At 40.3% G+C, this 72,089-nt stretch overlaps 2 protein-coding genes across 4 annotated transcripts in view; both read right to left on the reverse strand.

Annotated features, from left to right (window-relative positions):
- Positions 1 to 6,368, reverse strand: part of LOC109239326 (aspartic proteinase-like protein 2) — a 7,968-nt gene extending 1,600 nt beyond the window's left edge. Inside the window, exons 1-8 of one of the 2 annotated variants that reach the window (XM_019405873.1) lie at positions 5,832 to 6,366; positions 4,453 to 4,582; positions 4,124 to 4,371; positions 2,691 to 2,848; positions 2,400 to 2,466; positions 1,882 to 2,044; positions 1,681 to 1,754; positions 1,506 to 1,596 (exon numbers count right to left, since the gene is read on the reverse strand). In XM_019405873.1, the coding sequence (XP_019261418.1) occupies positions 1,506 to 1,596; positions 1,681 to 1,754; positions 1,882 to 2,044; positions 2,400 to 2,466; positions 2,691 to 2,848; positions 4,124 to 4,371; positions 4,453 to 4,582; positions 5,832 to 6,076 (1,176 nt within the window). In that variant the 5' untranslated portion in view covers positions 6,077 to 6,366. Of the gene's footprint in view, positions 1 to 1,505; positions 1,597 to 1,680; positions 1,755 to 1,881; positions 2,045 to 2,399; positions 2,467 to 2,623; positions 2,849 to 4,123; positions 4,372 to 4,452; positions 4,583 to 5,831 lie in introns of both variants that reach the window. The other variant, XM_019405874.1, reaches the window with a different exon arrangement.
- A 26,506-nt stretch (positions 6,369 to 32,874) lies between these two features.
- On the reverse strand, positions 32,875 to 59,923 carry LOC109239327 (uncharacterized protein At5g08430-like). Of its 2 annotated transcripts, none has more exons than XM_019405875.1 (12): positions 59,698 to 59,923; positions 59,354 to 59,419; positions 59,029 to 59,134; positions 51,925 to 52,004; positions 46,096 to 46,283; positions 44,078 to 44,948; positions 42,374 to 42,483; positions 41,227 to 41,286; positions 35,757 to 35,807; positions 34,872 to 34,942; positions 34,393 to 34,607; positions 32,875 to 33,840 (listed from the first exon to the last, which is right to left on the reverse strand). In XM_019405875.1, the coding sequence occupies exons 3-12, from the start codon at positions 59,130 to 59,132 to the stop codon at positions 33,344 to 33,346; spliced, it is 2,247 nt and encodes a 748-aa protein (XP_019261420.1). In that variant the 5' UTR covers positions 59,133 to 59,134; positions 59,354 to 59,419; positions 59,698 to 59,923; the 3' UTR covers positions 32,875 to 33,343. The 2 variants fall into 2 exon arrangements, with proteins under 2 accessions (XP_019261420.1, XP_019261421.1); XM_019405876.1 differs by having other exon boundaries at positions 59,354 to 59,431.
- Between the last annotated feature and the right edge of the window lie 12,166 nt (positions 59,924 to 72,089).

Below are 72,089 nucleotides of genomic sequence, written 5' to 3' on the forward strand. Positions count from 1 at the left end.
CCGATAGACCCTCCGCTCTCGACGATGGTAAAGGACAGTTAAGCTGTAACATCAAAGGAAGTCAAAAAGATAACACCAACAACGTGATAACCAGACAGCAGAAAGAAAAGCAGTAACAAAGGCATAACACTACAGACATAATGGAAGTAATAATGACACAACAAGAGCCACTAGCATCCTAAGACAACAATCAAACTAGCCTCCTACAACCTAACCTGCAACCCTAATGAAGTAATATGGACACACAGGAGCTACCACCAGCCTAAGACACAACACTATCAGACTAGCCTCCTACCTCCTAACCTACAACCTTAATGCTCGACCTCCACAGCTTCCTATCAAGGGCCATATCCTCGGAAATCTGAAGCCGCACCATGTCCTGCCTGATCACCTCTCCCCAATACTTCTTAGGCCGCCCTCTACCTCTACTCATACCCGTCAAGGCACGCCGTTCACACCTCCTTATCGGGGCATCCATGTTTCTCCTCCGCAAGTTCCCGAACCATCTAAGCCTAGCTTCCCGCATCTTGTCTTCCATTGAAGCCACGCCCACCTTCACTCGGATATCTTCATTCTTAATCCTATCTAGCCTAGTGTGCCAACACATCCATCTAAACATCCCCATTTCTGCAACTTTCATCTTCTGGATATGAGAATTCTTGAATGGCCAACACTCTGCACCATATAACATGGCCGGTCTAACCACCGCTCTGTAGAACTTACCTTCCTATCACACAAGACACCAGATGCTAGCCTTCATTTCATCCACCCCACCTCTATACGGTGCGTGACATCCTCATTAATCTCCCACCCCCTTGGATAACCGACCCCAGATACTTGAAGCTCCCTTTCTTGGGGATGACTTGAGAGGCAAGCCTCACGTCCATGTGTGTTTCTCCCTATACGTCACTGAACTTGTACTCCACGTATTCTGTGTTACTCCTGCTCAACTTAAAACCTTTAGACTCGAGGGTCTGCCTCCAAACCTCCAACCTCTCGTTAACACCGCCTCGCGTCTCATCAATCTGAACTATGTCATCAACGAATAACATACACCATAGTACCTCCCCTTGGATATAGTGTGTCAGTGCGTCCATCGTCAGAGCAAATAAGAACGGGCTGAGCGCGGATCCTTGGTGTAACCCCATAACAACCGAAAAAAGCTCTGAGTCGCCCCCCACAGTGCTAACACGGGTCTTAGCTCCATCATACATGTCCTTGATCATCCTAATATAAGCTACCAGAACAACTTTCACCTCCGGGCATCTCCACAGAACTTTCCTAAGGACATTGTCATATGCTTTTTCTAGGTCAATAAACACTATGTGCAAATACTTCTTCCTTGTCCCTGTACAGTTCAACCAACCTCCTATTAAGATGGATAGCTTCCGTAGTAGAATGACCAAGCTTGAACCCAAACTCAAACCGGTTACTGAATGGGTAAAACAACATGTAATCAAATTAAAGAGAGTGTTGAAGAAGTTGAGCATAGTTAGATTACTTACACGAACTTCAAAAAGATAATCATGGGGATAAGCTGTCAAAGAAAGATTTCCCACAAACTGAAATGTTACAGCTGGGAAACCATCGTCGACACTGCACCGAGAAAGGAAAACCAAAATCAGTTTGTAAACAATGATAATAAAATTTTGAAACTAACGTGAGAGGTAAGAGCCTTACTTTCCGCTGTAGATAAAGCAGTCAAAGTCCCCGTCAAGATGATGAGTCTTCAATTGTGGTTGCTTTGACATCAGCTATAGGAGCATACAGTGAAAAATCAAGCAGTAAGGGGAAATTAAAGGACCATGTAACCATGCATAGTTGCTATATACACCATCCAAGACATAACTGACTTAGCAGTTAATAGATTGCTGAAGTTACCTTGTTCATGAGAGCATTATAGGCCTTGCTCGGAAGATATACTAAAGTTGTTCCGCTGTCAATTATTGCTTTTTTACTGGATTTTGACTCAAAGAGGGAAGTCGGGATGTCTAGAACTTCTTTACCAACCTCAATATCCTTCAGAGAAAGAGTATAATGTGCCCTAAAGAGGAAGAGAAGCATTTCAGTTCAGTAAACGAAGGAAATCAGCATTTATCTTATGGTCTCCACTTAGTATGTTTTGGGTCAAAACCAGATGTGCTATTGCTTGTGTAACTAGCATACGAACAATTCTCCTTTTTGGTTTCAAATAAATATAAACGGAATTGAAGGGGAACCTTGGCACAACAACAAAAGTTGCCACCATGTGGCCAAGTGGTCACGGGTTCAAGCTACGGAGACCTCTCGCAGAAATTCAAGGTAATTCAATAGAATGGCAATTTTTCTGTCTGCATGTCTTATTTGTTCATTTTTTTCCCTTTATTTTTGAGGAGGGAGTGGCAACTAAAAGTACATACCTATTCGGGACTAATGGGGCTGAATTTACTTTTGGCTCAACTACTTGTCCAATAGCAAATATACCACCTCCATGTGGCCAACTGGTCACGGGTTCAAGCTACGGAGACCTCTCGCAGAAATTCAAGGTAATTCAGTAGAATGGCAATTTTTCTGTCTGCATGTCTTATTTGTTCATTTTTTTCCCTTTATTTTTGAGGAGGGAGTGGCAACTAAAAGTACATACCTATTCGGGACTAATGGGGCTGAATTTACTTTTGGCTCAACTACTTGTCCAATAGCAAATATACCACCTCCTTTAACTCCGTCCAGGCAATGTGCGAACATTTTTTTCACCGTTCCAGCTGCAGCTAACTGTGAGATGACGGATGAATTTGCTTCACCAAAACCAATTATCCCATCAACTGCATTAGTAGATGTACCTAGGTCTCCAGATTGTTGAGACGAGCACCTATCTTGGATCAAAAACAGGTAATACAAACACATCATCACACGATGAACTACTTGCCCAAGCAGACTATAATATCACAAAATAGAGTAGCATTATTTTACATCTAAATTTAAAAACCACAATACTGTGATTTGGAAACGCAACTTTATTATGCTTGATATAGGGAAATGAAGAAAGGCACTATAGATCTTCAATGTATTGAACTGTTAGCGATCTTGAACAAGTACGATAGACTTAGAGGCTGCGAACTCATTCATCGGTGCATTCACTGCATTACCAATATATACACTGAGAAGAGGAGAAGGATCATCATACATATGATACACAAATCACATTATCTTTCCAGTGACTATCCACGTTCTTGGTGGTGTCCCACATCACATCGGTGTGGTTTCCCTGTCTCCTTTTATGGTCTTGGGCAATTCTCAAATCATGTGCTAGCTTTTGGGTTGAGTTAGGCCCAATGCCCATTGTTTTATCATAGTATTAGAGCCAGACCCATCCCAATTCATTGTGTACCCGATGTTGGGCCCTATTTATATTATCCACGCTCTAGAAGTCCAATCCTAGCCGTGCGGGGGTTGTTAGTATCCCACATCAGCGGGGATATGGTTTTTGTGTCTCCTCATATGGTGTTCGCAATCCCCACCTCATGAGCTAACTTTTGGGGTTGAATTAGACCCAAGGTCCATTTCTTTTTTAGTTCTAAACAGCTTCATGATTTTTGCAAGCAATTGCACATGTAAATCCTGTTCACATATTTCCTTCTCCAATTCATACAGCTTCATTTAGGATAGTACAGCTTAGATGTAATATCTTTAACACCTATTAATATCTTTAACACCTACATTCCCAGTTCTCCGACTAAACAGAGGTTTGAAGCATAACAATCATAACTTATTTAACAATCAAACATCTACTTCAGTTGATTAGTCCACATGGCATAATATTACTTGAACTTGTACAGTATGCTACAATTACAATGTACCTGATTTACTACCACACAAAATACAACAGAATCTGTTTTTAGCACGACTGACTAAACCATCATGCTATGGACAAGTTGAAAGACATCAAGGAATGGAGTATACAACTTGTTTGAAGGATTGACTTGACAAGGCGAGTCGACACTTAGAAAAGCTTATAAACATCAAATTGGTGTACACAATAACAAATCAAAAGTTGAAACTAGATTAGTAAGTGAAGTCCATGCATCAGATTACTTGGCAAAAAATCAGCATAGATAGATTTTTAAGTTACAAGGATTAGACATACCCAAATGCGACGGTTCCCTGTAAGGAAGATGTTTTATAATCTCCAGACACTTGATCTAAATAAATGTTATCTTTTACGAAGTATCCTCCAGTTGAGCTGCCATCTCCATAAGTAACCAAATATTCACAGGGCTTTCCGACCTTGCATTCGGAGCTGGCTGCATTGAACATAGCACTGCAAACATCTTGCTCACAGGTAATAGATTTCCCAGTTGTTGAGGCTTGTAAGTCATATTGCACTAAATCTATCTGTTAGTGTGACAAATAACTGAATAATTATTTAATATACATCAAGAAATTTACGTTACTCGTTTTGTTCTAGGATCATACCCCGAGTTTGCTTTTTGTAGGACATCTGAGACAACGCGCACAGTTTACCCAAAAGAGGTCACTTCCAGTATCGACCTGGACATGATAGTCCTTTGAAGGTGTCCCAATTGAAAGCTTAGTGAAATATAGCCTGCATCCCTTATAGTATGAGGAAAATAAGTAACCACAATAATTCATATTCATAATACTACTCAAATTATCAACTTTATCTCAATCCAACTAACTTTTTAACAATTAGAACTTTAATATAATTTTGTTTGGGATCTTTACACAAATAGCCAGTTGGAGTCGTTGTTTACTTTATCTAGGCGGTATACATAGATTAGAAACAATTATATACATATTATACACGGATTATACATAGACTATATATATACCGGCTATTTTTAGTTTAAGTGGTTGGGTGAGAGGCTATTTAGGTTAATTCTTCATTTTGTTTACTCATGGAAATCTACTGGCCCGACTAATCTTGGTTCATGTTGTGTACGACTCACTAAAGGGGAAGTCTAGATCATTGATAATACTCCCCCTGTTTTCATTTACTCCCTCCGTTTAAATGGTAGTTTGACTCGACACGGAGTTTAAGAATAAAAAGAAGACTTTTGAACCTTGTGATCTTAAAAGCTTAAGGGGGAAAAGCTTTGTAGGGCCATGACATTTGTGTAGTTATAAAAACTTCTTATTAAGGGTAAAATGGGTAAAATGAAGAGTTTAAAGTTAAATTATTTCCAATTGCAGAAATGTGTCATTCTTTTTGGTACGGACTAGTAAAGAAAGTGTGTCATCTAACTTGAAAAGAGGGAGTAGTTGTTTTAAGATAAATTTTTTACACGCCCTTTAAGAAAATATTAATAAGAGTAATTTTACTAAGCTACCCATAATTCTTTAATCTTTGATTGCATTAATATATTTCCAATAAATAAGGGAACTTTGTTTGCGTGTCTTAATTCTAAGGGTAGGGGTAGAAAGAAAATTATTTATGCTTGATTTTCTAAAATGACAAATGATTGAAAAGAACTAATTCTCGTAACATGATACTCCCGACTCAATTTAGATGAAGTTTTTTCCTTATTAATCCATTTAAAAAAAGAATGACGCATTTCTATATTCGAAAATAATTTAACTTTAAATTTTTTTATTTTTATTCATTTTACCTTTACTGAGAAGGTTTTATAGCGACACAAATATCATTGGCCCCACAAAGCTTTTATCATTTATCTTTTTAGGACCATAACTTTTAAAAGTTTTCTCTTTCTTCCTTACACTATGTGTCAAGTCATACTATACTTAGAGGGAGTACCAAAATGAGAACGGAGAGAGTAAATTAACATATATTAAAATAAGGTTTGGAAAATATGTAGGAATGAGGAGGAACTCACGCTGCACCGGTGGGACTGCCGTTGCCACCCAATTGGAAGTCGGCGGCGGCGAGCATTCTGCCGTGACGACGGACATCGTGGTCTTTGAGGTCCTTCAAAACAGACCTTCCACGCCCACCAAATTTGTGCTCTACACTGAAAACCACATTATTCTCCCCCTTCACACCTACCTCATAATCACCACCCAACAAAACCAACAAAAGTATCAAATACCCATTTCTCCTCAGATCCATTATCTTCACCATTATTATAATATCTCTAACATACAAAACTGCGTGCGTATTCTGTTTTGTATATAACTTATATATTATGCAACAATGTCGTCGTCGTGTATATATATGTTTGTAATTTTTGTATGTATGTATGAATGAATCTTTAGAGCAAAGGGAAAGAATTATATTTTTTTTGGTTCTATTGGCGTGAGAAGAGGTGGGGGTGAATGAGGGGAAGGGTAAAGACCAAAGGAAAATGGAAGTTGGGGAGGGAAAAAACAACAAGAAACGAGAGATAGAGATAGGAATGAACAAAGGAATGACAAGTGGATTGTCCAAATTTTAGCTAAAAACGTAAGAATCGTAGCGTCACCTTGTGTTTCGGAATACTTGGAAATTTTCTGAATGGCTTTCTCTCTCTAAATGCGTATAAATACCATATTTCTCTCTCTCTCTCTGTCTACAAATATGTGTAGCTCGAGCTGCATGGGGAATAGCGTTTGTCCTGTTGTTGTTGTTGTGTGCTTTACATTCTCTCGTGCCTCGCCCGACTTTAGAAGAAATAAGTAAATTAATGGGATAATGTCTTCTCTAATCTATGATCATAATACTATCAATTACACACTTTTTTTTTCCAGATCCTATTATACTTCTGAACTTATTTTTTTCAGAATTTATTTAACGTTATATGCTCAATTAAACCCATACGTGACTACACTTCTTCCAAGTGCGTAATGACTAAATTTAAAAGGCTCGCCTGTTATATAATCGCCACGTGTTATGCCAAATAAGCCATAAGAAAGGGCCCCAAACGTTAAACTCAACTCTTTTATTTGAACCCATTCTTTTATCATTCCTCCTAAACTTAAACTATCTGCCATTGTTGAAGAACTTCTACTGGTGGTGGTGAAATTAAAGAGGCGAGTTTTAATCTATAGACTGCAAATTACTAATCTTTAGTCATTCTAGTTCATAACCTTTATTTTAGAGTTTGAATTGTTTCCCAATTTTTATATATTAGAAATTAGGGTTATGAATGGCATATACCAACTTGAATAGACTTTGCATGGATGATGAAGACCCAATGCTTAATGTTGAAGTGCGATGCAAATATGGAATTTTGTTGCAATGCAGACTTCTTAGTCGAAGCGTAATCCTGGCCGAAGATTTTGGTCTTGCCCCTTCCTATGGTATATGTGTTCATTTCTAGACCATCTATTGTGGTTGATTAACTTTGTGTTTGTCATTAAATTGATTCAATTTATGAAATTTTCAGGCCAAGAGTTGCAAATTTTTTCAATGGAGGGACAATGAAGTTGACGAAGATCAAAGTTTATTCTTCCAAGACTGTTCAACAAAATTAAAGAGATGTGTAACGATCCGACTGGTCGTTTTGAACATTTGCACTTCGCTCGGTTGTTTGAGGGTATGAGTAGCTCCGTTTGATGTATTATGACTTATGTGAATCGTCGATTTTGGTTTTTCAGGGTAGTCAGAATTTATTTAGAAGAATGATTCCCAACTAGAAGGTTTAAGTTGGAAAAGCTGACCGGATGTTGACTTATGTGTAAACGACCTTGGATTTGAATTTTTATGGTTCCACTAGCTCCGTTAGGTGATTTTGAACTTATGAGAGCGTCCGGAATGTGATTTGGAGGCTCGTGGTAGAATTAGGCGTGAATTGGCAAAAGTTAGAATATTGGCGATTTTGGTCGGCAGTGGAAATTTTGATATCGGGGTCGGAATGGAATTCCGAAAGTTGGAGTAGGTTGTTATTTTTGACTTGTGTGCAAAATTTGAGGTCATTCGGGTGTGATTTGATAGATTTCGGCATCGTTCGTGGAATTTGGAGGTTTAGAAGTTCTTAGGCTTGAATCCGAGTGTAATTTGTTGTTTTGATGTTGTTTTGAGTGTTTCGAAGGTTTGACTAAGTTCGTATGTTGATATATGACTTGTTGGTATGATTGGTTGAGGTCCCGAGGGCCTCAGGTGAGTTTCGGATGGTTAACGGATCAATTGTTGGTGTTGGGAGATAGCTGATTTGATGGTTTCTGAAGTTGCTGGTGTTTTCCGCACCTGCGAAAGGGGAGTGGCAGGTGCGAGGCCGCAGGCGCGCGTGGGGAGTTTGCAGGTGCGGACGGAGTTGAGATAGGTTGGGTCCGCAGGTGCGTAGGAGAGGTCGCACCTGCGAGTCCGCAGATGCGGATAGGTGCCCGCAGAAGCGGAAGAGAGGAGGTCAGGCAGTGGCCGCAGCTGCGAGGTCTTTTCCGCACCTACGTAGTCGCAGATGCGGATATGGAGCGCATGTGCGAAGTTGTGGCATTTAATGATTTTTCGCAGGTGCGGAGGTTCTTGTGCAGATGCGGCACCGCAGGTGCGCATATTTAGCCGCAGGTGCGAAAGGTCTGGGCAGAAAGTATAAATAGAACACTTCGCGAATTTTGGTTCATTTCCACCATTTTCAAGTCGGTTTTTGGAGCTTTTGGTGTAATTTTGAAGGGAGATTCAAGGGGTTTTCAGTGAGGTAAGTTGCTTGAGCTCTAATACTCTTATCTATGGTGTCTTCCCGTTGTTTAATCAATTAATTAGTGGAAGTTAGGGGTGAAAATGAGGGGTTAGGGATTAGGATTTTGGAGAGTTTGATTTGAGGATTTGAGGGACCAAATGGAGTCGGATTTTGATAAATTTCATATGTGTGGACTCGTAAGTGAATGGGCTTTCAAATTTTGTAATTTTTGTCAGATTTCGATACGTGGGCCCGGGGGTCGAGTTTGAGCCGATTTCGTGTTTGGGGTCTAATTTGATAGTTTTCTTGTGGAATTCTTTCCATTAGCGTATATTGATGGTATTGTACTGGTTGTGAATAGATTTGGACCATTTGGAGGCCGAGTCGAGGAGAAAGAGTATCGTGGAGTAGAGACTTGAGCGGTTTGAGGTAAAAACGATTGTAAATCTAGTCCTGGAGGGTATGAAACCCCGGATTTTGTGTCATGTGACTATTTTGAGATGGCTCACATGTTAGGTGACGGGCGTGTGGCGTGCACCATTGGGAATTGTGACTTGGCCCGTCCAGTATATACTGTAAAGTTGAATATTTTGTTGAAACTACATGCTTCTTACGTGTTTTAGAAAGATTTCTGTAAATCAGGCTGGATGCTATGTTTAGGCCTTATGCCAGTGTTGTTTGGACCCTTAGAGGTCTTTTATTTCTAGCCTTTCATTGTTTTCGATTGGAAATCTATATTCAGTCATGTTTATACTTATTTACTGCATAACTCAGTCTCTATTACTCCGTTTTAATGCATCATATAAATGTTGTTTGGGCTGAATACCTTGTTTTTCGAGAGCCCGAGAGGCTGGAGAGGTTATGACTGAGTGAGGCCGAGGGCCTGATTTGTGAGGATATTTATGGGATCGGGCTGCACGCCGCAACATGTTTTTCTGATTCGTGACTGAGTAAGGCCGAGGGCCTGATTGATTTATGCCATGATTGGCTTGTTATAGCGCTTGGGCAAAAGGAGCCCCTCCGGTGTCTCACCCCCAGTAAGCGCGGGTACCTACTGAGTGCGAGTGCCGAATGCCGAGTGCTGAGTGATGGTGAGGTTTTTCCCGAGGGACTGTATATGAGTAATGGTGAGGTTTGCCCGATGGGCTGTATATGAGTGATGGTGAGGTTTGCCCAAGGGGCTGTATACGAGTGATGTTTACCCGAGGGGCTGTTTATGATTTCATTATTTTGCTCTCTTTTGCATTGAACCTTTGTTCGAAAATTGTTGAAAAATATTTTCAAATGATTTTACTGAACTGGATTTAAACAAAGTGACTTGATTCAAACTATGATTTTAAAAGCGTGTCGTATTTTACTGAGTTTCAAGGATATGAACTTTACTTGCATTATTGTTCGTCACTACTTCTCAGTCTTTATTCACTGTTGTTACTTACTGAGTTGGCGTACTCATGTTACTCCCTGAACGTTGTGTGCAGATCCAGGCATTTCTGGACACGATAGTGGGTGTCAATTATTCAGTTGCAGATCCATAGGAGTTAGCAAGGTAGTTGCCCGGCGATCGCAGCCCTGCTTTCCTCCCCCTTTATCTTTCCTTAGTTGTATTCAATTATTTCCAGACTATGTTGGTCTTGATATTGTCAGATGGTTGTAGTGGATGCTCATGACTAGTGACATCCCGATGTCGGGCTTTCTTTTCTGCACTTTTATTTTGATTTGAACTCCTTTATGAAGGTTTTATATTAAATAGCTTTGGAATTATCTTTGAAATGAAAATATTAATTTGTTTTGGTAATGTGCCGGCTTGCCTAGTACCATGATAGGCACCATCACGACAGGGTTAGTTTTGGGCCGTGAAAAAATGGAAGAAGATTTGGTGCGTTATGACAACCTCAAGATGCAGTTGGTTGAGCTTGAAAGTCTGAAAAATGCCAACATTAATTTGGCTGTGATTGATGATGAAAAGAGAATGGGGCAAATGAAAAAAAGAAAAGGACATGGTACTGGATGAATAGGAAGTTCATTTTGTGTATTGTGATTTGTCTTTGATGTTATGTGTATCAACAGCCTAATCCAAGTTGGCAACTTGGAGAGTGATCAAATAAAGTAGTTGTCCTGCAATAGCAGTTGTTTTGTGTTATAGCAATTATTTAGAAGTATTCGGTTAAAGGCTGTAATAACTTTGTTTTGTTGTCATTGTGATAGGTAACTTCATTTTGGTATATGTTATGTGGAAGTTAATTATGATTGAATTGCTCACTTGGTATGATCGATTCCCAGATTCTTTCAACAACTATGTATAAGTTACATTGAGCTTTTATGCAAATGACAATGCAAGACATCACTGAATTTTTTAGAAATAAAGCTGCAACATTCCATAAATACCACCAAATTCAGTCAACAAAACATCAAATGTACTAAGGCAATATTTGAAAACTAATACATTATCATTCTAAAAGGATAAAAACTGCAGATTGCAGTCAACAAAAACAACCAAATCTTTAGCTTAGGATAAATAATGTTTGCTTGTAGTCAACCAAAAATATCAAAAAATTATTTGCTTGCAGATTGCAGTCAACAAAAACAACCAAATCTACTGGGGATGTGAAGAATTGATATTCTGGCTTAGGTGGTTTGAACCACCAGTCCTTGTTTGAATTCTATGTTGCCCTCTAATCTCTTGAAACCTTCTTGTTGTGATTGTTGGTTTCCCCTTCCATTTCAGCCCACTACTTGGTTTGAAACCAATGTCACCAATTACATCAGATGATCTTGTTATCATTATTGGACCAGTGGATACTATTCTAGTACTTGGCGTGGAAACTATTCTGCTACTTGGCATGCCAGGCTACAGAGAAAGAATAACTCAATAAGTTATCACAAATATACAAAACATATTGAATATCACAAAAATAATATCACTTACATTCAAATTTTTGAAGCCATTTTCAGCTTGATACACACCCATTCCCATCACTCTTGGCCTTTTAAATTGTTTTGTATTTTTCACACCCTTTCCCCTTCCTCTATTTAGTGTAGCAGTAGAGGCATTAGGTGTAGCAGATACATTAGGTGCTTCAGATGTACTAGATGTATAACATTCAAAGGCAAGTGAATGATGAGCAACAGATGTTGCATTAGGTGTTGATGGAGTTGCATTCCAAGACCCTCCTCTTCCCCTACCTCTACTAGCTGCAGTCATTGAATTCCTAGATCCTCCTCTTCCCCTACCTCTACTACCAGTAGATGTTGCATTAGGTACCGAGGGAGTTGTATTGTTTGATCTGCCTTTTCCCTTTCCTGTATTAGCTACTGCAATAGGTTCAATTAATAAAAATTCAGCAGCAGAAGTTACAGTACTTGAAAATTCAGCAACAGTAAAGGCATTAGGTGCAGTAGATGTTGATTTTCTAGGTTTTCCTCTCCCCTTTTTTTGTAGCAGGTTCAGCTTCTACATTTTGTTGGTTTCTAACAAACAGTTAGATATATTGTTTGAATTTCAAAGAAAGTGGATACCGTTAGATATATTATATTTACCTTTAGTCTGCCTCTATTTCTTCCTGAACTTGATGCTTCGGCAGCACTAGAAGTGATACTTGATGGTGCAGTAGCAGTTACTGAACCTGATGGATCTCTAGCACTCTCATGACACCCCTTCTTGTAGTGACCGCTACCCTTGTAGATGCTACACCTCATGACAAGTCCAAATTTAGACAACTTTCCAGATTTTTTTGTTTCAACTGCATCTTTTCTCCTAATCTTTTGAGCCTGCCAGACATACTTTTCACCACTGGTGGTGCAACAAGAGGGTTAGTAGATGTAGGCCACATTTCTGTACTATTGAGTGGTTGAAGGAAGTGATAATATGTCATCAAATATGTCTCCTTCATGTAGCAGTTATCAACATAGTCAGTTGGTTAATACCCTTTATAACACATTGCAGCTATGGCATGTGGACATAGTATCCCCTTCAACATCTAGGCCCTATAACTACAAGTACTATTTCTTAGGCAAACAGTGTGTTGGTTTATTCCCTCCCTAACCTAATATTATGTATCTCCATTAAAAAAAATTGTACACCTCATTCACTTTTCAATATTTTTCTCTAAGACCTTTAATGTCATATGAGAAATGTTGCAGGACCAAGTATTTGCAAATTTCCTTAACTTAGTTATTCTAGTCATCATCTTGACTCTTATTTCTTCAACCATGGTAATAATGGTCTTGTGCTTTGCAGCTAGGATCCAAGCATTAAAACTTTCAGCCATATTATTATCTATTACATCACACTTGACATCCATATTAAAATATACCTTACATCATGTCTCTTTGTTATAGTACAAAAGATCATCAACTATGTTCTTACCAAGCATACTGAGTATTTTCAGGTTTTTCTTGGATTCAATCTCATATGTACTTCTAGTACACTTTCATAACAACATCCTCCTCTGAATCCCTCTCCAATTCTTTGACCAATTTGCAAGGATGTGCCTGACACACATCCTATGCTCACAAGTTGGCATAATATCTTGAATTGTTGCTAGAAGTCCCTACAGAAAATGAAATTGGTTAATAATCATACATGAAAACAGAAAAAAGAATATCAAAAAAAGCTGGAATGATATACCTTTTGCATGTCTGTAATCAAAGTGAAACCCCTGCCATCTCCAATCCCAAATCATCCATAAGAAAAGAACAAACCATGTCCAGATATTTTTGTTCTCATATTCTACTACTGCCCAAGCAGGTGGAAGCATTTGGTTGTTGCCATCCTTAACCACAACAACTAATAACTCACCGCTATTAGTCAGGTATCTTTAAACTTTTTAGTCAGGTATTTAGAATTACACAAGTAATTTCTGGTGGCCCTATTACATTTGAACTGGATTATAAGTCCTAAGCACAAAATTATTACTTGAAGTGTTAAGGCTTGCATACAACAGCCATGAACAACTATCCTTGCACCTCACTCTGGCTCTTGTTGGCTCATTCACATACTTTTTCACCTGAACCCTCCGTTGAACTGAATACTTGGTTACTGCATACTTGGTTACTGCATCTCTAAATTCATCTATATCTGCAAAAATCATACCCAGCTGCCACACAACTTTCTTAGCTGTGGGATCATAAATCACCTTTTTTGTAGAAGAATATCTTCTTCTTGGTAGATTTATCCTAACTTCTTCTCCATCTTCATCTTCATATGTTTCAAAGTTACATGCATCAGAACTTAGGTAATATGGTTCATCCCTCCCTATCCTACCTTCTATATAATTTTTACCTGTTTTAATTTCATCAAACCCCAGATCTGGTCCAGCTACACCACATGAAACATTATCGGGGTCAACATGAGCTCTCTCCTTTCTTTTTCTTCTCTGGAAAGACTTTCTCTCAGCCCTAAACTCTATGAACTCTTCATGTCTATTACTGTCATAATCCTCTACACCAACTCCAAAAAAATCACTGTCTTCATAACTTGAACTATCTTCAGTTGAGTTATCAGATCCCTCCTCAGTTGAGGATAAATCTGGAACTGGATCTGGAGCTGTTGAATCAGTAGGTGTAGGTGAAGCTGCAGCTGCACCATTTAAAGTCTCCTCACCGACCCTAATATTTTGACTAGCACTTGCTTCAATGGCCTCATCCCCTTTATTAAAAGTTAAACTAGATTTCTCTCTACCCATGTACTGGACATATGCTTTCAAGATAGCTCCATTTTGCAAGAACTATGCAATTCTTGAAAGCTCCCTGTCATTGTTTATATTTTTTATAATGCCACTGTTAGGTGGCCTAACACTAAATGTGCAATTGGTGCTGTAACCTAATTCTTTAATATAGTCCAGCAGCTCAAAATAAGATATTGTATCCATATCAACATTCACATATGCAGTCATTACCCCACCCACATATCTTGGTTCCCTACTTTCAACCTCTAAGACCCCATCATGAAACAATCTCAAAGACACAAATATAAACACACTCATACCTGAGTGCAAATAAACAATTTCAATAAATTCACAGAAATCCCCACCAACAAAATTATTATGCCGAAAAATAGGACATCACTAGAAAACTATCTGATTACTTACAACCAAGAACACATCAGTGTAAATATGCAAAATCAAAAATTTAGTATTAAAATGGACATGAAAACCCCTCAGTTTCAAAATCAAAATCTCATAAGTTTGTACAGTGATAGATTTATTACAAAATCCTAAACTACAAAAAAATCAATTAAATACGGTAAAGAACTAACCTTTAGTCTTGGATTGTGACGAATAGATAGCTAATGATTCTGCGCTGACCTTGATTGTAACACTGCAGTATCAAATTAAACCCTAGATTGTAACATCGTACTGAATCGAGGACGATAAATCATAAAAACAGAGACTACATACTTCTTTGCATTATATTAGAGCCGATTTTGCAATAGAATAAAAAGAAAATTATGATTGGAGTGATTTTATGGAATGAATCGAAGAGGGGAGATTGAGAATTTGGTTTGGACCGTAGAAAAAATGAATGGGGTCAGGTTTAATTAATGAATGGATTTAATTTAGTTAAAAATAAAAGAGAACTGATAAAATAAAAGGGAATTGGGTGGGATCCATTAGCGCGTGTATACACCGATAGTATTTTAAATGGGGGTCGGTTTTAATTGAGCATATAATGTTAAATAAATTCGGAAAAAATAAGTTCAGGGGGTAATAGGACCCACAAAAAGAAAATGTGTGTAGTTGGTAATATGGTCATAGGTTGGAGAGGATTCCATGCATTTGCATAATCTGATCATTCATAAATTAGGTTTAGGTAATTTTTTATGATAAACAAAAAATAATATTTTGATAAAAATAATAATTAACTTAATATTACAGGTCAAATTACATTAATAGTTTAAAAATTATTAAATTGATAGCGTATATAACTTAAATTCGTTAGAATTTTATTTGGGTCTTTTTTTGTATTTTTAATTAAAAGCATACGACACTTGTTTATCTTAACAACAGAATAAAATAATGATCGTCCAAAGGCATCTTTTGTTTAAGTTGAGCAGTGTCGCGTAACACAATTTTATTGAAACTTTTACTAAATATAATAAAAGGTAAAAATACACGTTTGATCATTTTTAAGCTAGTATTTAAGAAAATGATACTACTTTCTGATTATTCCATTAATAGCATTTTTTGTTTATGCCCACAATTAATGATTTAACAGTATCACAACTCACGGCATAGATTTTTTTCTTCTTATTTATGTCTTCACACTCGCTATCCTAAATTTATATTCTAAATCTCCAAATTCAACCGGCTCTTTCGATGTTTCAAATATCTCAAACCGAACATGTCAGAAAATTGATTCTCTGTCTTCTATAATGAAATTCATGATTTTTCAGAGTGGCAGGTAAGAAATTTTTGAGAAAGAAGTGACTGAAAAGTGGGCTTGAGATGAATTGGATGCAAGAGAAATGGTGAAGTGGGGATTCAGTGGAGAAAGTGAATGTGGGACGGAAGACTGAAATTATTAATATATGAGATGTATATGATACGTATTACGTTTAATAGTATACATATATATACAGGTTATACCACATATATTTCCTATATATAAAATATACTATTTATATATATGATGTGTATATTTAATAATATATATGGTATTTGCATAGTTATATTTATGCAACTAAAGTACACCAAACTAGATTATAAAATTTCACACATTCCGAATATATGTCGTATATATTCCTCATGTATTCGGCGAATATATGGTTAAAGAACTACGTATTATGCATATCCAAATAATATAATACTATATACCAATAATATTTATTCATCGTATACTTCATTAGATAATTATATCATATGTATATATCATTTATATATGTTGTATAAATAGTATACAAGTAATATATTATACAAATAATTGATACAACTATAATATAAAAATATCAGTGTACCCTATTATACCAGTAAGATACTACCATGATTTTGGTGAGAGAAAAGGCTATTAGATTTTACCAGATGAGAAATAAAAATAATAAAATTTTAGTAAACATGGAAAAAAGAGTAAATACCTGTCACGACCCAAAAATCAACCCTATCGTGATGGCGCCTATCGTGGTACTAGATAAGTCGACACATTACCAAAACAAACAAGATTTTCATTTTCAAGATAATTTCCCAAGCTATTTAATATAGAACCTCATAAGGAGTGTAAATCAAAAACATAAGTGCGGAAAAAGAGAGCCCGGGGTGTCACCAGTCATGAGCATCTACTACAACCGTCTGACAATATCAAGACTAACATAGTCTGGGAAATAATGAATACAACTAAGGGAAGATAAAGATGGAGGAAAGCAGGGCTGCGACCGCCAGGCAGCTACCTTGCTAACTCTGATGGGTCTGCAACTGAATAATCAACACCCGCTACCGGGTCCAGAAATACCTGGATTTGCACAGAAGGTGCAGGGAGTAACGTGAGTACGCCAACTCAGTAAGTAACAAAAGTAAATAAAGGCTGAGCAGTAGTGACGAGCAATAAAGCATATAAAGTTCATATCATGAAATCTCAGTAAAATACAACATTGCTATCAAATCAGTATGTGAGTCAAATCATCTCGTTTAAAATCCAGTTTTCGGTAAAAAATCATTTGAAGATATTTGTTCAACAGTTTCAACAGAGGTTCAATGCAAAAGAGAGTAAAAGTGATGAAAATCATGAACAGCCCCTCGGGCAAACATCACCACATACAGCCCTTCGGGCAAATATAAATCATAAACAGCCCATCGGGCAAATATGAATCATAAACAGCCCCTCGGGGAAACCTCACCATCCCTCAGATACAGCCCCTCAGGCAAACCTCACAATTACTCGTAAACAACCCCTCGGGCATAACATCACTCAGAATCAGGGTACCCGTGCTCACTAGGGGTGTGCAGCCGAACGGGCTCCTACAGCCCAAGCGCTATAATCCGCACAGACAACTCACGTGCTGCACGGACAACTCACGCGCTATAACATCAATATTATAATTCGCACGGACAACTCACGTGCCATAGTCTTAATATCTCACAATCGGGCACTCGGCCCCACTCAGTCATGAATCAGTAACAATGTGCTGCAGCGTGCAGCCCGATCCCATAAATATCCTCACAAATCAGGCCCTCGGCCTCACACAGTCATAAACCTCTCAAGCCACTCGGGCTCTCAATAAAAAAAACTGGGTACTCAACCCAAAACAACATTTTATATGCATCAAAATAAAGACTGAGTTATTGAATCAATAAGTATAACATGACTGAGGATAGATTTTCAACAAAAAACAGTGAGAGGATAGTAAGAAAAGGCCCGCTAAGGGTCCCAAACAGCTCTGGCACAAGGCTCAATTATGGCATTCAGCCCAATTTACAGAAACTCTTTCTAAAACACATAATTAACATATAGTTTCAACCAAATACGCAACTTTATAGTTGCTACAGGATGGACCAATTCACAATCCCCAACGGTGCACGCTCACATGCCCGTCACCTAGCATGCGCGTCACTTCAAAATAGTAAAACGATACGAAATCCGGGGTTTCATACCCTCAGAACTAGATTTATAATTGTTACTTACCTCAAACCGGTCAAAACTCTACTCTGCGATGCCCTTGCCTCTCGAACCGTCCTCCAAATGCCTCGAATCTAGCCACAAACAATTCGATACAATCAACACGAGCTAAAAGAATCAATCCCATAAGAAAATGCTAAGCATTAGGTCAAATTCCATCCCAAATCACGAATCAAATGATGAATTCAATGATATATTCATGAATATTAGCCAAAACCGAGTTAGAATTACTTACCCAGATGATTTTCTTGAAAAATTCCCGAAAATTCGCCTCAAACTAAGCTCCCAAAGTCCAAGATGTAAAATAAAACCCTAAACCTCGCTTATATAGCGCTCTCTGAACCTCCTCACCGCAGTTCGCATAATTCTGTCGCGGCCACACACTCCTCACCGTGGTCCGCATAATTCTGCCGCGGATCTGCGGGCGCGGGCAGATGTACCTTGAAGTCTCCAACAAGAAGCAGCGACTACAACTAGTGATGAGGCTGGTAAAATGAACCTGGATCTGCACACAAAAAACATGTCCAGGAAAGGGCATGAGTACACCATAACGGTACCCAGTAAGTGCCAAGCCTAACCTCGGTCGAGTAGTGACGAGATCAGGTCAGGGCCCTACTGGTTTAAATATAATGAAATAAGGCAGAATGAGATATCACAGTTAAAATAAATACGGAAATCTAACAGGAATAGAATCATAGAAGGCAACAGCTCAGAACACAGAGATAACAACAGGGGATCTCCTAGGATACAATCCCTTAGTCCTAAATGAAAAGGTGTAGGGGGTCTCCCGTAATACCGTTCCGTAGTCCCAAAGTAAATATGCAGTGCTCGGGGATCTCCCGGAATATCGTTCCGTAGTCCCAAAGTAAATATGCAGTACAGGGGGATCTCCCGGAATACTGTTTCGTAGTCCCAAAGTAAATATGCAGCTCAAACAATAGAATTACAACTACAACACGGAATCCTACGATTTAGATTAAGTACAAGTCAACAAAGAAGCAGGAAATTCACTAAGCATGCTGCACAGAGTTCAGGTAAGCAATTAAGACATGTAGTCCTGCTGTTCTAAACTAAACATGATAATTACATATGCTAGTGTAGCTCAGTTAAAGGAAAACATATATTTTACTTAATGAAAATAGAGTTTTTCAACAAATAGCCCGTGTACGTACTCGTCGCCTCACGTACACGGTGCTCATATATCAATAAGTACCAAATCCTAAGGGGAGTTCCCCCACACAAGGTTAGGCAAGCCACTTACCTCGAACCAAGCTCAAATCAATCCGTCACAATGCTTTTCCCACGAATATCCGGCTCCGAGTGGCCCAAATCTAGCCAAATCAATTACATAACATAAATATAGCCACAAGAAACTAATCTAGCTAATGAAATCAAAGCTAAGGCAAGAATTTGGCAAAATCGCCCAAAAAGCCTCCCCGGGCCCACATCTCGGAATTGGGTAAAGTCCCAAATTATGAACACCCATTCACTCTTGAGTTCACTCGTACCAAAATTATCCAAATCCGATGTCTAAATCCCAATCAAAACTCAGAAATTCGGTTGGGAAACTTTTTCCAAATTTTCTCCAATTTTCCAACTCAAATCCCTAATTAAAGGTTAAATCAACAATGGATTAATGGAAAACAACCAAAAATGAGTTAGGAATCGTTACCCAATAACTTCCTCTGAAAATCCTTCAAAGAATCGCCAAAATCCGAGCTCTCAAGTCCAAAAATGAAGAATGAATTCAAACCCTCGATTTTCTCTCTTTTCTGCCCAGCTAAGTCGCTTCTGCGAGACTTCAACCGCACCTGCGGTACGGCACCTGCGGGTAAGACATCGCAGGTGAGGAACTCACTTATGAAGGTTGGGTCCGCATGCGGAAAATGGGGCCGCACTTGCATGCGCGCTCCTGCGGAATCTGTCCGCTTTTGCCGTCCTACGCTGCATCTGCGATTCTTTAGGCGCATTTGCGGGCATCGCAGATGCGGTACTACCCTCGCACCTGAGATCCCTGGCGAAGTCTCCAAACTTCGCATCTGCGCCCTCTGCTCCGCATGTGTGATCCCGCACCTACGGTCTCCCCACCGCATATGTGATCCCGCACCTGCGGTCTCCCCACCGCAGGTGCGAAAACACCAGAAGCCTGATCACTTTAGCAATAACACAACTTCAATCTTTGATTCGTCAAGCACCCGAAACTCACCCGAGGCTCTCGGGACCTCAACCAAACATACCAACCAATCCTAAACACCATACGAACTTAGTAGAGCCCTCAAATCATATCAAACAATGCTAAAATCACGAATCACCCTCAAATCCAAACTTAATGAACTTGAAACTTTAAATTTCCACAACCGATGCCGAAACCTATCAAACCACGTCCGAATGACCTCAAATTTTGCACACAAGTCATATTCAACACTACGGATCTACTCCAACTTCCGGAATCGAATTCCGACCCAATATCAAAAATTCCACTATCGGCCCAAAACTCCAAAAATTCGACTTTCGCCGTTTCAAGCCTAAATGATCTACGGACCTCCAAAACACAATCCGGACACGCCCCTAATCCCAAAATCACCCAACGGAGCTAACGAAATCAACGGAACTCCATTCTGGAGTTGTCTTCACTCACTTCCAACCACGGTCCGAATTCTAAGACTTAAGCCTCCGTTTAGGGACTAAGTGTCCCAAACACTTCCAAAAACCAAAATGAAACCTCCCGGCAAGTCACAATAGCAAAAAAAGATACGGGACAAGCAGTTGATAGGGGATCGGGGCTCTAACTCTCAAAATGACCGGCCGGCTCGTTACATTCTCCCCTTCTTAAGATAATCGTTCATCCTCGAACGAGCATAAAGACATACCTGAAGTGGTGAAAAGATGAGGATAACGGCTACGCATATCTTGCTCGATCTTCCAAGTCGCCTCCTCGACCGGATGACCCCGCCACTGAACCTGTACTGATGAAATGCTCTTTGACCTCAGCTTTCGAACATGCATGTCCAAAATAGCCACTTGCTCCTCAACATAGGATAGATCCTTGTCCAACTGGACTGAACTGAAATCCAACACATGAGATGGATCGCCGTGATACCTTCGGAGCATCGAAACATGATATACCGGATGAACTCCTGCTAGACTGGGAGGTAAGGAAAGCTCATAAGCAACCTCCCCAACTCGCCGCAACACCTCAAAGGGCCCAATAAACCTTGGGCTCAGCTTGCCCCCTTCATAGGCGAAACCCGGAGTAAGACCCGCTCTCCAACCATGAATGCAATATAGCGAACCTTCCGGTCCGCATAACTCTTCTATATGGACTGGGTTATGCGAAGTCTATCCTAAATCACCTTAACCTTCTGCAAGGCATCCTGAACCAAGTCCGTACCTAATAATTTGGCCTCGCCCGGCTCGAACCAACCCACTGGGGACCAACACCGCCTACCATACAGAGCCTCATACGGTGCCATCTGAATGCTGGACTGATAACTGTTGTTGTAGGAAAACTCTGCAAGTGGCTAGGACTGATCCCAAGAACCTCCAAACTCCATCACACACGCACGGAGCATATCCTCAAGAATCTGAATAGTACGCTCAGACTGCTCATCCATCTGAGGGTGAAATGCCGTGCTCAACTCCACACGAGTACCCAACTCATGTTGTACGCCTCTCCAGAACCGTGATGTAAACTGCGTGCCCCGGTCAGAGATGATACATACTAGCACGCCATGAAGTCTGACAATCTCGTGGATATAAACTCGACCCAGCTGCTCGGAAGAATAGGTAGTCATCACAGGAAGGAAGTGAGCTGACTTGGCAGCCTATCCACAATCACCCAAACTGCATCAAACTTCCGCTGAGTCCGTGGGAGTCCAACAACGAAATCCATAGTGATCTGCTCCCATTTCCACTCCAGAATCTCCAACTTTTGAAGCAATCCACCTGGTTGCTGATGCTCATACTTCACCTGCTGGAAATAATGCTGCCTCAAGTCTTGATACATCTTCGCGGCACCGGGATGAATGGAGTACCACGAGCTGTAAGCCTCCTGAAGAATCAACTCACACAAACCGTCCACATTAGGCACACATAGCATGCCCTGCATTCTCAATGTCCCATCATCTCCAATAGTGACCTCCTTAGCATCACCGTGCTGGACCGTGTCCTTAAGGACAAGCAGATGGGGGTCATCATACCGACGCTCCCTGATACGACCATAAAGAGAAGACCGAGAGACCACACAAATCAATACTCGACTCGTCTCAGTAATATCCAATGTCACAAACTAGCTGGCTAAGGCCTGAACATCCAATGCCATGGGCCTCTCTGCTACTGGTAGATAAGCTAAACTTCCCAAACTCCCAGCCCGCGGACTCAAAGCATCGGCCACCACATTGGCCTTCCCCGGGTGGTACAAAATGGTGATATCATAATCCTTAAGCAGCTCTAACCACCTCCTCGTATGCAAATTAAGATCCTTCTACTTGAACAGATGTTGGAAACTCCGATGTTCAGTGTAGATCTCACAAGGGACACCGTACAAATAGTGCCTCCAAATCTTCAAGGCATGAACAATAGTAGCTAACTCAAGGTCGTGGACAGGATAGTTCTTTTCATGTACCTTCAACTATCTGGATGCATAGGCAATCACCCTACGGTCCTGCATCAACACCGCGTCGAGGCCAACTCGTGACGCATCACAATAAACCGTGTAACACCCCGAACTTGAAGACAATACCAATACTAGGGTTATAGTTAAAGCTGTCTTAAGCTTTTGGAAGCTCTCCTCACACTCTTCCATCCACCTGAACGGAGCACCCTTCTGGGTCAGCCTGGTCATAGGTGCTGCAATAGATGAAAATCCCTCAACAAATCGACGGTAATAACCCGCCAAACCATGAAATCTCCGGATCTCTATAGTTGAGGACGGTCTGGGCCAACTCTGCACTACCTTTACCTTCTTCGGATCCACCTTGATCCCTTCACTCGATACTACGTGACCCAAAAATGCCACTGAATCCAACCAGAACTCACATTTTGAGAACTTTGCATATAATTTATTCTCTCTCAAGGTCTGAAGCACAGTCCTCAAGTGTTGTTAATGATCCTCCCGACTCCGGGAGTACACTAGAATGTCGTCAATAAAGATAATGACGAACGAGTCAAGATAAGGCCAAAATACACTGTGCATCAAATGCATTAATGCTGCTGGGGCGTTGGTCAGCCCAAATAACATGACAAGGAACTCGTAATGACCATACCGAGTCCTAAAAGCAGTCTTCGGGATATCTGGCTCCCGAATCTTCAACTGATAATAACCTGAACGCAAGTAATCTTGGAAAACACTCGGGCATCCTGTAATTGATCAAATAGGTCATCAATACGAGGCAAAGGATATTGGTTCTTCACTGTAACTTTGTTCAACTAGCGATAATCAATGCACATACGCATAGAACCATCCTTTTTCTTCACAAACAAGACAGGAGCACCCCAAGGTGACACACCGGGCTGAATGAATCCCTTATCAAGCAATTCCTACAACTGTTCCTTCAACTCCTTCAACTCAGGAGGGTCCATACGATAAGGAGGAATAGGGATGGGCTTAGTGCCCGGCAACAAATCAATGCCAAAATCAATATCTCTGTCGGGCGGCATGCCCGGAAGATCAGCTGGAAACACATCGGGGAAATCCCTCACTACTAGGACTGGCTCAGCAGTAGGGGTATCAATACTGACATCTCTCACATAGGCTAGATACGCGTCACACCCCTTCTCAACCATTCGTTGAGCTTTAAGAAATGAAATAACTCAGCTGGGAGTGTAATCTAAGGTACCCCTCCACTCTAATTGCGGTACACCTGGCATAGCCAGCATCACGGTTTTGGCGTGACAATCAAGAATAGCATAATATCTGGCCTTGCCTCCCCCTCTAGGGTGACCTCTACCTTCCCGACCCCCACCTAGAGCTGGCTGAGCAGGTGGGGTGGCAGTTGGTGCTGGAATCATGGCTTGAGAACCCTGTGAAGCATGCTGTGGCTAAGAAGTCTGTGGAGGTGCACCTCTCTTAAGTCTGGGGCAATCCCTCACCACATGGCGAGTGTCGCCACACTCAAAAAAGCTCTTGGAGGACGTGGCGGTTGTGACTAGCTCGGGCCTGGTCTGCTAGACTGACCTTTGAAAGCACCCCGTGCAGGAGGCACACTAGATACTAGAGGTGCATAATAAGGCTCCCGAGGTCTAGGAGGAGCTGGAATACCACTGGCGGCTGGAAGAGCTGAATGAACGGGGCGATTCACATAGCCCCTACCATGACGAACTGCAGCTGGGGCACGGGCACCAGAATAATGGCCCGACTCTCGAGACCTCTTGGCCTCTCTCTCCTCCCTATCCCAAGCAAGCATGTCCTCCACTCTCATAGCAATACTCACCACCTGCTGATGCGAGATATCCATCTCTAACTCCCGGGCCATGCTAGTCCTGATGTTGGGAATGAGTCCCTCAATAAACCATCGGACCCTCTCTCGAACTATAGAAACCAAGGCCGGTGCATGTCTAGCTAGGTAACTGAAACAGACTGCATATATTCTGAAATAGTCATAGCACCCTGGCACAACTACTCAAACTCCGTGCGCCATTCGTCCCTGAGGCTCTGAGGAACATACTCTCTCAAAAACATATCCGGGAACTGAGTCCATGTAAGGGAAGCTTCCTCAGCCGGACTGTCCAACTCATAAGTACGCCACCACTGATAGGTTGCTTCTCGAAGCTAAAAGGCAGTGAAAGAAACCCCACTCGACTCTACTAGGCCCATGGTACGGAGGATACGGTAGCACTCCTCTAGAAATCCCTGAGCATCCTCTGATGCTAGACCATTGAATGTAGGAGGGTCGTACTTTTTGTACCTCTCAAGCCTACGCTGCTCCTCCTCTAAAACTGCTGCCCTACCTCGGGGTGAGCTAGGGCTACAGGTGGTACCGGTATAACCTTTGGAATCTGATCAACCTGAACCTGCTGCTCTGGGGTGCGGGCGGCGGGAGTCTGTGCTCCTCCCCTGGCCTGTGATGTGGTTGCAGCAAGGGGAATCAACCCTGCCTGAGCTAGAGTGCTGTACATGCTCATGAACTATGCAAGGGTCTCCTGAAGAGCTGGTGTAGTAGTATTTGGTGTATCAGGTGCCTGTGCTCCGACTGGAGCTACTGGTGGCTCCTCTGTAGCAGCTCACTCGGGTGCTCTGGCTGCACCACGTGTGCGTCCTCGGCCTCTACCCCGTCCACAACCTCGGGCGTCTCTAGCAGGGGGCGCGAGTGCCTGGTCATCTCCGGCTGCACATGTCCTCACCATCTGTGAGAGAATAGAAGACAGAAGTTTAGAATTTTGAAGTCAATAATCTCGCACGACAAGGAATCAAATGAAGTGAAATTCTCCTAACAGTTCCATAGCCTCCCGAAGATAAGTACAGACGTCTCCGTACCGATCTGCGAGACTCTAATAAACCGGCTTGTCACTCACGACTCCTATGAACCTAGAGCTCTGATACCAAATTTTCACGACCCAAGTTCTCCCTCCGTGAATCATCGTGACGACACCTAGTCTCTACAACTAGGTAAACCTAACACTTTGCGGAAATGAAGTAAAAGCATGAACATTAACTACTAACAATAATAATTATCTAATAAGCAACCGAATGCCACTCGGCATATACAATTATCAACGTTGTTTTGCGTTAAAAAAAAAAGGTAAAGCATCACATTTATAGCCCATATTTCAATTTACAACCAACTAGCCCAAATATAATAGGCTAATACTCAACATTCAACTCCAATAGATTCTCGAAATTACTATTTAATTTTTAAAAAAGATTGCTCAAGCTTTTAAGTTAATTTTTGAATCAGTAATTGTGACTCAAATATTAGTTCAACAAACCAAATCCATTTGGGTGGTGAAAATTAGATTTTTAACAAGCTAAAATATGTGGGTTTAAATTTCGGATTTGATTTTGTGAGAAATTTAGAGTGGGTGTTAATTAGACTTGTTAGAAATAGTATAAGGAGGTTGTATATAAAAATTGAAGTCATTTAATGGAGATTTGGACTGGTTTTGGACAAGAACTGTAACTGAAAATCGTGGAAGAAGTTCGTCTACAGATACTTGTATAGAGGTGTATAAAAGTGTATAATAGTGTATAAGATGTGTTTATACACTATTATACAAGATTATACAAAATTATACAAAAAACTGACTTCGTCTTCTACCTTGCGTCTTTTCTGAAATTTAACTCAAATCTACTCCAAATCACTTCAAATTTGAATTTTGAACTCCTTTTGATATTTTCAATCAATTGGAACAACACCCAATCCAAACAACTAACAAACTCAAAAAATCCTATTTTCGAAAGCAAAGCTTTGAATGGCCTTCAATGGTGAACTTCCACTCTGCAATTTGACATTGCAAACAGGGGGAGAAGCAGAAAGCCCCTTGAAGCATATGTAGAAGATGTGAGAAGAAGAGAGAGTGAAAGCAATGGTTGTGAGATTTAACTCCATAGCTTTTAGAAGCAATGGTTGTAAGAACACAAATTTTGAATTTGCTAATACTTTCAAAATATGTACAATATGGGCTAGGTAGGGTAAAACTTAAAAACATGGGCCATTTTTTGTTATGGTGTGAAGTCATGTGTATTTTCTTGTAATTCTTTCTTATAAATATGGCTATTTTTGATTTTTACCCATTTCAAGATTAGGACAATAAAGAACATTTTCATTGTGTAGTTTCTATATTTTTTGCTTCTTTTCCGTTTGGTTTCTGGATACAAACTTTATAGGATAGAGTTTGTCCTCATGCTTATTCATATATTAAAAGTGCTATTGACATAGTTTGCTATGTATAAGAGTATATAGCTAATACACAGTGGCGGAGCCACCTTATATGAAGGGGTGTCAAATGACACTCCTTCGCGGAAAAAATACACTGTGTAGGTAGGTAAAAAAATAAATTATATGTATATATACTATGTATTGACTCCCCTTAATTTTCTGATATGTTTACTTTTATATATTTTGATACCCCTTAACAAAAATTCTTGCTCCGCCACTGCTAATACAAGTATTAGTTATATATAGGTTGAAAAACACTACCAGGGATTAATAATACTAAACGATCCTTAAATGTTTGTTCTTTGCACTTTTGAGTGTTGTCTTCTTGGGATTTATCTTTCAATCTTGCATGTTTCTTACTTGGGGGGTAAAACATTTCTCGTTCTTGATATCTTTGGTTTTAAAAGAAGATGATTATAAACTTACTCTTTTATACGTTGTCTTTAGTTACTCTTTTAGAGGTCACGTCCTTATTTATCTATTCTTGTTCTAATTTCTTTGTTGAAGGTTAACACTTTAGTGACGTTTTTTCTTAACAGGATCTTGACAAGAATTTAGAGCATGAAGTTCTTGAATTCTTTCTTGAATTATCTAAGTTTCAGAGTTTCTTGAGGCTCAAATTTAGGGGTGTAGAAAGGAAATCGACAAACCGCACCAAACCGATAATCCGAGTCAAACCGAGAAAAAAGAAACGCCGACTATGGTTTGGTTTGATTCGGTTTGGTGTTAGAAAAAAAACCGATCAGAATTGATTTGTTTGGTTTTAACTGGAAAAAGTCAAACCGAAACCAAACCAACCCGACATTACATGTATACAAGTTTTAATAATATATTATATATAAAAATAATTATTGTAATATAATTTATAAATATTTTTTAAACTTTTTCATAGTTCTCTCTTTTAATGTAATATTTCAAGCTAGAACTTAGAATTTTTGAATGGTCAAATATGTTTTATAGCCCATAAAAGTAGTAACTCAAATAAAGCTCTAAGCAAAATCAAATCAATACTAATGCTTTTAAAAAAAAAACGATCAATACTAGGAAGTAGTAATGACAATAGTATTGTATATTTATTCTTTTACTATTTCATTGGTTTAGATAGTGAAATGCATAACTTATTTTTATCATTATTTAGTCTGTTAGTTTGATAGTTAAATAGTAGTAAATAACCCTAATCCCATATGTATTAGGAGTAGGACATGTATTATATATAAATAGGGCTCATTGTATCATTGTCATAATTTAATCAATAATATTTTCTCCCGTGCATTCTCACATGGTATCAGAGCTTCAGTGAGAAAATTATCGATGTGCATCATTCCAACGGCCTCTGGGAAGAAAGACCTAGTTACCGTGCAATTTCCCGGCGAAGCTCCGACGCCCACGCGCCAGCGCGTGACACTGTTTCCGGCCACTTTTTCGCGAAATTCCTTCAGTTTAGCTTTCTCTCCTCACAATTCCGAGCCTACCCATCTAGTCCCAATCAAATTCCGACCACTTTGAGTTTTTCCGGCGAGCTACAGTGATTTTTCCGGCGTGAACAGTGATCCCCCAGAAAATTTCTGCTTTTTCCTGCACGATATTATAATGGCATTCGTATCGGAAGCCTTTAACTCACAATCCGTTGGATCCAATGCACTGAATCCCATCCAGGTGGTTTCTTTACCAGATTATATTGAGTTCCTTCAGTACAAAGCACGTAAACAGATATCTTCAGGATTAGTCTCCGTTGTTCCAACAAATAGTAGCATGACTTGTGTCTCCCAATCTTCACCTTCTGAGTCTTGGGTCATTGATTCAGGTGCATCTAATCATATTTCTGGTAACAAATCTCTTTTCACTAGTATTTCATATTCTCTATCTCTTCTAACAGTTACAATGGCCAATGGGTCTCAAACCATGGCAACTGCAATAGGTCAAGCAAGTTCACTTCCTTCCTTACCTTTAGACTCCGTTCTTTATGTTCCTGGTAGTCTTTTTAATCTCATAGTCGTTAGTCGCTTAGCCAAATCCCTTAAATCTGCTGTTTTATTTCTTGATGACCTTGTTTTTATACAGGAACGCAGTACAGGGCGGATCATTGGTACCGAACGAGAATCAGATGGACTTTATTACCTTATCCTTGCAAAATCACATGGACTTGCATCTTGTCTTCCTCCAATAACTTCTCCCGTTACTGATTCACCAGATTTATTACATAAACGGTTAGGACATCCCAGTTTGTCAAAACTTCAGAAATGGTACCTGGCTTATCTCACTTGTTCACTCTAGAGTGTGAGTCATGTCAGCTCAGTAAGCATACTCGCTCCCATTTCCCGCGGCGTCTTGATAATCGAGCAGAGTCACCTTTTACTTTAGTCCATTCAGATGTTTGGGGTCCTAGTCGGGTCAGTTCTACCTTGGGATTCCGCTACTTTGTCAGTTTCATTGATGATTATTCCAGGTGCACTTGGATATTTTTTATAAAAAATCGATCTGAGTTTTTTTCTATTTTTCAGACCTTCCATGCTGAAATTCAGAATCAATTTGGGGTTTCTATCCTCACATTTCGTAGTGATAATGCCCTAGAGTATTTGTCTTCCCCGTTTCAGTAGTTTATGAACTCCCATGGGATTATTCATCAAACATCTTGTCCGTACACATCCTAACAAAATGGGGTAGCTGAAAGAAATAATAGACATCTTATTGAAACTGCCCGTACCTTGCTCATAAATCTCATGTTCCGTTGCATTTTTCGGGAGATGCAGTTCTTACATCTTGTTATCTTATTAATCGTATGCCATCTTCAGCTATCCAAAATCAAGTTCCATTCTCTGTCCTGTTTCCCCCTTACCTTTGTTCTCTCTTTCACCCCGTGTCTTTGGGAGTACGTGCTTTGTTCATGACCTTACTCCAAGAAAAGATAAGTTAGCTCCTCGTGCTCTTAAGTGCATATTTCTGGGTTACTCGAGAACGCAAAAGGGATATCGATGTTATTCTCCTGACCTTCAGTGATTTCTTATGTCTGCTGATGTTACCTTCTTTGAAACTCAATCATACTTCACAGGTCCAGTTAATCACTTAGATATTTCTGAGGTGCTACTAGTTCCTTCTTTTGGAGATTCAGTCCCTATCTCACATTCATCTTCCTCCATAGCTCCACCACCTACAGTTCCGGTTGCAGCTCCACCACCTATATCTCCAGTGCCACCACCTAGTCCAGTTCCACCAACCATAGGTCCAGTGCCACCACCTAGTCCAGTTCAACCTTCTACAGCTCCACCACTCCTAATTTATCATCGTCGTCCGCACCCAGCATCAGGCCCACCTGATTCGCGTCCTGCACCTGACCTTGCTAATATTGCGGACTTGTCTCCTCTTAATCAACCGATTGCACTACGAAAAGGTATACGGTCCACACTTAATCCTAATCCTCATTATGTCGGTTTAAGTTACCATCATCTCTCGCCATCCCATTATGCATTTGTGTCATCTTTGTCCTCTGTTTCCATCCCTAAGTCTACAGGTGAAGCACTGTCTCATCCCGGATGGCGACATGCTATGATTGACGAGATGTCTGCTTTACATACGAGTGGTACTTGGGAGCTTGTTCCTCTTCCTTCGGGTAAATCGACTGTTGGTTGTCGTTGGGTGTATGCAGTCAAAGTTGGTCCAGATGGCCAGGTTGATCGACTTAAGGCTCGTCTTGTTTCCAAAGGATATACTCAGATATTTGGACTCGATTACAGTGATACTTTCTCTCCCGTGGCTAAAATTGCATCAGTACGCCTTTTTCTATCCATGGCTGTTGTTCGCCATTGGCTTCTCTATCAGTTGGACATCAAGAATGCTTTTCTTCACGCTGACCTCGAGGATGAGGTTTATATTGAGCAACCATCTGGTTTTGTTGCTCAGGGGGAGTCTAGTGGCCTTGTATGTCGGTTGCGTCGGTCCCTCTATGGTCTAAAGCAGTCTCCTCGAGCCTGGTTTGGTAAGTTCAGTACAGTTATTCAGGAGTTTGGCATGACTCGTAGTGAAGCTAATCACTTTGTATTTTGTCGACATTCTGCTTCAAATCTCTGTATTTATCTGGTCGTTTATGTTGACGATATTGTTATTACCGCCAATGATCAGGATGGTATTAGTAAGTTGAAGCAACATCTCTTTCAGCACTTCCAGACTAAGGATCTGGGCATATTAAAGTATTTTCTGGGTATTGAAGTCGCTCAGTCTAGCTCAGGTATTGTGATCTCACAACGGAAGTATGCCTTAGATATTCTTAAGGAGACGGGAATGACAGGTTGTAGACCTGTTGACACTCCGATAGATCCAAATTCTAAACTTCTGCCAGGACAGGGGGAGCCTCTTAGTGATCCTGCAAGATATAGGCGGTTGGTTGGTAAATTAAATTACCTCACAGTGACTAGACCTGACATTTCCTTTCCTGTGAGTGTTGTGAGTCAGTTTATGGATTCTCCCTGTAATAGTCATTGGGATGCAGTTGTCTGCATTCTTCGGTATATAAAATCAGCTCTAGGCAAAGGCTTATTGTTTGAGGATTGAGGTCATGAGCAGATCGTTGGATACTCAGATGCTGATTGGGCAGGATCACCTTCTAATAGACGTTCTACGTCGGGATGTTGTGTCTTAGTAGGAGGAAATTCGGTATCTTGGAAGAGCAAGAAACAGAATGTGGTTGCTCGGTCTAGTGCAGAAGCAGAATATCGAGCAATGGCTATGGCGACATGTGAGCTAATTTGGATCAAACAGTTACTCAAGGAGTTGAAATTTGATGAGATTAGTCAGATGGGACTTGTGTGTGATAATCAAGTTGCTCTTCATATTGCGTCAAATCCAGTGTTCCATGAGAGAACTAAACACATCGAGATTGACTGTTACTTTGTTAGAGAAAAGATACTCTCGGGAGATATTGCTACAAAATTTGTGAAGTCGAATGATCAGCTTGCTGATATTTTCACCAAGTCCCTCGCTGGTCCTCGTATTAGTTATATATGTAACAAGCTCGGTACATATGATTTATATGCACCAGCTTTAGGGGGAGTGTTAGTTTGATAGTTAAATAGTAGTAAATAACCCTAATCTCATATATATTAGGAGTAGGACATGTATTATATATAAATAGGGCTCATTGTATCATTGTCATAATTTAATCAATAATATTTTCTCCCGTGCATTCTCACATAGTCATGTAACTAATACTTACTAGTATTTATTTTAGCATGACATAGTAATTTTAGATTATGTTTATTTTCATTATGGCTTCTTAATTAACAATATTTATTTTATGCGACTTGTTGAGTATTTTAGTATAATCATGACCTCATCTCACATTATTTTGTATTTTCTTGAAAAATATCTTATATAGTTTTATTCTACTAGGACCTGAGAAATATTAGAGCACAAATTATATATTTTATGCTATGAAGATGTTATCCGAAAAAACCCGAGAAAACCGAAAAATCCAAGAAAACCCGAAATTGAAAAACCCGACTTTTGTTGGTTTGGTTTGATTTACACATTTAAAAATCCGAGACAACTGGTTTGGTTTGGTAATTGAAAAACCCGAGCCAACCCAGCCTATGTACACCCCGACTCAAATTCATGTTACCAATCCATGCTCAGTATAAGCACTTAAGAAAGGTTTAGCTACCTTTTCTCTCTTGTTGCAATAGAGCCCAAACAACAACTTACTCAATAAACGTCTAAACTGAGTTTACAAACTCAGGTTTGGGAAAACTTCAAACAAACGCCAACAACTTTTTCATAATCAAGAGAACTAGTACTTCTCTTCATTGATATCAAAATTAAAAGTAAAGCTGTTTCATAACCTGGAGGGCATGTCAGGATCAACTGATAATTACATGAACAATCTTCATTTTGTACATTCCCACTTACACAAAAGGCAAAATCTGCCGAGTTTTCGCAAGGCATTGTTGAATAAACTATGATCCATCACATTGTTAGATGCAGACTGCAGCATCTGGTATCTAAATAAGAGAAGATTAGACCATGTAATGTACTGAAGGAAAATAGAAAAGAAGAATAAAGTTTCCTCTATCGGTGCTAGGTGACACAAACTGTATCTATGGTGATATCTTTGCATCTGGTATGTACTTGGCCTCACGCGTGCCCTCACTATACACTTGCAACAATTTCCCTACAGGCGGATCTTACGGTTCAGGCACAAAGATGGTTGGAAAACCTACTATAGTTATCTACATAGAAGACATCAAAATGCCAGCTTGATCAGAGTCCTTATGTACAAAATACCTCTCATAAGATTCGATACTTTTACTGGCATCTTGACGCCTATTTCCTTGGTAAAACCAGGTTTATAGCTTTGCTCAACAAGATAGTCTTTTCTTCACTTTGACCTTCTCTCCAGACTTTGAACTTACATGCAGAAGGAGTCTTCTCAACCCAACGTTTAAGCAATGACAGTGAATACTTTTCATTTTGGCCAGAAATATGCCATATACGCTTGTCTGGATCCTCAGCTGCAACACCCAATTTGGCCTCATCATCACTACTCAAATCAATAACTTCAATCCTTTCCAGCTCCTGACTTTCTACTTTTTTTGGTCCCATATTAGCATACATTTGCTGATTCACCTTTAGATCATTATTGCTAATAAGCGAAGCATCTACTTCACTTTGAGAAGCTGCTTTAAGCTCTGAGATTTCTTGCAGTAAGGATGTTTTTGATCTGTTTGGATCAGTTGCTGTGAACTGATGAGGCTCTTCTAAAACATTAATTTCAGCCTTTTCTTCTGGAGAGTATGCATGATACTGCTGTGCGTTCTTTTCTGAAAAGTTAGAAAAGCACTATGTTACAAAAACGATTTTTATTTACAAAAAGATATAGAATATTTTCCAAATTGGTTCTGTAATTTTAGTTTGAAAATGCTTCAATGTTACCCACTGCACGCATCATTTTGTACGCAACAGGAAAAATAGCTTTAAAGATTGCTAAACTTGGAGTTCTACTTGTCTAGTTCTATGCAAATAACCAAATGTTCGGCAAAAAGATTGTCAAGGGGATAGAAGGTTCTTTAAATTGTAAAACACAAACTATATACATATGAGCAAATACAACTTTAAATCAATTCAATTGGCTAATCTGAGCTACCTAAAACAATATATTGTAATTGGTTTTAATATTACAAAGAAAATATGGAACTCAAATATCAAGGTAAGAATTTCAAAACCGATGGACATTTTGTCTTCTTTGGTGCCGCTGAGATGAGAGCTAGTAAAGGTTAGATAAGAGCTCACAAATTTTCTTATGAGGCTACACAACAATTTCATCAAAGAAAAAGAAATTCATCAAGTTCTTAACCTCTAGAATATAATCATACCTGAGTAAGTTTCTCTGTCTTCCTCTTTACCGTTGACAACCTTGGAAGGGGTTGTCTCATGTAAGCATTGATGCTCCTGCTCGTCATGGCTCTTGTGCTCAGCAAAAGGTTCAAGCTCTGCTACATCAGGAGTCACTGCGGGAAAATTTTGTAGCAATAGCGACTGTTCTGATGGATTCTCTAGACGCTTCTTTTGTTCCATATACTCACAAAATGTAAAGACAAAAAGGGGTTAAGGCAACAGTTTCCTTGTTTAGAGGAATGGGTCACACCTCAAGCTCTAAGGAGGGGAAAAATGACTAGACACAATGAATAGAAACAATGATCCACATAAGTCGTACTGGCAAGTGTTCACAAAAAGCTTTGGTTCCAACTCCAAGCCAATCTTCTGGCCTTAGTTTTTTTTAATTACTCTATTACAGAATACATATAGCTGTTATCCCTTCAATTTGTAGTTTGGACAGGGCAGAAAAGGATATCGGTATCTCCATCCTTTCTCATTTGCTTGATCAATGAGTTTCTTCAACAAAGACAGCTTTCGAGCAATCCACTGACATGGAAGGGGAGGGGGTAAAATAAACCAATAAGTACAAAGGTGGGATCAGATATCTATTGCAAAACATATAGATGAAAATATAGCAATAAACAGTTGGCATTGGCATTTTCATGTGACTTTGGACAAATATACCTGCACTGTGAGCTTTTTAAGTAACAAAGTCAAGGAAATTGGAAGCATGCCAAATATAAGCAGGTAGAATACAAAGGTGCTTGATACTTGTGGAGATAATAAAGCCTTTTCTATCTGGTGCTTTACAATGATATTTTACCCATACAAGGCATGCTTGAATGTTGGATGTAGAGCATCAGGGCCGTAAAGGAATATGCAAGCTATTAAAGGTTGGATGTAGAGCATCAGGGCCGTAAAGGAATATGCAACGGTAACATGAAAACATAAAAAAAAACATAGACATGTAGAAAGTCACTCTCTCATCATCTCCTCCCCACTAAGATATTCATTTATGCATGGATAGATATATAAAAGCATATTCATACAAATTATTAGGACGAAATTTACTGAAAACGGAACCCAGAGTCTTAAGAAATTAAAAAGTTGAGGGGAATGTTAATTCTTACAAAGCAGATTGTGAACCAGTCTAAAGTAGAAGTTACATAGCGTCAAATATGAGCTTGCAAATTAAAAGAGCAAGAGCTTAAGATATTGTGATCTATTTTGCACGATCATATCCTGTAATCTCACAACAGTAGAGGTAAAAAGTACATACAGCTAGAACCTGCCGTATTCAAGCAGGGGCGAAATAAACTACCATGATTTTAAGAATATTTTACTAAGATTGTAACTGTACATGCTTTGTGATATCCTCGTGGAGAACTCTAGCCCTTTGTTCGAGCTCCACCTGCAAAGCAGTATCCAGGGTTATGGTTATTCTAAAGAGAACTGGAATATACATGAATATGCATGTTGTGCCAAACTCAGAGATTTATGCTTTTGTGTTTTGTTTTTTGTTTTTTTATAAAGGTAACAGTTATTCATCAGCACAAAGCTTGTGCTGGAAATCACAATTACAAAAAAAAAAAAAAAAAAAAAAAAAAAAAAAACCAGACCTAGTTATATCTGTCCAAGATTCTTCTTAAAAGGACTCTAAAAACTGTAATGAAGTCTCAGTTTCATCTACACAAATCTTTACACCAAAAATGAGAGGACAAAATATGTTAAGCTTAATTTTCTGTAAAGAACTCCTATTTTCAAAACACCTATCATTTCTTTGTAATGAGATAAATATAGAAGGATCCCCCACATATTAAAAATAGAACTACAAAGAAAGGTTCATGCAATGGTAAAGGAGGAGATTTGCCTCACTGTTTCACATGGGCAAGAGTGCACCATCCTATCTACCCACTAATCAATCAAATCGTTCAGCTGACTTTAAACAGTTGTTGTGAATAATATGTTCCACCTTCAGTTCTACTCTATCTTTAATACTTGCAATTAATGCACTTCCGAACCAAGTCTCGTCTTTGTTCATTTACAAAAACTTATCCATGTTAACATATGAAGATGACAGGAACTACATATATTCCCTTGTTTATTTCCCTAGCTGCTTCCCATAACTGGCCATTAAACCAGTTGGACATAAAAGATGCATTCTGCCATGGTGATCTCCTAGAGGAAATGTATATAGATCAACCACCTGGTCTGTTGCTCAAGGGGAGTACGAGAAAGTTTTCCATTTGAAAGAGTCTTTGTATGGTTTATACAATGAGCCCTATATATAATACATATTCTACTCCTGCTACATATAGGACTAGGACATATTCTACTCCTACTACATATGGGACTAGGACATATTCTACTCTTACTACATATAGGACTAGGACTATTTACACATAACTATTGTTACACCCCATGTTTTCGTACGTGAAAGTACGCCATAAGTAAATTGATGAAAGCTCAGAAATGAGATGTTATTTAAAGTTTCATCGTAAGTTAATCGACGTAGACTCGAACAAGATTATTTTGAGGATATAAGTATTACGCTATTTCAAACAAGTGATAAGTAAATTCGTGAAGGCGAGAGGGTAAGCGAATCGAATAAAATGAATTTCGTCGAAGTTTGACATTTTGAGATAAAATACGGTCCAAGCTATAATACCCCGTATTTATGGACTAGTGCCATACAAGGTACCACATGACCATGATAGTAAGGTGTATAAAAAGTAAGTAGTATTTTAAGTAATTTGAGATAATTCTTAATTATGTTGGTAAGGGATTAATTATTGATTTGAGTGGGAGGTTAACAAATTAATTAGAAGTTGTGGATAATTATCTAAGTGAGATTTGGATAATTATTGGGGGGGGGGGGGGGGGGCAACTATCCACGTGGGATTACGAAAGTGTGGCAACAAATTACCAACTATTCTTATGCTTAAGGAGGTGGTGGCACAATTTAAATCCATGTGCACCTTATCTCATTTTTGGGTTGAAAGATTCTATTAAGAAGCCCTCTCTAAGTTCACAAAGTGAAAAGGCTTATGACTTTATGAAATTACAACAAAAATGCGGATGAAGCTACAACAATGTGGATGAAGATTATGACAAAGTGCGGATGAAGCTACAACAAAAATCCATACGAGATTACGTTATATAATAGCAACGTGACTTGCAATTCTAAGGGAGTACGGTACAATCTTTCTCAAAAATATCATACGGATTTTTCCCTACTGCGATCCGCCATTACGTGTCTTTTTCGCAATTGACGTATGTTAGATGGATTGTCAAGAGAATCGGCTCAGGTATGTTAAGGCTATCCCTTCTTTCCTTTTGGCATGATCCATACGATACAAACGAAACGAGCAAATGCACAACTTCCATAAATGACTCTATTCATAGAAATGCTAGAGATGTGCATGTTCTGGATTCCCCATGTGTCCTATTATTCTATCATCTGGTCATAGGTCTCAGAAAATACATAAGTTGATAAAGTTTACTTCATGATATTAATCAAAGGCATAATGATCTTATGACATTCCGAAAGATTTTATTGACGTACTTCTCATGCATTGCATTCATTTATACATGTACATTGACCCATGACCAGATGGCGTTATATACGCGTATATATGTATATATATGTATATGGGATATGGAAAAAGGTTACGGCGTTATATACGCACCACCACCTGATCACCTGGTATACATTGATGATTTTGCCCACAGTGGCCGAGATGATATGATGGGATGCCCTTGGAGGCTTGATGATGTTATGTATGCATATACCTATGCATGGTATGACATTTATACGCATATGCATGGCATTATAAATATTAATGATCCACAGACTTATTCAGACTTACATGTTGAGTCTTTTACTCCATGTTTCTCTCATGTCTATTATTTACTGGTTTTTATTCCTTACATACTCGGTACATTATTTGTACTGACGTCCCTTTTGCCTGGGGACGCTGCGTTTCATGCCCGCAGGTCCCGATAAACAGGTTGAGAGTCCTCCAAGTAGGTTATCAGCTCAGCAGAAGGTGTTGGTGCGCTCCATTTGCTCTAGAGTTGCTTATTTGGTCAGTATGATTAGTACATGTATTGATTGGTATGGTGGGGCTCCGTCCCGACCTTTATGATATTATGTACTCTTAGAGGCTTGTAGACAGATGTCATGTATATGGATACTTGTATGGCCTTGTCGGCCTATGTTTTGAGTATATAAAGGATCATGCCGGCCTTATAGGCCCGTACGTCATATGTAAAAGTCGGTATATCATGTTGGGTCATCCTATGTCAAGTATTCTCTCATGCTTTATTCTAGTTATCTCATGACAGTCTTTCCGGCTCATTTACCTATGATCGTATGATTCGAAAGATACGTTATGTTGGCACTCGGTTGAATAAGGCACCGGATACCCGTCGCAGCCCATCAGTTTGGGTTGTGACAACTATCTAACAGTGGCTAAGGGATTCACTCAGGCTTATGGAGCGGATTATCAAGAGACATTTGCCCCTGTTGCTAATATGAACACTATTAGAATTCTTTCATCTTTGTGCAGCTAATCTTGATTGGGACTTGCAACAGTTTGATGTGAAGAATACATTTCTTCGTGGAGACTTAGAAGAAGAGGTGTATATGGTGATTCCTCCTGGATTTGATACTGCACAAAGTCAAGGAAAGGTATGCCGATTGAAGAAAGCCTTGTACGGACTGAAGCAATCCCCTAGAGCTTGGTTTGACAGATTCTGCAAAGCAATGATCTCCTTTGCTTACCAACAAGGCAATGTTGATCACACCCTCTTCATAAGGCATCGTACAGGTAAATTCACTCTTCTTATAGTTTATGTTGATGGCATAGTAATGACAGGAGATGACAAAGAGGAGATGGCCCCGATTGAAGAAGTTGTTGGCACATGAATTTGAGATCAAGGATCTAGGAAAATTGCAGTACTTCTTGGGAATTGAGGTTGCTAGATCAAAAAGAGGAATCTTTATTTCTCAGAGGAAGTATATTCTGATCTTTTGAAAGAAATTGGTATGACAGGTGCAAACCCGCAAAATCGCCCCTTGAAAGCAATCACAAGTTACAAAGCGGAGTTGGAGAGTCAGTCGATAAGGAGAGATATCAGAGGTTGGTTGGAAGACTCATTTATCTCTTCCACACTAGACCAGACATGGCCTATTCAGTTAGCCTAGTGAGTCAGTTCATGCATGATACCCGAGATCCTCATATGCAAGTTGTCTTTCACATTTTGCGGTATCTGAAGTCTGCTCCAGGGAAAGGTCTACTTTTCTCCTAACATGATCACCTCCAAATAGAAGCCTTTACAAGCGCGGATTAGGCTGGATCTCTGGATGACAGAAGATTTACATCCGATTATTGTACGATCGTAGGAGGAAACTTGGTTACTTGGAGAAGCAAGAAGCAAAGTGTAGTTACTCGATCAAGTGCGGAGGCATAATATAGAGCTATGGCCCAGGTGTTTGCGAACTGCTTTGGCTACAAAAACTACTAGAGGAATTAAGACTGTGTGAAAAAGGAAAACTTTCCTTGTATTGAGGGCAATAAGGTTGCCATCAGTATAGCTCATAATTCAGTCCAGCATGACCGAACAAAGCATGTGGAAATTGATCGACACTTCATCAAGAAAAAAATTACAACAGGTGTCTTGAGTTTGTTTCATGTGCTATTGGAAAAACAGTTAGGTAATGAGTTTACCAAGGGTCTCAACAAACGGACTTTTCATACACTAGTTTGCAAGTTAGGCATGTGCGACATCTTTGCACCAAATTGAGGAGGAGTGTTGATTGGCTTAATTATTAGGAAAGATTTGATTCTGATTGAGAAAGGTTTGATTCTGATTGATATTTGATTTTATTCTGACTTATTGTAATTTGACTTTAACTTATTTTCCTTCCTAAAATAGTCATAGGATCTAGTGTATAAATACCTTTGCTTGGGGATGTAAGAAATACATAGAAATACAAGAAGCCTTTTCTTTTTCTCAAAAATCTATAATAACCAATACATATAAGAATCCTATTCCATGTGGGACTCTATTTATTTACACAACTACTAACTATCTAAGAGAAAAGGAAGCCAAAAATGAAGTGGACAGCTTGCTAGGCAGTATGGGGCAGAGAACCAAAAATGAAGACAATAGCAAGTAGATTTAATATTTGCTGTGTCTCTGGAAACCACAACTGAAAAATACCTCACCACCCTCTCCGCAAGTAGAGATTCATTTTACATCATTCATAATACGACAAGGAATCTTCACTCGATTCTAACAAGTATGCACAAAATTCTTCACACAAATTCCTCCATTACCGTGTTATTTTACAGTCAGACATGTTTTTCTTTGTAAAGGAAGCCAAAAATGAAGCGCACAGCTTGCTAGGCAGTATGGGGTAGCGAACCAAAAATGGAGACAATAGCAAGTAGTTGTAATATTTGTTGTGACTTTGGAGACCACGACTGAAAATACCTCACCACCCTCTCCGCAAGTAGATATTCATTTTACATCATTCATAATACGACAAGGATTTAGAATCGAATGAAGATTGTAAATCACTTAGCTATTCCTGGATTCTCTATTGTGATTTGAGATACCAATTTATAGCGCTAAGAGCAATAGAGATGAGGCTGGGAACCACACTTTCTCTAAGGTGCAACTGGAAAGAGCACTTCTTTTTTTAGATGATTCAACTTTCTTTTGGGTGAAAATTTCTAAATAAGACATTTACACATGAAAAGGTTTCTCGATTAAGATCAAAGGTAATAGATATGTCAAATAAAAGGCAATAAAGCACCTACCACAGTAAGCTTTTTAAGTACGCCAGCTTTCACCTTCTCTCTTAAATCTTCACATTCTTCCTGCCAAGGAAATGCCAAAAGTCAAAATACATTTAAGGGACAGCCAAGAAGGCTCCTTAAGCACACAAGAACACACGTAACAACTTAAAATTTTACAAAGAGTAGATGCTCTGTTCTATGTTGAAAGAGGTTCACGGACAGTAGGGATAGGTATTCATTAGTAGTAGTGCAACTACAATTCTTCACAACTACACTACAGTTCTCCATAATTATAGTACTCCAGTTGCCACCAAAATTTGAAGTAGTGGAAATCCAATCAGTTTTTGCAGTTCACAATTTGAAAATTTTAGTAAACTGACAAGAGTTTATCCAAGGCAAGATCGATGGACAACATTTAATATCCGTTGAGTCCCACATCGGTAGGATTTGGTTTTCTTGGTCTCCCCATATGGTCTTGGACAATCCTCACCTCACAAGCTAGCTTATGGGATTGATAGGCCAAAGTCCATTTATCATGGTATCAGAGCCAAACTCATCCCAATTTATTGTTAGATGTTGGTCCCCCATTTATGTTGTCCATGCTCCAGTTTGCATGCCTGGGCGTAGGGGGTATTGAGTCCCACATCGATGGGGTTTGGATTTCTTGGTCTCCTTATATAGTCTTGGGCAATTCTCACCTCATGAGTTAGCTTTTGAGGTTGAGTTAGGACCAAGGTCCATTTATCATAAGTTTTTGGATGAGATGGTTACACACTTCAACATGGTATCAGAGCAGGTAGAGGCTCTGGGTTTGAGTCTCACTGCGACCCAATATTAAAAAGAATTTTCACATGCTTGACTCATCAAAAAGAATCAAGCTCGCACATGATGCGGCGTGTTGAAGACATAATAAGTAAATAAAAGTGTGCTCTCTTTAACAGCTTAAACTTTTAGAATGGTCACACACTTCAACAATATCTTTCGTTAATGGGAACGATTGTGCAAGTGCCGTGTACATTTGCTCCTTAAAGTAACAGCAGAATTCAGTGAGGCTTCTGAGCGGGCAATGGAGAATATTCTGAACCATTGGATATACTAGTAGCTGCAGAATCCTGTAAAAGTTCTAGAAGGTAATTAAAGCGATAGAACTTGAGATCAAGGAGGATACCGATGTAAAATCATCATCTGAAAGCATGCTCAAGCAAGTATCTCTGAACGTATTTGAAACTTGAAGAACAGTCTCATTTTTTCCCTTACCAATTGAGCCTTGCTTGATGCCTGATAATGCAAAGCAATATTGGTATGGAAAACTTCAGGTCTTAAGAAAGATGTAAAGAAAGAAGAGATTTGAGAATAAATTGCGTGATTATTCCCGCAAGCATGTTGAGGTTTATATAGTGTTTACAAGTAATCCTAAAAGGAAACAGAAGTATGCAAGTAACCCCCCCCCCCCCACCCCCCACCCCAAAAAAAAAAAGTAATTCCTAGTAATTCCTATTCCTTTTTATTTTTTGATAAGTCTAGTAATTGCTATTCCTATTTACGTACTATGGATTCTAAACCTTTGCTATATATACAAGGAATAGGATCTTATCATATTAATAATATTCTAGTTCTTAACAAAAGATAATGGTCTAAGTATAAGTCGGACCAGAATAACATCTCTATGATTTTTTTCTTCTTAACCCTTTCCCCAAATTATTTAAGTTGCTTAAATCTTTGGTTTTCCGTCCTTGTTTAGCCGAGGGTCTATCGGAAACAGTCTCTATGTCCTTCCAAGGTAGGGGTAAGGCTGCGTATATCCTACCCTCCCCAGACGCCACTTGTGGGATTACACTGGGGTGTGGTTGTTGTTGTTGCTTCAATCTTTGGTTTGTGTCAGTTTAGTTTCAAGCTTTACCTTCTCAAAGACAACTATTTTTCACAAAGTTTCGGTCTAGCAGCCAATAAGCTGGAGTGGGCCATGGTAGACCAGGGTCCAGATCTAATTTCAAATAGAGAGAGAAAAAAAAGCTAGCTGATTTATTACCCTCTATCTAAATCTTGGGGGGCGGATTTAGTTGTAGCTGTATTGTGCAATGGCTTCTCAGCATTTCCGGAACAAACAGAGATCAGCTGTACAAGATACTAAAGAACTCAAGAAGAACATAAGTTCTTGAACAGATTTTGCAAGGGAAGTGTAAACAGAGAAATATAGAGAGGGAACCTGCAAATTCTTTATTCGGATCTACAATTCAATTAAGAATCGAATTTATACACAAGATGATTCCCTGGCTAAGGCCCAAAGCAAATAATATCTATCACTAAGGGTTGGCTGTAGCAACCTTGGGTGATGGCGAGACAATCTCAGCGTTCAAGTGAGTTTAGGCGAATCCCATATCTTTGAGATGATGGTGGGGCAAATGTAAGTGAGGAGTGAGGACACCGAGTCCTAAGGGGGTGTATGTGACATTATAAGCAAATTCCACATTGACAAAACACGGGAGAAATGTTGGGTATATAAGGAAGCAAGCCTTAGAAACTAACTAATGACAGGTTTTAAAGTTGTGAGGGCCAAAGCCCAAAACAGACAATATCACTAGTGGATTGGGCTCAACCTTGAGGCCATTAAGCTTCAAAATTAGCAGTGCAGTCATAAAGAGTTAAGATGCTTGAACAAGTTATCCATGTCATGAAAACACAAATTATACTAAGCAAACAATCTTAAGGAAATATGGGAACAGCCTAGTCAAAAATGATATCATATTAGCAAAAAGTTGGGAAGAAAGTATCCTCATCATGCATTTTTCAGACTTCTGCATAGCATTCTACCAAAGGGGTGTCAGCAACTAAATAAAACTAACCAAACTATGAAGTTGCTTGTTAAAACAACCTGTGATTTGCACAAGCTGATGAGAATTTCTCTGGCTGTAATCGCATGGATCTGACTTCACCCGAACAAAACTTCCTATAATTTTGTTTTCATTTGATTGCAGCAGCTTGATCATCTCCAGAACCAGGCTCTTCTTCAAATAGACAAGTTTGATATTTTCAGGGACCAAGGCTGCAAATTGACTCGGAGCTGGAGTAAGATACTTCCTTGTTGGTTTCTTGTTTGGATCTGACTTTTTGCCCATTTCAGAAGCCACCAATATTTCCCTGTCATCTTCTTCAAGATCATCATCAAGCTCCACTTCTTCCGAATTCTCCTCATTTTCGGCAAAGTGTTCTTCAAGGAGTTTATATATTCTGCCTATGTTAATCTTTTTCTTACCTAAGACTGTTTGTAATCTAGCATCACAAATTATCCTTCTCTTTTTTACTGGATCACAAAGATCATGTTTTTTTACATAGTTATTTATTAGTAAGGACACATCATGTTGGGATAATTTTTCACTAGTATCTTGACCAATAAACTGAAGAAAGTCAACTAGAGCTTTTGACCCCCATCCAACAAATTCCTTTTTCTTCGATTTGACTTTTCGTTGCAATTTTTGTTGCTGAAGCTTACATCTCTTCTTTTTACATCCTCGCTTGTGAGGTTTCCCATCATTCCAACCTTCATAGTCAGAAACCAGCTGCTCATCCTCTTCTTCACTACCTTCATCTGAATTAGAGGTTGGTTGGTACTCAGTGTCCCTGTTCAGTCGATTTTTAGCAGCAAAAAGACTGCTTTTGTCAAATCTTTCTTTTTCCTTGACTGTTTCATAATACTCTCTAAATAGGCCTTCATATGTCTCCCGGTCTCTAAGGTTGACACTTTCCTGGAATTTAATAACCATTCACACAGGAATGACAATCAAATACTTACCAAGAAGAAGGTAAACAAAAATGAGCAAAAGAGAGAAACAAGATAATAGCAATAATAAAAACAAGACTCCTGTAAATACATGTTACCATTTAGATGATTGTAATGAGTAGAGAGAAGTAAAATCCATGCAAAATCTACTTGTCAACTTGTTTTCTTGATAGAGACAGTAATCTGTGTAATTCTGCATATGCACCTAGGTGCCTATTTACAAATAATAAGTTCATTCTTCTGGTAAAATTCAGGACAACTGATCAACATTAACATGTCAACAGTAAATGGCATTATCATACATAACACTTTCTTAGCTTATCTCCATAGTGTGTAAACTTTCCTTTGAAGGATATCATATTTAAGCGTACATCGCGGAGTTGTTAAATACAGGGCGAATCACAATAGTTAGTTATAACTATTGTCACCTCACTTCTACTTTGGTAGCTTCCTTCAGTAGCTTCCAAAGGCAACCTGGGAACAGTGGAAGAGTTTTGCTACCAACTAATAATTGCTCTACCTAATAATTTAACTGAAAAAATTGCTCCATCTAATAGGTGCAAAACTAGCTAATCACTATAGCCATACTCCTTTTGTTAGCTCTTTCTAGAGCAATACCATTACCAAGCTTAATTTAGCTGTTAAATAGACGGTGTAACACAAGTCATCAATTACTACAACTATCACCTCACATGCTGCTCGATAGACTACACTTGCTCAAGTGACAGGAAGACTAACATGAGAAAATTTTAGGAACCAACTACATGATTATTTAACCCAACACCCCTCAAATTTAGCTAATGATAGTCCCATGCATACATCCTTCTTCTCTTGTTAATTCTTTGTAAAGCCACCCCCTCAGAGCAACGCTGGAAACTTTCCTAAAATAAACTTCAACATTTTGCTTTTATTTCCTTCTCTTACGAATAAAAGACAAACGTATTTGCTTTTCTAAAATGTCATACTGTGAAGCTTAGAGCTCTAGGCATTGACTTATCGAATTTTGTCAATTTTCCATGAGTTGCACAGATAACATTCCAAAACAACAGTCAGCAATTAATAAGTAGCGAAACATGTAATTTGAGAAATAAAGGCATAATTGTCATCCATACCCCTTCAGAATCAACATCCATGTTTTCTTCCACAAGTAAAGCAAGCTTTAAGCAGTCATTGCAGAATCCATACTTCCCTGTAATACGGGCAAATTCTGTATAAAGGATGCAGCGATTGCATACAGCATTTACACAGCAATAACAATGATAACTTGAACTTCTGTGGCAAAATAAGCAACTGTGCCATCCTGGAATATAGTAAGAACGTCAGTACTTTGAGCCAGCTATTATCAACATGAAACAACGTTGTCACTAAGGAAGAAGATAAATAATGGAAAAGTAAATAAGAACTCAAACCCCACAAATTCCAATGTAATCTGATGTGTTTCAGATAGACGTGATACTCTTATGTACTTTTGAGTTTCAGACAATCTTAGTTGTATGGATAAATAGAAGACATATCTTGGCCCTCGGGCCAAAAAGTTGAATTACACTCTGATTATCTTCACTGCAGCAAAAAATAGTAACAACCCTCCCTCCCTCTCTCTCAGTGTACCTGCGGGTAACTGTTTTCTATCTGTTTATACAGATATGGCGAGACCTTCAAAACGAATAAAATTACTAAATTACTTAGCCTGATGATTGTAACGACCCGACCGGTCGTTTTGAGCGTTGCACTTTGCTCGGTAATTTACGGGCATGAGTAGCTCCGTATGATGTATTATGACTTATGTGAATCGTCGGTTTTGGTTTTCAGGTTAATCGTAATCGAATTGGAAGAATGAATTTCACTGTTGAAGCTTAAGTTGAAAGAGTTGACCAAGTTTGACTTTTTGTGAATTTGACCGCGGAACGGAGTTTTGATGGTTCCGATAGGTCCGGATGGTGATTTTGGACTCGGGCGTATGCCCGAATTTGCATTTGGATGTTTCTAGAAGGTTTCGGCACAAATTGGCGAAAGTTGGAAATTTGAAAGCTTGGAATGTTCATAAGTTTGACCGGAAGTTGACTTTGATGATATAGGGTTCGGATTATGGTTACGGGAATTGGAATAGCTTCGTTATGTCATTTGGAATTTGTGTGCAAAATTTGAGGTCATTCCGAGTTGATTTGATATGATTCAACACAAGTTTTGGAAGTTGAAAGTTCAAAAGTTCATTAAGTTCAATTTGAGGTGTGATTCGTGGTTTTGATATTTTTAAGCGTGATTTGAAGCCTCAACTAAGTCCGTGTTATGATATGGGACTTGTTGGTATGTTCGAACGGGGTCCCGAGGGGCTCGGGTGAGTTTCGGATAGATTTGGGTTGTGTTGCGCTCGTTTTTTATGCTTCGACGTCGTTTTTCAAGCATAAATGATACCATATTAAGCAAATGGGCTCCAATTTCTGTTTTGATTGAAGCATTAGGTCCGTATCGTAATTACGGAGCCATAGCAAAAAGAATCGTCGAATTTGGACATCGTATGAGGGAATTATGCTCATTTTAGTGTCGAAGAAGAGAGCTGGTGCTGGTGTTTCGCAGATGTGAAGTTGGGCCCGCATCTGCGACCCCGCAGGTGCGCAAAGTGGTCCGCAAAAGCGGAAATGACAGCTGAAAATGCGCACGTGCGGAGTTTTTATAGCAAAAGCGAGAATCCCTGTGTATAAAAAAATCAGATTGCGTTATTTTGGTATTTTGAGCATATCTTGAGTTCTAGAGCTCCGATTGAGGTGATTTTCGCGGCGTTCTTCTCGTCTTTTCATGGGGGTCAGTATCTAACTACAATTTTTGTATTTTAATATGATCACAGAAATTTATTTTTGAATTAATCCATATTTTGATTGGAGAATTGGGGATTTTTATCAAAAACTTTTCTAAAGTGAATAATTGAGTTTGAACATCGATTCGGAGTCGGAATTGGATGAAACTAGTATGGTTGGACTCGTAATTGAATAGGTTGTCGGATTTTATGAGTTTTGTCGGGTTCCGAGGTGTGGGCCCGGGTTGGACTTTTGGGATGATTTTTGGGCTTTGATTAAAGATTCAACCTTTATCATTTGAAATTTTTTCCTTGGGCTTTATTTGATGTATTTGAGTTGTTTTTGGCTAATTTCGAGCCATTCGAAATTCGGTAAGCGCGGGATGGCATTTTGGAGCGTCGTTTGGCCTGCTCGGTATTGGTTTTTGGCTTATTCGAGGTAAGTAACACTTCTAAACTTGGTGGTGAGGGTATGAAACCTCGAATTACGTGTTATGTGATTGGTGTTGAGGTGACGCACATGCTAGGTGACGGGAGTGGGCGTGCACCGTGTGAATTGTGACTCCGTTATTTCTGTGGTACTATGTAGTTACCTGATCTTACCTGTAACCATGAAACTTCTACGTTCTTGAGCTATTGAGCTATGATCCATGTTAGAAACCATGTCTAGGCTACATGCTTATCCTGTTGGGACCCACAGTGGTCATTTCTGCTGTTGAATTATCTGCTTTCATTGCATTACATACTCAATCATACGAATTCATATGCATATCATATCTCAGTCTCTGTTACCATTTATTGACACATCATATCATTATTTTTTCATGGCATTGTGAGCCCGAGAGATTTGAGAGATTGATGACTGAATGAGGCTGATGGCCTGAGTGTGAGCGATATTATGGGATCGGGTTGCACACCGCAGCATGTTATATTGATTATATTATGGGATCGGGCTGCACGCCGCAGTATGTTATATTGATTATATTAGGGGATCGGGCTGCACGACGCAGCAGGTTATATTGAATTGTGCCATGATTGGCTTGATATAGCGCTTGGGCTGAAGGAGCCCCTCCGGAGTCTGCACACACCCCCAGTAAGCGCGGTTGATTATATAAGGGATGGATCTTCCCTGGACATGGATCTTGTCCGAAGCATTTATATACCTGGGGATGGATTTGGCCCTACTCAATAGTGAGTGACTGATGGTCAACTGATGTATATATTCCGGGATGGATCTTCCCTGGGCCGGATTGACCATATACAGTACTGAGTGGTTGAGCATGATGAGTGAAAAGTGTGAGACAGTGAGATCAAGTACTCCGAGGGTGTGAGTACATGAGTTCATCACTGAGGTACATGGCATTGACATGCACATATGACATACATGCATAGAGATTCATTTACTCCTCATGTTGTACGGTATCACGTCATTCATGACTTCTCATACATATTGACATATGGGCATAGTGATATATGTTACACTGGCTACCTGAAAGGAAAAATGGAACATCTTATTTATTGTTGAAAGGATTTTTGGGAAATTATTGTTATCAAACTTACTCATATTTTCGACGATTTCGGTAAAGGATTTGGGCTTTCACTGATATACTTGAAAAGCAGAACTATTTTTCGAGAAACTATGAATAAGTTGAGCATTTCATCTCTGAATTACTTCTTTTATTACTTGCTTTACGTTGTTATGAACTGTTGTTGGATATTGGTGTTGGACCCGACCTTTGTTCTAGCTCGTCACTACTTTCAACCTAAGGTTAGGTTTGTTACTTATTGAGTATATGGGGTCGGTTGTACTCATAGTACACTTCTGCACCTTGCGTGCAGATGTTGGCTGCTGACATTGCTGAGATTGACGGGAGCTGGATTTGAAGATGTACCGGTGTTCCGGTCGTAGCTGCCTCTTACTCATGGTAGCCTTAGATTCCTAACAATTTGTTTATGTACATTTCGAATAGATGATGTATTTATTTCATACCAGCTTTGTAAACTCTATTCTTAGAAGCTCATGATTTGTACTAACGGTCCTTGGGAAATGTATCAGTTTTAGATATTTTCTTTCATTTAATTGTCTCATTTATTTTATTGAAATTGGATAGTTGTTAATTAGCTTATCTAGCGGGCTGTGGTTAGGTGCCATCACGACTAGTTGGATTTTTGGGGTCGTGACAATGATAAATAAAAAGTAGGTTAAGATCAGAAAATAAATTTAAGAAAATAGATGATTTCACTATGCCTGTGCACATTGGTGAAGAAATACAAGCTTTAGGAAGCTTCCCAGCAAAAATATTACAATCCTCCTATGTTCAGACAATTTGCAGAAAAAACTCAGAAAAGATTAGCATGTAACGGTGTTGCTAAAGGTGAAAAATAGAAATGCACCAATTTCCATGGAGCTTTTAGTACAAAGCTCTACTAAAGCAAGAGCATGGTTTAGTTAAGTTTAGCACAAATATAAGGAGTTTGGCATGATTCGAAGTTAAACTAATCATTCTGTATTGTATACCTGATACCTCTAATTTGCGTATCTACTTGGTAGTGTATGTTGATGATATAGTTTTCACTGGCTCTAGAAGGTATTGACAGCTTGAAGGAACATCTCTTTCAACATTTCCATACCAAGAAGCTAGGTAAGTTACGATACATCTTAGGTATTGAAGTAGCTCAGTCCAGATCAGGCATTTTCATCTGAAAGTATGCTCTCGATATACTTGAGGAGACAAGGATGATAAACTGTAGACCTATCGATACACCTATGGACCCAAGTGACAAGTTTCTTCCATGTCAGTGGAGCCTCTCAATGAACCTAGGAGATAAGGGAGATCATTTGGGAAATTGAATTCTCTCAATATAAGACGATCTGATATCTCCATTTCAGTGGGTATGATTAGTCAATTTCCAGATTCTCCATGTGAAGCTCATTGGAATAAAGTAGCCTGTATTCTTCGGTATATTAAGTCTGCTCTAGGAAAAGTGCTACTTTATGAGGATTAAGGACACAAGAAGATTCTTGAGCATACAAATGTTGATTGTTGCCGAGTCTCCCTTTGATAGACGCTCTACCTTTGGATATTGTGTTCTAGTTGGAGCAAATTTAGTATCTTAGAAGAGCAAAAAGCACCTTGTGGTTGCAAGATCCGTGTTGAAGCGGAATATCAAGCCATGATTGTTACAAGTTGTGAACTAATAGGGATTAATCAATTACTGAAAGAATTAAGTTTAGAGAGACCACTCAGGTAGAACTTATTAATGACAATCAAGTTGCACTCCACATTTCTTCAAACCCAATATTCCATGAGAGGATACGCACATAGAGATTGGTTCAATTTGCGAGAGAAGATACTTTTGTCACAAGATTTATGAAATCCAATGATTAGCTTGCTAACTTATTTATCAAATCTCTCCTAGGCTCTCGAGTTAGTTATACATGTAAGAAGCTCGGCATATATGACATGTATGCACCAACTTAAAGGAGAGTGTTAAGTATGTACATACGGTTAGTAGGCCCACATTGGACAAGTGTACATTACTAACTCTCAAAACATATGTATAAATAGATAGAAGCGCAAGGTGTAAATACCACGCATTCCCATATATTTTTCTCTCTCATGTTCTATATTTCTATATTTCTTACAACAACAAACCCAGTATAATCTCATAGGTCTATATTTCTCAAAACTTGGATTATTTTATGAAGAATCACTCTAAAGTGTTTTTCCACTTTGTGCCTTTTATGTTGAAATCAAAACATAATTCAATGTATCTACCCATATACCGAGAAGTTATAATGCTAAAGAATACATGAACTTTGTTTACTCATAGCTTCTTGCTCTCTCTTGAGATGTTCATTCGTCTCAGCGACTTCATCCAAGCATATACAATAAAGTAAGCAATACCTAATATAATGCGGGCCAAGTCATTGGAGTAGGAGATCAGTCCATATTGCTCTTTATTTTAATGAATACATGGTTGATGGCTAGAAAATGAATAGCTCATTGCCTAAAAAGTACTATTCTTTTTCATTTTTCACTTGACTATTTGAAATGAATAACTTAGCAAAAGAAGAATCTCCAGACACAAAACAAAAGAGAATATTGCAGTATCAGATTTGCTTGAAGAAAATAGAACAAGAGCTTACGGCATGTCCAGCGTCCATCACTTGTCAAAAATGAGTCATCTTTCCCCACACATCGAGGGTGATAAGCTTTCAGGCATCGCCTGCCAAACCATCAATATGTTTATTAAACACTAAAGAGAGAAAATTGGTCATGAACCAAGTTGTGTAGTAAACTGCAGGGGCAAAAAGGTAAATTAATTAAAATGCATGCATACTTCTTTAAAAGGGAAATATAGTCCCTAACAGAAAGAGTGAGAACGATTAAATTAGCTGAATGCTGCTTTTCTTATGGACTGCTTGTAGAAAACCTTTTTATACATTTGTCAAGTTAGATCACGAGCTTAGTTATTACCAATTAACTCTATCAATACTTTTGAAGTAAAAGAGGTGTCATACTCTTTAATGCATACAAGTTATTTCGTCTCTGCTTTGTGGTTCACAATCCTCAACATGGTTACAGTTGTTCTCTGGGGAGGGAGAGACAGACAGAAAGAGAGAGATGTATGGAGTGTTTGGATTCATACATGTCAATTAGACATGGAAAAAATGATACAAAGGAACCTAGTATACGTTCAACTTGTTTAACATTTTAAATTTGGTATTTATTTGAGTAGCAAGAAGAGCAAGAACAACATCACTTATTATTGGCGCTGCAAATTAACTATCAAATTTTAGGCTAATGCGTTGCTGGTACAATTTTGTTGTTTATACGTCAAATAGGAGACTGTAAAGGGATACTGACTGAAAAGATGAATGGATTGCTCGTGTAGACAATCTATATGACGAATCAGATCAAGATCCTCTTTTGATTCTCGAGAATTGATGCTTTCATTGATCAACGAGACAGGGAGGGTGGAGTTCTTCCCCCAATTTTTCCGTAGGGTCATTCTTGAACCAAAGAAATTCCAAAAAATTTGGATTGGTAAAACCAAATAAAATCCAAATTATTTCTAAGAACCTGAACATGACAACCCCACTAAAAAGTCGAATTAAATGGTCTAACATCTGCTGAAATATAAATCAGCTTTTTTTAAATTAAAAAAAACATCAACAACAACAAATCCAGTGTAATCCCACAAGTGGGGTCTGGGGAGGATAGTGTGTACGCAGCCTTACCCCTACCTGAGAAGGTAGAGAGTTTGTTTCTGATAGACCCTCGGCTAAAGGAAAGATGAAAAAAAAAATCAGTAACAAAGAAGAGCCTTGTGCAAACAGCACCATAGGAGTTCAAGACGACTCCACCCAATATTGAGCAAACTCATTCGAAATTTTAGTATGTTGCGTAGTTTCCAACTTGGCTTGGTTCTAGGACTCTCCTTAGTCCCTAGATCACTTCCAATACACCTTCTACACTTATTGCCATGTACATGTGATATAGTGCTAGTCCACAGGCTCTTTTACCATGTAATACATTACTTCTAATCATCATCGGCGTACTTTAAAGTCTTAAAACCTTATGAAACTTTTAGGGACTTTACAATGGGTTAAAGAGAGAAGGTCCAATTTTTGTCTACTTTCATCCCTAGAGATTTTCCTAGGAAAGTCTCAACACTTCCCTCTGTTAGAGAAATTTTATCAGAGGTAAGAAGAGGAACATATATCTTCTACTTCTACCATTCCCCACTACTCTTATATTTTAGATAGTGCTCCCTATTGTCTACTACAATAGATCCCCACATTAAATCTCTCCAAAAGTTTGGACCTTCTCAGTATGGAATTGTAAGTACTAAGCACAAAGCATAACAATAACTCAAACCCTAACTACAATTGATTAGCGAAACTGCCAAATCACTGATGAATCTAGACATAGACTTTCCTCTCCTAATAAATAACCCCCTTTTCAACCCTTGACAAATACGGTATCAGAGCCGAATCTCCCTCATTACGATGGTAGGGCAAACCTCAGCGAGGACGCTAAGTCCCAAGGGGAGGTGAATGTGATGCCCCTGATGGAGGGGGGTCTGATGAGGGCGGGTCAAGCAGGACTGGCAGGCTTCAGGTTGGCAAGCTTCTGAAAAAGGAGTGCACATATCACCTTGGGCGAATCTCACATCGAAATGGGATACAAAAGTGAAGGCTCGATGATGGCATAGCCCAATGGACAAATCCGTGCAGGCCTAGGGCCAAAGCGGACCATATGTGCCATAGGCTTGACTCGTAACAAACTTCCTCTCCTAATAAATAACCCCTTTTCAAACCATCAAGGTTAAACCCCAGAGAAATAAATAAGCCCGAAAAACTTGCAAACTACTCTTATTACTAACTCTATAAACCCCATAAACCCTCAACCTACTGCAATGAAACCAAGCCTTTGATAATCCTAAGCAAGTTGAGAATACAACTATAAACGTTGTTCTATCAGCTCACTCCTTAAAACAAATACCACCATTCAAGACAACATAAATACTAGGAAAAGATTCGAACTCTATAAACCTAGAAGATGAAATGACAAACAAAAATTGGCTGTCCAATTTTACTCCTTTAACTTCTGAAGATAAAATTAGATTATACAGAAACCCGAAAAATGCTCTAATCGTTAAGGTCCTGGGAAGATAATTGCGGTATAACTACCTTAAATAAAACGAAAAAGAGTCAAAACTGTCCCTAACCTATTTGCTGAGGTATAAAAATACCCTTCGTCCACCTATTCTGTAAAAGTTGCCTCCAACGTCAACTTTCTGGCCCCCAAACCCTGAAAAACTAACGGTCCTATTTTGATTAAGAAAATTTTTTATTACTTATTATGAGTCAATTTCCTATTGGATTAAATTAAAACCTCACCCCACATCCACTTATTAGCCTACTCCATGATCCAAAATATCAATGCCCGACTCATGATCTGCTTTTTAAAATGCCCTTACTTCACCTCTTAACTTCTCCTCTACCATCATTGCCCTCCCACTCCACATTATCTCTAATCATCCTCCTCCATGGCCAAAGTACAATAACTCACCATTGCCGACAGAGGACCACCATTGGCTTCAACTTTCAGATCTTCACCCTTCAACACCCACTGATCTCCCTCTCTCACTCAGATTTTTCGGCCTTAATTTAATTTTAATTAACATCTTTTTATTATATCAATTTTCTGAGTGAAATCTAGTATTCTTTGGAATTAAATTAATGGTTTATTTTAAGATTTTATAGTTTAATAAGTTATCTTTCTGCCAAAGCTATATTTGTTGTGCCACCATGTAATTTTTTGGAGTTAATTGAAATCATGTGAGCATATTAGCTTCACAGTTCGTCGGGTGATTTGGTTGGGAAACTGTCAGCGGTGATTAAGTTGGGGAAGATGAACAGGACAAGGGATAGGGTACCAAATAATGAATTAATAAAAAGAAGAATATAAAATTTTGACAAACGAAACCTAAATAATGATTGGATCATGAGTCGGGCATGGAATCGGGTATTTAAAGGGCTAAAAAGGGTTTAACGGGTTGGAACGGCTAAGATGGATCGTGAGTTAGTTATTTACGGATCAGATCTGGGTTAGAGCGGAATTTTTAATTTTGACCAATAAGCAATTGCCACGTCATATATAATAAAATACTTTTTAATTCAGCAAAGGTCCGTCAGAAATAAGGGCATGAATGTGCCAGATTTTTAACGGTGAGGGCAGTTTTTACAAAATAGGTGGACGAAGGGTATTTTAAAACCTAAGCGAATAGGTTAGGGACAGTTTTGGCCCTTTTTCGTAAATAAAAAATTAATTCAATCTGGAAACCAAAAAAAATTAATTTAACCGATCTTGGAATTATGATTTCTATCTGATTAACTTTAGCAAGTCTGAAATTTATACCAAAGCCTTGCATGGGCCATGGTTCATACTTCACAGATAACAGTTTCTTGACAGTACAAAAATGGGAACCAACATTTGCCGCCTCATATCAACACTTTATATCATATATAGCGATCTGGGCAAAGACCGACAGACCTCCCCACAAAATTTTATGACTTAGAAATCCTTTCTAAAATAGGATTTATGATTGGATAGTTACTCAGGATCAATTACTGCACAAAGTCACGTCGAGGAAAATATGCTTGAATATGCATCCAGGTGCCATTAGAAAATCCTGTACTAACTGCCCCCAGGGCCTAGCTCAAGTGGCAAAGGGTGGTGGATTTGTGTCTTAGGTCACAGGTTCAAGCCCCCACACCATGCAAAGCAAAGCCTGGTATTTAAGTGGAGAAGGGTAGAGGGGCGGGCCCATTATCCACCGAGTTTCGAAGAAAATCCTGTACTAACTGAGGTTTTTATTGTCCGTCATAAACAAAAGATCTCTTACAAGGGCTTCAACAACATTTGTCTTAAATGTAAAAGGCTAAGTCACTGTCATAGAACTCTAAATTGTCCATATGTCCAAGAAACAAGCAAAACACCTCCAAATCTAGACACTAATCCAAACCTGGCTCTAAATCTGATAATGTACAACACTGAAGAACCACAATCAGATTGTGCTTAAACTTCAAAAACAATAAAGTAAACCATACTACAAACTACAAAGGGTAACTCTAGCGTTAGTTCGAAAAGCAAAGAATATAAATCCAAATCTGACTACTTTTACCCTAATGAAGTAACGGGAACTAATAACGCAGTACACCATAAACCTACTACTCAAGAACACAGAAACTTTGAAACCCACTGAGTCTGAAAAGAACTCCATACAACCTGAGGCAACAGTCACGAAAGGAGTGGAGTGGAAGAAGTCCCAGCAACAACTACCTTCATCGAAACAACTACCAAATAAGAGCAACTCAACCCCAAAAAGAAATAGCAACTCGACAAACTCCCTCGTGCTAGCCTCCAACCCCAATATCTATACACCACCCCAACTCAACAATTTTAACTTTATATGTAGCACCAAGGGTATGGCCTAGTGGTCAATGAAGTGGGTGAGAACCATGGAGGTCTCAGGTTTAAATCCCGGCGGAGACAAAAACACTAGGTGATTTCTTCCCATCTATCCAAGTCTTAGTGGATAGAGTTACCTGGTACCTATTGCTGGTAGTAGGTGGCAGGTATCCCGTGGAATTAGTGTGCACGCAAACTGGTCCGGACATCACGATTATCAAAAAAAAATCCCTGTTGGAGCTAGGAATGAGAGGCAATCCCTCAATCCAGATTCAAATCCAGGACCCCTGGTACCCTCAGATCTTAACAGAAGGCCTATTGAATGGTATAGCCAACCTGAACCTGAACAACTTGACCAAGCTGCTTGGTTGAACCTCCTCTTCATGACATTCCCAACACCAACACCTTCCTATAACCCAAGATCTCAGCTCTCGAACAACTTCCACCTCTGGAGTCTGGCTCCACCACCCAAACTGTAGCAGAGGATCCACTTCTGGGCATTCTTTTGTATGGACAGAAACAACACTCCTACAACCCAATGGAAACCAATGTGCAACAGAACATGAACAACTTTGCAATGCCAATCCAAACCACTCAGGTCAATTTATCTTTGCAGCAACCAAATGCCGCAGCTCCTCAAAACAGTCAAGCAGGTCCCAGCCGGCAACAACCACGATCAGATCAATAAATAAGCGACAAGAACCTCATCAACCTAACACAAGGCAGGAGAAAACAAAAACAACTCGAGCTTCCTAAATTCTGGGATGAGCACCTTATCAATAGTACCATCAATAAACCCATTTCTCACGTTGAAATTATGAGCGGGATCAAAGGTATGTGTACTAATAAAACTAACATTTATAATTCTATCCTTCCATGGTACTCCTTAGCACCTTTTTGCTTATGGCATAATTGGCTTAATAGAAAACAACAATGTATTTGATAATAATAAAGATAACATTAACTTCAAACAAATTCTTACTGAAGCTATTGAGTTCCATACCCTTGCAGAAAGGTGTTCAACTTTAAAAACTATCCATTTCAATGAATATTAAGTGGAACCCTCCAAAAGAAAACTTCTTTATGCTTAACACGGACGGGGCGGTGCAACCTAATTCTGAAACTGGAGGACTTGGTGGGTTTATACAAAATCATAAAGGATTATGGATGAAAGGCTTCCTTATGAAAACAAGGAAAACAAATCTCACAGGAGCTGAAATCCTGGCTCTACTATGAGGACTAAAAATGGCTCTTCAATATAACTTCACTCCTTTGGAGATTAATTCAGTTTCAAAAGAGCTTGCAAGTATGCTTAAGATTGACTGCTAAATACTCACATATCTTAACTGATTGTAGGTTCCTCGTGACTAGACTTGGTGAACCAAGCATATATATAGGAAGGGAAGCCAGGCAGCGGATAAGCTTGCTAAAACAAGGTTCAAGCAGAATGGAGAAGAAGTTTTTTGATTCAGTAATAGAATATTTTGACTCAGATTTAAAAAGGACTATTTCACTAGAAAAGTCCCTAGTTGTAATATGATGCAGTAAGTAATATGTATGTATGTATGTATGTGTGTGTATATATATATAGCTGCACCTTTGTGTTGCAGTCAAGCTAGCATTCTTGGTTAGCCCCACTTGCCTTCCCGTGGGAACTTGTTGGCTCTGTTCCTTCTTTTACTTGTTTAGTAGGTCGTGTTTGTTATGAATCTACACACGCTACATGAACTCTCTCCTGTCAAAGTTATTTATTTAGTTTGGTTATGGACAATGTGGAGTTAAGGTTGTGAATATGTTAAGCTCTATTTGTGATGAATACATCATTTGATATTGATTAAGCAACTTTGAGTATTTATATGAGTTGATGAATGATGAGATTGTTGTTAATAGTTGGTTCACTAAGTGGGCAAGCACACTCGGTGTCTGTTATGGTCCATAGCTTAGATTGTGACAATTTTTTACATGAAAATTATTTTAACATCTTATGTGATTAAATTTAGAAATTAGAAGATAGCAAATGCTGCTTCGCTTAAAAAGCCTAGACTCATTAAATGGTTAAATGAAAAAAGAAATGTACTTAATGGTCTAAGGTCAAACCATTCAAATTCAGACCTCCGTTAAGTGAACACAAACTGAGTATAAATCCTTCTTCCTTTTAAAAGAGACAGTATAAGATTCACCAACAATATTAAGTAATGAGACACAATAATATTCACGGTACATTAAACAACTAATGATAAATTACAAGATTGTTGGAAGAAAAAACTTACCCATAATCACATATTAGCAGTTGGCCACCATCTTTGCAAACAAAACACCAGTCTTCTGCTATTTCTTCCTTCCTCAAGCTCTTATTTTTCTTCCTCTTCGTCATCACTGTTCCAAAAACTACTTTAGCTCATAGAATTAAGAAACCAGAATGCAGGTCGAGATCTCTTTTTTTCTATTGCAAGAGAATTAGCAATATTACATGCAGAACAGTATATAGATCAAAAATAAAACAAAAAGAGAAGGAACTTGAGACTGATAATTACATGGATAATCACAATCATAATACAATAAATGAAATGTTACTAAATAGAGAAAAAATGTTACCCAATACTTGTGCTGGTGGGAGTTAGCAGCTGCTACGTAGAATAGTCGAGGTGCACGCAAGCTGGTCTGAGCACCATCCTCATAAAAAAAAAAAAAGAGAAGAAATTTAGGCAAGAACTATGCTAAGAAATAATCAGAAAATAAACCAAAAAAAAATGCAGATATGGAACTATTTAGCCACCCATCAAAGGAAAATGATAAAGGTGGTGGCTTTGATCAAAATTCGAACATCAGAACTACAATGCAGTATGGCTAGCTAAATCAGGTTTACTTTAACAGCTAAACAAAACAAAACCCAGAACCAAAATTAACATTTTTTTCAATTGAAATGCAGGAAACTTTACCGTTTGTGAACTTGTGATAATTGGGTTTTTGAGAAAACGAGCAGAGCAGATTCTGCAATGTGGTTTTGATGAGTACTGTAGGTAAACAGAGGAATAATGATGATTTGTACAAATGTAGAAAAAATCGTGAAATGAAATACTTCTAAGGATTATTACAAGCAGTGAGTTAATTTGGTTCCTGTTTGACTCAAAAGATACTAATTACTTTGTAAGCGAAAACAATCAAAATGAATCAAAGGGTAAATCATAGTCAATCATAATTACTCACTGAACTAGAAGACCAACTTGAAACACAGAAATAATCGATTATAGAACAATATAAATGGGGTTTTATTCATCAAGGTGACTTGACCTGCCTCTCCTTGAAGAGGTTCAGGATCTTACATTGATCTTGTTTCTTGCTCCACTTATGGAGTATATCTTTCTATTTCTGGAATATTCCGGGAAGAAGCCCCCCTTGGGAGGTTATCTTTCTTGGTATTTATAGCCTCAGGCTTTTTCATCTTGTCACGAATGGGCCCCTCCTTTTGTTGTGGAGACGCCCCCTCGTTTGTTTTAAGGACAGCTATCATAAGTTAAGAGTAAGCGGTGTTGACCATTTACTACAAAGTGGTCGTGATGGGGTTGACCCCCTGGTCGCAAAATGGTCGAATATCTGCCAATACAGTTAGTCCCTCCGTTCGTCGAGGTCGTGCTCGAGTCGACTTCGGCGGACGGATAGAGCGGCGTGATCAGGTAGGGTCCTTAAAAATGAACTTTTGGAATTGAACTGTTGGTTGGCGAGTGGAGCATCATCCCGCGCAGTCGTTCGTAATGGCGCACGTTTTCATGAAACCGAATCGCTTCGTGCACGGTTATGTATTAATGGCGATCGTTGGGTCCCGTGCAGGTAGAGTTCGTTATTTATAACTAGAGAAGATGTGTCATTTTGTTCTTTACATGTTCATTGTTCTTCTAAGAGAAATCTCGAGAAGCCTTTTCTTCTGTCAAATCGCATTTTCGCTATTCTTCCGATCATTATCATCATTGATTTCTCCGTCTCCCTTGTCAAAATTCTTCTTTCTTTTGCTCGTGAATCGATTGTGGCAGGCACTTCTTCTCGCGGCAATCGCTCGGCTAATTCTCAGGGGGTCGAAAATCCCGCTCCAGCAGATGAAAGGCTAGAGTTGGTGGGAGGTGAGGAAATTCCTTTGGTCGACGAAATTCTAACTCACCCAAGAGATCAAGTGATGGATTTCAGTGCACCGGGCGGCGTGGAACTGGGGGACATTGCTTCTTTAATGGGGGAAGTGGGGATAGCTCAAATGCGGGAGCGATGGCATATCCCACATTATGCTGAGATCGCTCTTGCGAAGACCAAGGACAGGGTACAGATTGACCGTCGAGGGTATTGCTCGTTCTATGCTTATCCCTTCCAGGTGGGGTGTACACTCCCGCTCCCGATGCTGATAGTAGACTTTTGTCGCTATTACGAGGTATGCCCGGCCCAACTTTCTCTTTGTCTCTACAAATTGCTCCTCATGTTCATCAAATATGCGGAGCCAGCGGGTAGGGAGGTCACTCTAAGGCATGTGCTCAGTCTTTTCGCTCCCCAAAAGATCCGCGGCACCATGATCCACGCGTGCCCACGAGGATCGAAGGGCTTAATGGTTGGGCTGGATGATGAGGTCATTCGTCATTCCTTTGAGAATTTTTTCTATATTCGGACTGAACACCTGGTGGCGGACCCAAACGGATTCCCGGAAGTCTGGAACTTTGCACGTGAGACCTCGTTCCTGACTGGGCATCCGCTCTATTTCGACTTTCCTCATGCTTTGTACTTATGGTTATTGATTTACCTTCGTTTTTGTAGTTGAAAAGTTGCCGCCGCCTCCTTTGGAGGGGATCCGAGACTGGGTCGAGGCGGTGCTTCCTCGTACTGCGGGCATTCGCACCTGGGCGGCTTTCTGGGAGAGGCATGGTCGCAGGCCCGTGACAGGTGGAATTTCGGTCCTTTCTCTTTTCTATTTCGTTTTGTTCTGACTGCGTCTATTGATTCGTTTGTTCATTGTACTTAGAGAGACCACGTCGTGCCAAAGCTCCACAATTGGCTTTCCGTCGGCCGGGTGCACTTGCTAGGCTAGCTGTTGCGCCTGTGCCTCATCGAGTACCGAGGGCGGCGTCGGTTGAATCGCCAGCAACCGCGGGCTATGCCACAAGATGAGAGGCCGTCCGGGCTTATTCGTTCTCGGATGGGCTCGCCTTCGAATGAGGAGGAGGATAGGCCTTCGCAGAAACGGCGAGTGGCATTTGTGGCGGCTCCTCCATCGGTGATCAACTTGGATTCTCCCCCGACGGATTCGGAGGGCGGCACGGCTGTGGCGCTTGCTGGCGAGGAGAAGGAGTTAGTCGAAGTTGAACCTGTTAGTTCTAGCCAAGGGAATGTTGCTGTCTCGACGACCCTGTCCGAAGTTCCTGTTGCCGAGGCGGAGGGTCGATCCTTACAGGCCGCCGTAGAGACCTCTGATGTACCAGTGTTGGCCACGGCGAGTTGCTCTACCCCAACGGTGGCGGAGAGGGGGAAGGACGTGGTGGAGGACGAGTATGAATCTGAGTCCGATTTGGACCCCGACGACGTTCGCATGTTCGAGGAGGGTATTACCAATTCTACGGTGCGCGCAGGGGGGCCGGCCCGTTTTATTGAGGTTCCCTCGGATTTGAACTTACTAACTGAAGGAACTAGCTTGGTGTCGCAGTTTGAGTTGTTGTGTTCGGAAGCCGAGAACGCGTCTTTGAGGAGCGTTTCGGATATTGAAGTGATGGATGAAGTGGCCGTGATGGGCCTGAGGGTACGTAGTACGCTCCTAGTTCCTTTTCTCCTTTCTTTGTTTTCTCTTCTTTTTTTTTTTTTGTTTTAGCTTTGCCTCAACTTTTCCTTACCTTTGTTTTGCAGACTTACTTGTTGGAGGTGGAGAACATCCGCAGAGCCAAGGTTCGCTCGAGGATCTTCCTGCAGATGCTGGGGAAATATTGCCGTTATCGTGAACGGTGCCGAAGGCTGCACGAGCGTTTACTGGACGATCCCTGTAATCGGGCTTTGGGCGAGGAGTTGGCGAGGCGGGACCAGCAGTTGCTGCAGGCGCTTGGCAGTAAAAGTGCTCTTGAAGAGCAGATCCGTCGGAAAGACGAGGAGCTTGAGGTGGGAAAGGGAATCGCAGCTGAGTGTGCGCACCTGCAGGGTAAGTTGAGGGAGATGGAACTGGAGGCGGAACAGAACCGAGTCAAAGCAGCGGAGGCGGCTGCGGAATGGAGTGGGAAACTGGCGGCGTTGGAAGGCGAGGTTGCTGCCTTGAAATTTTCGAAAAGGGGTGCTTCGTCGAGGGCTGGGGCGTTGGAGGCGGCGATCCGCGTGCACGAGTCTCGGCTTGAGTCGGAGAGGGAGACAACGGCCCTTAAAGAGGCGGGGCTCGAGGAGCGGATTGCTGTTCTTGAGCAGGAGGCCCAAGTTATGTTGGACCGTATTGCGGCCTTAGAGGAGGAGAACCTGCGACTGCAGAGCCAAACTGGTTCGTCGCATACTGCCATTTCCCACCAGGCTCACGAACTTTGGGTTTACGCCGAAGCTCAACGCGATGTTTACAAGAACTTATTGGAGGCGGGTGTTGTGACCGAGACCGTCTTCGAGGTGGCACGCCAGAAGGCTCGTGAAGCTCGTGCCGACTGTGGTTATGATGTGGCGACGCCCGAGGCTAACAATGGCGCGAGTGGTGGAGACGATGACGGCGGTGGTAGCGCCGAGTGAAGAAAAGATTTATCGTTGCTTGTTGTTTTTCTTTATACCCGTTTGTCGGTCGGCGCTCGCTCGGTTATTTCTTTGTTGTTTTTTCCTGTATTTTTCTTTCTTGTCTCGACCGGCCAAGGCCGGATGTAAGCCGGGGAGTACCCGCGTTCCTAACTCTGTAGACAATTGTACTCTTTTTTTCCATCATTTGTCTCGCGCTTTACTCTGTCTTCCGTTTTTCTCTTTTTCTTTTATGGATATGTTCGGAGGGACGATCAGCCCTTGAATTCGATCGAGGTCGTCATGTCAGTTTTGGATTGATAATGACGGCTTTTTGGCCTGACATGAACGGGGAGGGGCGGTCACCTTGTAATGACGGCAATTGGTTTTTTCTTCGCCCAGCCCTAGTGCGGCTGAGGTTGACCCTAATAAATTTGAAAGCGAAGGCACTTGGCCTGAGCCCTAGTTTGGCTGAGGTCGAACCCAATATATTTTGAGGGCGAGGGTGCTTAGCCTGAGCCCCGGTTTGACTGAGGTCGAATCCTGATATATATTTTGATGGCGAAGGCACTTAGCTAGAGTCCCGGTTCGACTGAGGTCGAACCCTGATATGTTTTTGACGGAGAAGGCACTTGGCCTGAGTCTCGGTTCGACTGAGGTCGAACCTGATATAATTTGATGGCGAAGGCACTTTGCCTGAGTCCCGGTTCGACTGAGGTCAAACCTGATATATTCTGATGGCGAAGGCACGTGGCCTGAGTCCTGGTTCGACTAAGGTCGAACTTGATGTAATTTGATGGCGTAGGCCCTTGGCCTGAGTCCTGGTTCGACTGAGGTCGAACCTGATATATTCTGATGGCGAAGGCGCGTGGCCTGAGTCCCGGTTCGACTGAGGTCGAACTTGATATATTTTGATGGCGAAGGCACTTGGCCTGAGTCCCGGTTCGACTGAGGTCGAACTTGATATATTTTGATGGTGAAGGCACTTGGCCTGAGTCCCGGTTCGACTGAGGTCGAACCTGATATATTCTGATGGCGAAGGCACGTGGCCTGAGTCCCGGTTCGACTGAGGTCAAACTTGATATATTTTGATGGCGAAGGCACATGGCCTGAGTCCCGGTTCGACTGAGGTCGAACTTGATATATTTTGATGGTGAAGGCACTTGGCCTGAGTCCCGGTTCGACTGAGGTCAAACCTGATATATTCTGATGGCAAAGGCGCGTGGCCTGAGTCCTAGTTCGACTGAGGTCGAACTTGATATATTTTGATGGCGAAGGCACTTGGCCTGAGTCCCGGTTCGACTGAGGTCGAACCTGATATATTCTGATGGCGAAGGCACGTGGCCTGAGTCCCGGTTCGACTGAGGTCGAACTTGATGTATTTTGATGGCGAAGGCACTTGGCCTGAGTCCTGGTTCGACTGAGGTCGAACCTGATATATCTGATGGCGAAGGCGCGTGGCATGAGTCCCGGTTCGACTGAGGTCGAACTTGATATATTTTGATGGCGAAGGCACTTGGCCTGAGTCCTGGTTCGACTGAGGTCGAACTTGATATATTCTGATGGCGAAGGTGCATGGCTTGAGTCCCGGTTCAACTGAGGTCGAACTTGATATATTTTGATGGCGAAGGCACTTGGCCTGAGTCCCGGTTCGACTGAGGTCGAACCTGATATATTCTGATGGCGAAGGCACGTGGCCTGAGTCCCAGTTCGACTAAGGTCGAACTTGATGTATTTTGATGGCGAAGGCATTTGGCCTGAGTCCTGGTTCGACTGAGGTCGAACCTGATATATTCTGATGGCGAAGGCGCGTGGCCTGAGTCCCGGTTCGACTGAGGTCGAACTTGTATAATTTTGATGGCGAAGGCACTTGGCCTGAGTCCCGGTTCGACTGAGGTCGAACTTGATATATTTTGATGGCGAAGGCACTTGGCCTGAGTCCCGGTTCGACTGAGGTCGAACTTGATATATTCTGATGGCGAAGGCACGTGGCCCGAGTCCCGGTTCGACTGAGGTCGAACTTGATATATTTTGATGGCGAAGGCACGTGACCTGAGTCCCGATTTGACTGAGGTCGAACTTGATATATTTTGATGGCGAAGGCACTTGGCATGAGTCCCGGTCGACTAAGGTCGAACTTGATATATTTTGATGGCGAAGGCACTTGGCCTGAGTCCCGGTTCGACTGAGGTCGAACCTGACATATTCTGATGGCGAAGGCACGTAGCCTGAGTCCCGGTTCGACTGAGGTCGAACTAGATATATTTTGATGGCAAAGGCACGTGGCCTGAGTCCCGGTTCGACTGAGGTCGAACTTGATATATTTTGATGGCGAAGGCACTTGGCCTGAGTTCCGGTTCGACTGAGGTCGAACTTGATATATTTTGATGGCGAAGGCACTTGGCCTGAGTCTCGGTTCGACTGAGGTCGAACCTGATATATTCTGATGGCGAAGGCACGTGGCCTGAGTCCCGGTTCGACTGAGGTCGAACTTTTTATATTTTGATGGCGAAAGCACGTGGCCCGAGTCCCGCTCCTGGCTTGAGACAGCCCTGTGCCGGTTTCCGGCCTGACACCGCATTAGAGGTGAAGGAAATGCCTCATACTTTTGTTCTGAGGGAGAGGGGCTTCTTCCTCTTGTTTGGTTGTTTTCGGATCTCAGTTTCCTTTGATGCATTCGAGTATTACGTGCTCGATGTGCTTTTTCTGGTGTGTCTGAGTTGGGATTGCTTTCTTCTCTTCTTTTTTTTTGACGTTCCTTTGGCTTCGATTCCAGGGAGAAACTATGTGATTTCGCTAGGAAATCCCCACAGACGGCGCCAAATTGTTTGACTCAAAAGATACTAATTACTTTGTAAGCGAAAACAATCAAAATGAATCAAAGGGTAAATCATAGCCAATCATAATTAATCACTGAATTAGAAGACCAACTTGAAACACAGAAATAATAAATTATAGAACAATATAAATGGGATTTTATTGTGACTTGACCTGCCTCTCCTTGAAGAGGTTCTGGATCTTACATTGATCTTGTTTCTTGCTCCACTTATGGAGTATATCTTTCTATTTCTGGAATATTCAGGGTTGTATCCGGAAGAAGCCCCCCTTGGGAGTTCTCTCTCTTGGTATTTATAGCCTCGGGCTTTTTCATCTTGTCACGAATGGGCCCCTCCTTTTGTTGTGGAGAAGTCCCCTCGTTTGTTAAAAGGACAGCTGTCATAAGTTTAAGAGTAAGAGGGTTGACCATTTACTACAAAGTGGTCGTAATGGGGTTGACCCCCTGGTCGCAAAATGGTCGAATATCTGCCAATACAGTTCCTATTAAGCAAAAAAAGAAAAATGGGTGGGCAGGAATACTAAAATATTTGTTATTTTCCATGGCAAAGCGCCGTGGCATAATAGCATTAGCAGCCGTACTATGCGACAGTTGCAGTAGCACAATAGCACTCCTATTGGTAGAGAGATTTTTCACAAGTTTTTTTCCCACTGACACCCTATTTCTTTATTTAGTGGCCGTTTGGACATAAGAATTGTAAAATTCCAAATAGGGGTGGAAAAGCGAAAATTGTATTTGAAATTTTTAGAGTTGTGTTTGGATATAAATATAATTTTGAGTTGTTTTTGAAGTTTTCCAAGTGATTTGAGTGAAAATTTGGAAAAATAACTTTTTGGATTTTTCAAATTTTCGAAAATTTTCAAAATGCATCTTCAAATGAAAATTGGAAATTTTATAAACAAACACTGATTGCGGAAAAAAGTTAAACTTTTTTGTAAAAAAAGAAAAAAATTTCTTATATCCAAGCGGGCTCTTATTCTCTTTTTTGGAAAGAAACTAGGATCCATAATTGTAAAATGTCATTTTTAATGCAAACATAAAATTTGGACAAAAATAACCTCAACTTAAAAAGGCGACGTAAATCCACTTCTTCTTCTTTTTCGTTTGAACTTCATAATATTATCAACTTGAAACTCTAGAATTATAACATGTTACATTTCTTTAAAAAAAGTTGTGCTAATCATGAAAATGATAAAATCCGACAGTAATATTTAGATGTGATGAAAGTTTTTTAAATAGAATGCCTGGAACTGAACAACAATGCAGATTGTTTAAGCTTGGGTTCAAAATAGTGTAAATCCCTCCAATTATCATATCTCTCTAGCTAAAAATTCATATGTTCGAATTCTTATACGTTAAATCATTTTTAAAATGTCGAAGTTGCTTTTAGATATAAAGCTAGGGATTACTATTAGCGATGTCATGATACCAGTTCGCCTTCCGTGAACTATCGTGACGGCACCTAATTCTCTACGACTAGGTAAGCCTAACAAATGCGGGGAACAACAAATCTTGTAAATAATCAAAAGCCGAATAACTGAAAGAATAGTATTTAAATGCTACTTGGCATATACACACAACTTTCCAAAATCTGATACACTATCCAAAATCCGGAAACTCACGGATCCACAAGCTGAGAAAAATACTACATAGCTCTATCTCCGGAATGTCTAACAAGAACATAATGTAAAGAAGGGCTAACTACTAAATGCAGGAATAGAAAGACACTCCTCGGTCTGCGGACGCGGCAGATATACCTTGAAGTCCCGTAGAATCGCCTCGCCTCAAGAATGGTAAGCCTTAGTAGAGATACCTGGATCTGCACATGAAAAACATGCGGCAGGAAGGGCATGAGTACACACAGCAGTACTCAGTAAGTGCCAAGCCTAATCTCGGTTGGGTAGTGACGAGGAAGGTCAGGGCCCAACTGAGATTAAATAAGATATAAGGTTTTAACAGTGTGAAATAACAGCGTACATAAATAACACAAGATATGAAGGACAGCAACAACTATTACAAAGGCAAGTAAAACATACTAAAAGAACAAACTCAGCTCCGAGGTAACAACTGGGGATCTCCCAGGATACCATCCTGTAGTCCCCAAATATAAATATCATATTCAGTGGATCTCTCGGGTGCAGTCCCGTAGTCCAACTCATAACTGTGCAGGGGGATCTCCCGGAATGCAATTCCGTAGTCCCAAAGTAAACATACAGGGGAGCTCCCAAGATACCGTCCCGTAGTCCCAAAGTAAAAGTGCAGGGGGATCTCCCGGAATACCATTCCGTAGTCCCAAAGTAAATACACAGAAACAACAAGAATTCAATCCAATCGATTTCATATCAAAGTGAAGCAGGTAATCCTAACCTAGCATGATTCACGTAATACAATTAAGGCAGTTAAGGCAAGTAGAGCAATTAGTCAAGTAGACAAGTTTCTCTAAGCTACAGCAGGTTTAATGTTCAAACATGTGTTTGCAAGAAGAGGAAGAACACAATTCAAGGCTATTTCTAAAGAAAAACTGGATTTCCAACAAATTAGCACAAGTACGCGCTCGTCACCTCAGTACGAGGCATTTCAATTACCACAAATATCAATCCTAAGGGGAAGGTCCCACACAAGGTTAGACAAGCCACTTACCTCGAACAAGTGCAAGTCAACCCGTGCCACGAGTATCCGACTTCAAATGGCCCAAATCTATTCAATTAAGTTTCATAATGTAAATAACACTTCAAATAACTGATTGTATAATTAAATTCTAAGCTAATTTGCGAAATTAGGTAAAATGACCAAAATGCCCCTCCGCGCACACATTTCGGAATCAGGTAAAATTTACATTTTCGGAATCCTCATACTCTCACGAGTTCATACATACCAAGAACACTGAAATCGGAGCCCAATGACCCCTCAAATTCTCATTTCAAAGTCTCTTAATCCCAAGCCCTAAATCCCGCAATTACTACTGATTTTTTCCTAAATTTCTAGCTCTAATCCATGAAATAAGACATAGGAACGAGTTTTAAGCCCAATTTACCTACCTCAATGAAGTTCTCTTGAAACCCCTCTTCAAATCGCCCAAAAAGCTCCAAAGTCGTGATTAAAATGGTGGAAAATAACCCCAAGGTCGCGGAACTCCTTTTAAATCACTGTCCAGCAGTTTCCGCATCTTGCGGCCTTGGGACCGCTTCTGCGGTCCCCGCATTTGCGAACAAAAGGTAGCACCTGCGATCCCTCACTTGAACGCCAGATTCCGCATCTGCGGCTCCCCGCCCGCAGGTGCGGTACCGCCTTCTGCAGAAATTGCACCGCATCTGCGGTTACTGATGAAATCCCTCCTTTTTACGCTTCTGCGTCTCTTTTTAACCGCACGTGCGACATCGCACCTGCGGTTCCCAAACCGCAGGTGCGGATACCAGAAGCAGCAAAGTTCAGCAGCTGCAATATACCTCAAAACTCCCCGTCAACCATCCGAAATCATCCTGAGGCTCCGGGACCTTAACCAAGGGCACCAACAAGCCTAAGAACTCCAAATTTCTCAAAATAACACTTTCGATCAAAAGTCTATCAAACCTCGTCCGAATGACCTGAAATTTTGCACACACGTCCCAATGACATAACGGAACTACTGCAACTCTCGGAATTCCATTCCGACCCTCGATCAAAATCTCACTATTGAACCGGAAACTTTAAAAATTCAACCTTCGGCATTTCAAGCCTAAATTAAGCTACGGACCACCAAAACACAATCCGAACACGCCCTTAAACCCGAACTCACCTAATGGAGCTAACGGAACCATCGGATTTCCATTCCGAGACCGTCTTCACACTATTCCGACTACGGTCAACTTTCCAAACACTTAAGCTCTTTTTAGGGACTAAGTGTCCCAGAACTCTCCGAAACTCAAACCGAACATCCGGCAAAACAAAATAGCAGAAATAAACTTGGGGAAGCAGTTAATAGGGGATCGGGGCGTAAATTCCAAAAATGACCGGCCGGGTCGTTACATCCTCCCACACTTAAACATTCGTTCGTCTCGAACGAGCACAAAGACATACCTGAAGTAGTGAAAAATGAGGGTACTGGCTGGCATACATGCTCGGTCTCCCGGTTGCCTCCTCGGCCGCTGATCCGCCACTAAACCTTCACTGATGCAATGTTCTTTGACCGCAGCTTCCTGACCTGCCTGTCAAAATTGCCAAGTGCTACGCTCCTACGGCCCGTCCCGCCAAGAGACTTAAATCATCCTTCATCGCCACTAAATTCCTAATTTCATACACTGCGTGGGTCACACGTGTCACGTCGTATTCGACACACCTGAAAACTCGCCGATGTACTCTCTCATGCACGAGCTCTGGATCTAAGCGTTTGGGCGTCAAATACGCGCTCTCCCACGACCTATAACTAAGGAGAGGTGCCTCAACATAAGATAATCTTCCAATCTTGGACTGATACCTGCAAATGGTCAACGTGCGAACCCTGCTGTACTCCAAAGAGCATGGACACAGTGAAAATGGTTAACGTCGCGGATTTCCAAAAGCGCCTGAGGAGAAGGCAAGCCTATCGGGTACCTCCGAATACTGCTCAAAGGATCTCAAAAGGCCATGCATACCCCGGAACTACAACTACACTTTCTTCCAATTATACGCCCTTTATGCAAACAGAGCTTACAATAGGAAAACATCACGGAACTTCACAAAGGTCCGAGGCGTAACTCTTCTGTCTTGGTACTGGCTTGTACGTTGAGTCTATCTTCTGAATCACTCTTCGAGTCTGCTCTCTCCCAAAGCATGGTCCCTGAACCAAGTCTTGTGCCCATAATCTGCGACGTCACCTGGCTTCGAACGGCCAGAACACCACGGAGATCTAATGACTCGTTCCTACCATATAAGGCCTGTCGTGAACGGTGTCATCTGAATGGTGGACTGATAATGCGTATGTTATTGTAGCTTGCAACACTCCGCCAATTGGACAAGAACCTGATCCAAGAACCCCATAACTCAAATCACACACGCACTAGCATATCTCTCAAGAAATCTGAATAGTGCGGCTCGGCACGCTGGTCTCCTTTGCTTTGTCTTGAGGGTCGAAAATGCTGTTGTTTTCTCCTAAGCATCTTCACCGAGTACCGGACCAACCTCCTGCTGTATTTGGTTTCGGAGGATCAAAGGGACAGCCACCAAACAATAAAAACCAGGTGTGAACTAAGTACCTTTCTGTCTTGTGAAAATAGAATGGGAAAACTGGAATACCATGCACGGAACGGACATCTCCGGATATAAATCTCGCGCCAACAGTCCGGAAATAGGTAGTACACACTGGGATGAAATAGCGCGGACTGTGGTCAGCCGATCCAAATTAACCAATGATCGAACTTGCCTTCAAAGTCCGTGGGGAGCCAGATAGCAAAGTCCCATGATGTCCTGACTGGTCCGCATGCATCCATCTTCTCTGGAGGGAAGACATTTCCACGCCTGGTCCGCTCTATAGTATAACTCTAATAAGCCTGGTTGACAAACTGAACAGTTCTTGTCAATTCATATGCCTGTATCCAGGTCTGCTCCGGCTATAATATCCTATTCATAGGCCTTTGTGCAATAGGCACACTAACCAGACTAATGATCATCGTCCACAAGTGTGTGCCTGCGAAATGCTGTATCTTCACGGCACTACGGATGATGGAAACCGAACTTGCCTCTCTAGACAGCGTCCCGAAAGACATCACGATCGCAGACATTGGGTACACACATATCTCGACCCTGCTCTCTCAATTACCCCGTCAGCACCTAGTCACATCG

Source organism: Nicotiana attenuata, unplaced genomic scaffold (assembly GCF_001879085.1).
Source record: "Nicotiana attenuata strain UT unplaced genomic scaffold, NIATTr2, whole genome shotgun sequence".
NCBI classification, from domain to species: Eukaryota; Viridiplantae; Streptophyta; class Magnoliopsida; order Solanales; family Solanaceae; genus Nicotiana; species Nicotiana attenuata.

Coding starts and splice junctions, on each gene's coding strand:
- LOC109239327 (XM_019405875.1), bottom strand. CDS start 59,132: ATGACGAAGAGGAAGAAAAATAAGAGCTTGAGGAAGGAAGAAATAGCA. Junction 46,284..51,924: donor TGATGGACGCTGGACATGCC/GTAAGCTCTTGT, acceptor ACTATATTCCAG/GATGGCACAGTTGCTTATTT. Junction 44,949..46,095: donor TGGATGTTGATTCTGAAGGG/GTATGGATGACA, acceptor ATTAAATTCCAG/GAAAGTGTCAACCTTAGAGA.